Source organism: Ceratosolen solmsi, unplaced genomic scaffold (genome assembly GCF_000503995.2).
Source record: "Ceratosolen solmsi marchali unplaced genomic scaffold, CerSol_1.0 scaffold30, whole genome shotgun sequence".
NCBI classification, from domain to species: domain Eukaryota; kingdom Metazoa; phylum Arthropoda; class Insecta; order Hymenoptera; family Agaonidae; genus Ceratosolen; species Ceratosolen solmsi.
This window is the reverse complement of record NW_011948421.1, coordinates 9,134,591-9,188,711: the sequence shown is the minus strand read 5'-3', so window position 1 is coordinate 9,188,711 and position 54,121 is coordinate 9,134,591. Positions and strand designations below refer to the sequence as shown.

General features: G+C 22.5%; 1 protein-coding gene across 3 annotated transcripts; it reads left to right on the top strand.

Moving 5' to 3' along the window:
• The first annotated feature begins 7,212 nt into the window (after positions 1-7,212).
• LOC105361590 (GATA-binding factor A) lies at positions 7,213-42,942 on the top strand. Of its 3 annotated transcripts, none has more exons than XM_011498834.1 (6): positions 7,213-7,601; positions 33,542-33,754; positions 35,344-35,600; positions 39,837-40,009; positions 40,730-41,009; positions 42,446-42,942. In XM_011498834.1, the coding sequence occupies exons 1-6, from the start codon at positions 7,564-7,566 to the stop codon at positions 42,805-42,807; spliced, it is 1,323 nt and encodes a 440-aa protein (XP_011497136.1). In that variant the 5' UTR covers positions 7,213-7,563; the 3' UTR covers positions 42,808-42,942. The 3 variants fall into 3 exon arrangements, with proteins under 3 accessions (XP_011497136.1, XP_011497138.1, XP_011497139.1); XM_011498836.1 differs by having other exon boundaries at positions 40,745-41,009; positions 42,446-42,941; XM_011498837.1 differs by lacking the exon at positions 7,213-7,601 and adding an exon at positions 8,246-8,267 and having other exon boundaries at positions 42,446-42,941.
• The last annotated feature ends 11,179 nt before the right edge of the window (positions 42,943-54,121 follow it).

Below are 54,121 nucleotides of genomic sequence, written 5' to 3'. Positions count from 1 at the left end.
GGAAAGGTATAATTCTATTAATTTTTATTATGTAACGTAATATTTTAGTGTTATTATACTGTATCATGATATGTTTCATAAAATTTTTCATTGTTTTAATTTATAGAGATTTTATATTATATTTTTTTAGAGATAAATATAAATCCCGCATGCATAAATTTAAATTATACGCTTATTAGAATTAATATATTGGTATGTATGTAATAAATATGTAAACAGGACACAGTTTGCTCATCTAACAATAAACCTGAGAAATTATACATTTGTACAATAGATAATTTCATATATATGTTAATGGTAATTTCAAATTACCAATTTAAATAATATAATATAAGAAAATATTAAATGATAAATAAAATGAATTGTTTTGAATACAATAAATTATTCCTTTGTGCGTTAAAATGTTTTGCTTATAATTAGTTCTTTGATTTATAGGTCATGTTTTACCAAAATCATGTAAACATCGAGATCACTAAAAAATATTTGCGCAATATTTTTTATTTATTTTAATTAATGAAATTTATATTTTATAATAACTTCTTATAATTTATTTTTTGTCTATTACAAATATGTAATAAATATACATTAATATTTAATTACCTTCAAATAAATTGTTACATTATTTTTAAACAAAATATTAATTGAAATGCAAAAAGATGTTTGAAGTGAACTAAATTAGCACTGCATAAAAAAAAGTTTAAATATTTTTTTATAATTTAAATATATTCACTTGTTTATTTACAATATTTTTAACTTACATTCACACTTTTTTTTATGTGTAGAAATAGTAATCGATAAGGAAATAATTAAACGCTAAAAAGAATATAGGTGTTGTGGATTGGAGCAACCTCGAAGAATGACGTATTTGATAAGAATGACAAAAAAAATGGGAAAAGTACAATCTCTCGGATGCCTATGATTGTTAAAATTAAATTAGCGAATTCTTATCTAGTCTTCGCCTTAGCAACGACGATTGTCAATTCTCAAACGTTACAGGGCAGCTTCCTTCTAGACTTCTCGATTATTCTGTAGCTTTTGTTCTGATATTATAAGTTCTACTGCCTAGCAACAAGCTGAACACTGCTGCCAGCGTTGCAAACTGCCTCGCTATGTATATAAGAACAGCTCGCCACGGAATTCGCTCACTGTACTTTGACCACTTACTCAATCATCAGTGTAATTTAAACAATCGTTCGCATCTATTATTGCTCAATTAATAAAACTCAGTCAATCAGTTATTAGTTATTTACATACCAGATATCAATTATAATATACGCACATAACGTGCCTACTACAACATAATAATTTAATAAGCCAACAGTGACACCAGAAAAAATCATAATCCTTTAAGTATTATATTCAAAGAGCATGAGTATAAAGTGCAGTTCATGAATGAAATTAACTGAAGCACAACACCAACATTTTATTACCAAAAAATTAAGTATCTTACTAGCGACGGTTTAACATATCTTACTACTAACGACGGCTTAACGTATCTTACTACTAGCGACGGCTTAACGTATCTTACTACTAGCGACGACTTAACGTATCTTACTACTAGCGACGGCTTAACGTATCTTAAACAAAAAACATAAAACTGTTCGCAAGGGTTTACGATAGCCGCAGATGAAAATATTCATCTCAGCTTCAAGGAGCAATTGTTAAAACGTCACCTACATGTGGCACTGCTCAAGGAAATTGAGAGATTTACACCTCATGCTGCTGTGCGTAATAAATTCCATCACCACGTGAAAATGACTGAAGGAGCTTCACAGATTTTATAATTATTTTACAATCACCATCAATATAATTCTATAAACACCATTTATAATGATATCATTGTATTCAGAAAATAAATAGGAAACCAAGATACACTGTGTGTTGAATTGAATAATTGCGTCTGCCTCTACTTGCGAGCAATTCAGCCCACGTAACATCATCGGGAGGTTTATAGTCTGATCCCAGACAGTAGGAAAATATATTTTAGAAAAAACTACATTACAATATTTATTAAAATAAATTCTTTAATTTTTTTATTCAATTTAATTTGGTATAAATAGTGTACGTGCATAGTGCGTAAATCTGAAGATAGCGCGATTTTCTTCAATACTAGTTAGTTAATTATTTTATAATATAGTAGAATCATAATTTAATTTATAAAAATTTAATATTAGTATTTTTCGATTAATTAACAAGATAATTTTATTAATAATTAAATTAACTTTTAAAAAGGAATTAAAAATTCATTAAAAATTTATCATATACAAATAGTTACAGATAAAGTTTAAATAATAATATACATTTGATAATATAAGTGGATTTGATATGATAATCTATGAAAAAATTTCAAAGTAGAATATTCAAATTTTTTCAAAATAGAATAAAATACACCATCTAAAATATCTTCAATGCAGAATTTTTAGTAGTAACGACAAAAATCTACTCAAATAATACATCAAGTCATTTTGAAAAAACCATAGGCATTTCCTGATATAGTAAACAATTAATATATCCTATCCTGAGATAGGCCTTTTCTATTGTTCCTTTTTTACGTTAGTCAGGTGAGTGAAAACCGGTAAGAAAAAAGAATTCAATCGAGAAATAGTAGAGAAAAGGTACGACGCAAACTGATATCATAACTCACCAAATTTTTCTCTGTTCGGCCTGAGTGGTTATCCGTTTAAGCTTTAATGGACTCAACGCTCTGAATCTACTCTTCTGAAGTCCTTTCTTAATGGAACTATAATCGTGGACTGCAAGAGTGCGTCACCTGCGAAAAACATTCAATTATGGTGGGGCGACAATGACTGATTTTTCAGCTGATTCATATTTTCTGTAAGCTATTTTATATTGACCCTACTCACTTAGAATATTATTTTTGTAAAATTGTGTTGTATAATGTTTGCCAGACATAAAATATGTTTTATAATTACAAAATTAAATTTATATATTACTATTAATTTGTGCATACTATTTTTGTGCATAATTTTAAGGTAAAATGATATTGTTTATGTACATACAATAGAAATGCATTTTCATAATAATATGTATATATTTTTTAAATTTATTATATGAGATTTTTATTTACATTTATAAAAGTTAAAATATTATATTATAAAATTATGCTTTACTTTGTAATTGTAATTTTTATATACCTTTACTTTAAAACTATTATTTGTATTTGATAATAAAAAAATGAGACAAGAAATATTAAAAAATTATTATGATATTGAATTATAGGTTATTTAAATATATCTATACACTTTCAGATAACTAGCCAAAAAATTCTATCAAGATCAAGTATATTTCAAATAGATAATTAATATATATATGAATGGAAGATTTTACAAAAATGATAAAAATCATAAATTATAGGGTTTTCTAAGAGGTAATTTAAATATAAACATTTCAGTAATTAAATAATCTCTTAAAATATTTAAAATGACTTATTTATTTGCAGTATATAGAAATAAATAAAATTATAACAATACTAGGTATATTTTATTATGATTTTATAAAATGTACAATGTTACTTAAAATAGATTTTAGCTAAATGAGATTCAGTCAAGTGTATCTATTTTTATAAATTTTTTTATAATTTCATATGGATGAAAACAATAATACTATAATGAAATTACATTTTGTATCTGTCATAGTTACATCAAATTTTTTATTATGCTTATATTAAATTATACGAATTATTTTTTATGTTAGTTATTGTTTAAATGTAGTTAAAATTATTATTTGTATAATTAAATTAAAAAATATTTTATTATTAGAATTTTAATATATTTTATTTTAATATAATTGTTATCTATGAATACATAAAAACATAATATTCTTTACAAATATAAAAAAAAAATTGTATTACTATATATTTCTTAAAATAAATATATATATTAAAAAATTTTTGTTTTTAATTAATTATTTAATTTTCCCTAATGCAATTTATCTAAAAACGTATATTTATGAGTTTTATATTTATCAATATTCTTAATATATATAGAATTAAATTTATAGTGTCCTTAAATATATCATATATTGATACTAACTAATTGGATTCTGTTATATATTATAAAACGCAATTTAATCTGTTAGAAAACAAATTTTTGTTTATCTTATTAACAAATATTCATAATATATAATTTTATATTACTGATTATAAAAGTTATTGTTTAAAAAATATGAAGTAACAATTTATTATTTATAAATATATTCAATATTTATTTCGTTACTTATTAACTTCTTAACTTATTCATTTCTTAAATTAGTTAAAAATATTTATCTAATGAAAATATTCTAATGAAATAAGAAATAGTTTTTTAATTCTTAAATGAAATTGCAAAATTAAATTCCTTTCGCTAATATATTAGTTATCGTATTATAAGCTGTATATTAAAACCAAATATAGTATTTGTAGCATAGTCATTTAAAAAATGTGAAAATTAGAATATTTTTTAAGGTTTTGTTCCTTATTTGACTTTATAAATTTATAATAAAATTAAAAAATTATCTTGGTATTTTTTTTATACATATAATTTTGATATGAATTTTTTCTATATATATTTAATTATTAACAATTCCAATATCATTCGATAAATATAATAAACTATTATTGTAAATATAATTTAAATATATAAAATATAATTATAGTGTAGATGTTACAGTTTATTATTAAATTATACAAATAAAGTGATAAGCTTTTTCATTGAAATCTATACATTGAAAGTAATTTTTATTTATAAATATTATTTCTTATAGAATTTTATTTTTTCATTAAACTAAAATTTAACAAAATTGAAGCCTATAGATCCATTCTACAATTTTTTAATTGATAATTAATTACTAGTAATTAATTTTTATTGATGATCCTTATTTTTCTATTAAAAATTCTTCATTCACTATTTTTTCAATTAATTAATTAATTAATTTTTAAATTAATTCAATTTTAAATTTCTTGTTGATATTTTGTATACACTCTTGAGATCAAATAAATTAAAAACAAGGAATCTAACGAATCATATTTATATATAAATTGCAAGGAGATTGTTATTATTAATAAAATATTAATTTAATTATGGATTCTTTTTTAATGATCAGGAGTTACATAAGTCTAAAGATACAGGAAATTAGAAAAAATATCTGTTATTTATGTAAACTTATAAATATGATAATACAAAATATGGCATTAATAAATATTTCATTCAAAATGAGCTGTGTTAAAATAATTATCTTATTTAAATTAATTATCTTTTATTTTTAAACAAAAAGCAGTCTTTTTAAAACTGAAACATTGCATCAAAAACAAATCCAAAACGTAAAAAATTATTCCATCACTTATTAGTTCGTATAATATCTTATTAATACTATTTTCTTTATAAACTTATTGTCGATCAATTGAATCGATCAATTAATTGTACGAATAATTTAATGAATAAATGATTCGATAGGATCACAATTTTAATTAAACTATTATTGCGATTTGATAGAATTAACGTACTAATATAGTAGAATTTCGGATTAATTAATGTGTAAAAAATGATGTTGAATTTAACAAAAAAATACATTATAAAATGGAACGCTTATAAAATTATGAATAATCTTTGTAAACTGGAGATTTAGTGTTCTTTTTTTGAAATGATATTATTTGTTTTAATAATAAGCTTTTACTGAGTATAAAAATATTTTACTTAATTTTTACTTCATGATATGCAGGTTATTTTAGAATATTTTACATTAAATGTTTTCGAAAATAATATATTTTTAATAATTATACAATGTTAAAATATATTGTACTAATATATAGTGTGAAAATAAAAATAATTATAATAAAGATTATATTATAATTTTTTCTATATTTTGTAAATTTATTGTCAAAATTGGCAATTCATGTAATTAATATTTTTCTTAAATTTGTATTATTATTTAAAATTAATATTTGTATACATCTAAAATGGAATTTTTAAAGATACTATATATAATATGTCAAGGCTATTAATTAGACAATTATGTTAGAAATAATTTATTTTAATAATATTTATTTTAAAAACGATTCTTCACAAATTGTGAAAATTGATAAATATAGTTAAATTAATTATTAAGGTATCTTATTATTAATTATTAAAATCAAATGAAAAATTCATTTCATTAGTGAAGTATCTGATTATTAAACTATTACGACTTAATTGGAAATGAACATAAAAGATAAATTAAGTGTAGTTTGTATGAATACATGAAATAAATCTAATAATTTTAGATGCGTTTAATAGGAATACTTAAAGATTTAAAATTACTAGTTATTATTTCTTGTTTAAAATTTCTGTTCATACTTAACAATTTTGTTGCAGTCATATATATTCTTATGTTTAGCATTAGTATTCGTTAGCGTTATATAACTTAATTATATTATTTAAAATTTTAAACAATTATTGCTAAAAATTATGAGTTTTAAAATTAAATTATGTAAACCAAAGTTTTTAATATTATCAATATATTAAAAAATCACATTTTTGTTAATATTATTCAGAATGTATTTAATATCATTAAATAATATTAAATACGTATATTTAAAATAATATAATAATATTAATATGTATAGTTAGTGAAATATATAAATGTTTTAAAATGAAATATTAATTTTAATTTTACTATGAAGAGGTTTTAATTAATTTAAAATAGAATTAAATAAGGAATTAGATTTTTATTTCTAAAAATTTTTAATCATAGAATAATACATAAAAGTGAAATAAAAATATAATAAAAAAATGTCAGAAATGTTTCATAAACATAACATGTTTACAGAAATAATTATTTTTTCAATTTCATATATCATAAGTTTGTACAATAAAAAATAATCCCAATATTTACACGATAATTTATACATTCATACGTATATATACACGTACATGAGCATAATAATGAATTAAAATTTTGAGAACCTTGAATTAATAGTCAGCATTTACACTCCTACCCATAGAATTTTTTGCAATTCTTTGTAACCTTATATGTAACCAACGGATTTGTTTATATATATATATATATATAACGTATGTATAAGATATATATAAGAATACAAATATTAATTTAAATTATTAAAAATATTAATAAATACTTCATATATTATTGTTTTTAAATTAAAAATCACGTTTTTAAAAATTATCGAAAAAATAGGGAGGTATAGTTGTTAAATCAATATTCCCTTTTTACAGTTGGAGGTGGAGTCAACACCTTTGGGCGGAGTTTCAAGAGTTTGACTCCAACCATTTAAGAATATTACTGTTGTATCTTGTCAACGCCTTCAAAAGATATTCTACGAATCCATGGGCACTAACATGAAAATAAGGAAATACTTAAAGAAAAAATTTTTTCTCTCCGCCTCACGTGTTTAGGGACTCCTACTTTTACGATCTACTCCCTCTTTTTGTTCTCCTCGGCCTCTATAGTTAGTAGCAAAAGTGATTATCCAAGACAGTTCTCGAGTCGCAGTCGTACCTGCAGCAAGATATTTGAAGATCTTGAAGATGTTGCCTACGCAGTAACAAGTATTTGCTAACATTTTAGATCATGTTGATTTGGGGATTAATTTTGTTTACCGAAAAAAGGTCTTGTTTAATATAAGTGTATATTTCTATTTCTTTATAATCCCCGCCCCCCACCAAAAAAAAAATATATTCTTGTGCGATTTTGTTTATGTATTCTTTTACATTTTTATTTGTTGATCCGAATTGATCGTGAATAATGGATTAATCAATCTACTGAGTAGTGAACTGTGATAAGAAATTATTTAACATAAATTATTATTAAAATATTGATGCACCTATTATGTAATAAAATCTAAAATGTATGTGCAACATGTGTAATTATGGTGTCAATGTGTGCAAGTGTTCAATATATGTTTTATATTGTTATTTCATGTTTAAAATTTCAAAGTATACTTTTAATAGTGAAAAATTTTTATAAAATTTCTTTTTTTCTATGAAATAGAAGTCGATAAATAGGAAAAACTGTATTATTCAAAAAATAGACAAACTTAAAATAAGCTGATTAATGATTAAAAGATTCATAATTTTTATGAAGTGAAAAAATATATTATTAAAACTATAATAATTTAGTTGGACCATTTGGATTACAAATGTAGTCCTGAAAATTGAGAAAATGTATTAAATGTTTTTAGTTGAATACCTATAAAATATGTCATAATAAGTGTTCGAGTTAGTATAGAAATCAATTAGAAGTTTTTAATATTCTCGAAACAGTAATGATTTTGAGTAAGTATTTTCGTTTATATATATTGTTTTATTATGGGGATGATAAAACTATTATAAAGTGATTAAAATTTCTTCATTATGTTAATATACCAGTAGGCGAATTATTAATCTTTTGAATACAAAATAATATTTTACTTTTTGTTTTATTAAAAAAGTAATTTAAGAATATTCATATAAACAAAAAATTTTAATTATATATTTTAATATATTTATGTGTGATAATAGTTTATGAGGTTTATGCTATTTTGAATATTATTAAAACCAATGAATCATTTTTAATATAATTTGGTTATAAAATTATTAGTGATACTATTTAATAAAATATCGTTATTTTTTAATATGTTTTAATTTCGACTAATTTTATTTTTCAGTGATAAGTATAATAATATTTCAGGTTATTTAATTTAAAGTCGTAATTATTTATCAACAGTTATTAATATTACATTAAATTTGTAAATTATATATATTCTTTAATATTTTTCATTTCGAATGATATGTTTATTGTTAATAATTTATACAACTTTAAATTTATATTTTTGAAAAGCTATCTGAGTTCAAATTCCTTTTTATTAATCATAAAAAGTTTGCAGTGTATATGCTTTATTTTGAAGTGCATAAAAAATAAAAGGGTACATAAATTACTATATAATAAATTCTATGTAAATTGTAATAAAACAATAGTTTAATCAAATGTGAAATTGATTTAAATATACAATGTTTTGAAAAAGATATAAAAATCTAAGAATAATTTTCAATTTGTCTAAGGAACCATATTGTTATTTTATTTTAAATAATAGGAACACTACTACTGTTAGATTTTTAAATAAATTTTAACAAATAAAAAATATTTCATAAAATATTAAGTTTAAAAAACTACAAGTACAATATTATATAGTAGCACTGGAATATATTAGAAAATAGAAAATATATTAAATATTTAATATAAGTTTATTTATTATTTTATTACATTATAAATATTTATTAAAATTATTAGATTTACAATGTAATAACGTGCTAAATATTTGATGTTAACATACAAAAATTATTAAAACAAATTTTTTTTTATAACAAATAGCTTAAAATTAATATATATATATATATATATATATATATATTACATAAATATATATTACATTTCTTTTTATTCGAAAAATCACTATATTAAAATTATGTTTCACTTAGCAAATATGCAAAAGCTGTCCTGATTAAAGAAAATACTTTATAATATAAAATGTAAATGATGTAAACATATTTTTTTCTAAATTTAGTGGAAAAATATTTTAAACAAATAATTTATTCCTAATTCATTAAATTTCCCGACTAGAAAGAATGTAAATGTACCATGTACTGAATTAAAATTTATTTTATTGACTAATTTGATTTAATAACTCATTATTATTATATATTTAAAATAAACATTAAATATATTTTAAATACTAACATAGATTTATTATAAAAATGGCCTGACTTGATCATAAATTTACAGATAGAGAGCATAAAATATTCTGTTTATATAATATTAACATTATACTTACTAAATGATGGTAAAAATGGACTATAAACAATACTGTAGTTTTTACTAAAGTGTACAGGAATTGAAAAATAATTTTTTTCAAAGATTCAAATATTTATGTAGAGCTATAATGCACATCTAAGACTACACAATCAATACTCTTTGAAAAATCACTGTTGTCTACATAGACATTATATTTTTCATTTTCAAATTAAATGTTGCTATCCAACTTTAATAATAAATATACTAATTATTAAGACAACATTATAGTTAAAGTCATATTAGTTGCAGACTCAAGTGCAAGATTAAAATAAAATGATGTATAGGAAACGATATGATGAGGGAAAAATTATACATTCTTTAACTATGTTTTTAATATATTTGTATATAAATATTAAAGAGATTAATGTAGGTAATGAGGGCGTTTTTTATATTATAATAGTACTTTTATTTTTATTTTATGTAAAATAATGTTTATGTAGCATTATCACTTTCTATATAAAAAGTGAAATAAAAAATTCATCATAAATATCTATTTAAATATAAGTACTTATGGTAATATTCAAATAAATGGTTTACTTTAATACATCTGAAAATATTAGGAATTTTTCAAGTTTTCTAATTCTAATAGAATTAATATCTCATCACAATATTTAAAAATTTTAAACTTAAACAAACTTGTTCTTAAATATGCCAATATTCATATAAAAATAAAAATTTATAACGAAATACAAAATAAAATACAAAAAAGATGTTATTTTCTAATATTTAATAATAAATTATTTTATCAATCTATAATATTTATTAATTATTACTTGATAATGATTGAAACAAACCAAATAACAGCACATTTTTACATTTTCTATATATAATAATAAGAAATACATATATAAAAAAAAATAAATAACTAGCTTTATAACAACTTTATTCTTTTATTTTAATACGTACTTTGATTAGATTTATATATTATTTGGACTGATTTATTATTTATTATATCTTGATAAATCTACAAATGATTCTAAACTATTTAAAACTTTGTCAATACCTTCAAAACTATTTGTTTAAGATTTTGATAAAAATAAGTATATTAACTATTTATACAAGCCAATTATTAATGCATAACTGATGGTTTAAATAAAAGAATATTATTTAACTACTTTTTAGAATGCATTCATTTTCAAACGTAACACTACTTATGAAAAGGAATGAAATATTATAAATTCTTATAATAATAATAATTTTATATTTTCCATATATATTATTTAACTATATATATTTCATAAATATTCTAGTGATGCGTTATGATTAAATTTATATCTTTTATATTAATTTTCTCAATGAGACCAATTACATCAGGAATATTAGTTATTGAACTAATTAGAAATATATTATTTAAAGAAACATAGAAATTGAAAATGTATTTAAAAAAATATTTTTTAGTTATATTAAAGCGATCATGGTACTAACTAAAGCAAAATGTTGTTATAGTAGAATTGTCCATTTTCTTGTAAATGTATTGCAATTAATATATATTAAAACAATGTAATATAATATAATTTTACATATAAATTTTTTTAATTTTTATTAATTTGTAAAAAACCTAAACACATTAATTAATCCTCGTTACATAATTGTAGACATGGTTGATCAATATTATTGATATAATCAAATATTATTATACAAAATAAATATTGATTATTATGAAAGAATAATTGAACTTTTAGTTAATTCTTAAATCCGTAAATTATTTAATAAAAAAGTTTTCTGTGAATAGATTTTTTAATTTATAGTAATTTATAGTGTAGTTTGATATTTCGATATAAAAAATAAAAATAATATATAAATATAAATTGAGATAGTTACAAAGCAATGGTTTTATCTACTATCGATTCTAATATTATATACTCATAAGATAATTCTCATAAACTCCTTTAGAGTGAAATAATAATTTTAAGCTTATGCATATATGTGAATTGTGAATTAATATCATAATTATAAGGCTTCTGAATTTTTCGATATCATGTACATAATGTATGGCTGTATTAAAATCGCGTATTTTGAGTATATCTATCGAACAAGAATTTTATATTAATTTAGGTTAAATTTCTTAAGGAATCATGTAGCTTTTTTTGTTTGTATTTTTGTTGTACTGTATTTGATCTATAATAGATTCTGATCTAAGTCGAAAGCATAAACAAAAACAGTCTATGTATTAAAATTGATCAAGCTATGTTTATTATAACATTTGATGTAAGTTGTAATTTAATTAATAAATTGTAGTTACTTACAAATTAAAGTGAAAAAGATAAATGTTAATTTGAGATTTAATATTATAATTTTATTGCAACTTTATACATGAAAATTGTAAAAATAATAAAACTTATAATATATACTAGTCTTTTTATGTAAGACAATAATGATCAATTTATACTAAATGTATTTACATTTAGTATAAGTTATAATTAATAAATTAGTACATATAAAGATACATTTATAAAATAAATTATTAATTGAATTAAATTTTCCATTTTTATTATTCCTGTTATTTTAACTGGTTATTGATCATTTGCGTTATAATTACAATACTTATTTAAACAATAGAAAATATTACGTTACTATAAGCGAGTAATATTTTCTATTATTTAAAGGAAGGTACTGAATACTGCCTTCAACCGACTATTTAGTACTAACTGCGAAATTTTTTTCCTACATAATGTGAAAAAAGAGGCATATTAATGTTGTAAAATCAGTGTTTAAGAGTACCTGGACGGCATATGAATGGGTTTGATACATTATAAAACAAACTGAAGTAACTACTATACTCCGGAAAATAGAGTTAACAAGAAAAGACAGTAGTAATATTGTCAGATTTTTTGTCTTTCTGGAAATAAAACTGGATTATTCTAACGTTTCTGAGAACAAACGTTCTGTAATTAATACTTATAAAGAGTATTGAACTTATATATGCTCAAGAAAATGGTATAAAAAATTGATATTTTTTATTCGAAAGCTTCCACATACTTCATAAGTTTTTAATATTATATTAATGTAATATTTTATTTTTTCATATTAATTATGTATATAATCTACATAAATTATTGCAAATCCACATACAATTTCATTTGCATATTATACGTGATTTAAATATATTGATAACATTTTGATTGTTTAAGATTAAGTTAATTTTGCTTTAAATAAAGTTTATTTTTTACTGAATTTAGTTGCTTCTGTGAATACTATATATTATAGTTTAGCACTTAATGTTTTGAAACCTTAAGCCGACGGAGGGGATATGAGTGCAACTTCTGTGTTCCGATTTTTTTACTTAGAGAAAAGTAAAAAGTTATTAAAAAATGTGCAATTTTCCAATTATTGTACAATATAAAGAAAAAAGTGTTATTTTATGTATATTAACAGAGTCACAATTCGTATTTATTGAATATCAACATAACATGCAATTTCAATTAAATTAAAAAAAAATATTCCATTTAAATTCTTTAAATATAAATTTGTTTAATAAAAAATATATTTATTCTTTCTTTAAATAAATATATTATCTGCTAATAAAATACAATTACATATCTTATTTCATTGAACATATTGTTATATTAAATTTTAATTTTAATTTCAGATTAAAACAATAGTAAATATAATAATAGCTATTATAGTAATTAATATAATGGAAATGATAGAATAATATTTTAAATATATTATTCGAATATATCATATGAAGTCATTTATTTATTACATATAAAAATAAGTTCAAAATGTATAGAAATTAAACTTAATTAAAAATATTATAACTAATGGGTAATGCATAAAAATAGAGATTACTTCATTTTTTTCAATTGTTACTTAATAACTACATGTTATTAACAAAATTATTTTAAATATTACACATATATGTTGAAAATATTACTATTAAATTATTAAGAATCTAATTTTGATTAAATTATAAAGTTCTAAATTTTTATGTAAAACAAAAATTTTATAGCATAATTAAAATGTTTATTTAAATATATATTATTTATAAAAAATAAATTATAGGAAACTGTAATAAAGTTTTTGAAAACTTCTAAGTAATCTTAACAGACGTATAATGAAAATATAATGAACTAGAAAATATTAGTATAAAAAATTAAATCGCTACGCACAAATTTTTTAGTAATTTACAATAAATTCAGAAAAATATGTTTATAATTTTTATATTTAAAAATATTTTTATAATTAAATTTAAGATGGTATGTATCTGTATATAGCAAAATTTTAAAACCTTTCATATATATAAAGCACTCCTTGAGTTAAAACAAGTACAGAAAGAAAACAATATTTATGATTATGTTTTTATTTAATTAAAGATAAATATTAATTAAAAAGTAAATAAGTATAACTTAAATCAGAAAACTAACTGAAAATTTCTGTTCCATCTCTACGAAAAAACAACATATCTAAAAAAAGATAAGGGTAATGAAAAAAGCCGTATCGAAACTGAAGGATAGATGATAGATAATGTGTTCTGGAGCAAAGATTTTTATAACTAATTAGTTGTTTCAGAATATTTTGCTTTTCAGTCTTAAAAACTTATTCGATGCCACAGACTCACTTATAAATAACTTGTATTCCTATTATGTTTTGACCATTTTCATTTTTAAACACCAATAGTATTTTAGGTATTTTCGATTATTTTTACGATACATATTCCTTTATTCTTTTGGGTGTATATTTATTTATGAATGCAATTTATATTTTTCAATGTTTCTTGTACGACTGTAATATGCCTTAGTAGGAATATTTGATTACATATTATAAATCTAATATTTTAATTATCCAAATATTAAAGTACCAGTTTAATATCTACTTAGATATTATGTGAAACGATATAATTAATTACGATAAATTATTAAAATGAAATAGTTAAAGATTAAATTCAATATTATTCTAAAATCATAACAAAAAGCATACTTAGTTATGCATACACTTACGTATATATGCACAGGCATTCACTTATATGTATATATTTGTATGCGTGACTGCATGTGCATTCACATTATATATATATATATATATATATATATATATATATGCATTTGTTCCTATACACAAAGTAATGTATATAGTAATATATGATTATTTAATTTAAACAATATAAATAAAAAAGTAAAAGTAAGAAATGTTATTCTAAACTAAATACAAATTTCTCTTTTTAATAATTATAACTTTAGAAAACTCATAACTTTTTTTTATAAATTTGCTTTAAATATCAAAAAATATATTTAAAAAATGTGTAGTTTTAATACAGATTTATTTAATTTATTTCCATGCTTCTATCTAGAACCATATCTTATCTGTATTAAATTATTACAAAAACAAGTATTAATAATAAAATTAAGATTTTCTATAAAATTTGTGAATAATTTATTGGAATTGATATATATATATATACGATTTCACATATGTAAGCTGTTGGAATAAATATGTTACACGTTTCAAATCAATTAAGAAAATATATTTTTTTTGTTAATCTTCTGATTACATTCTTTTTTTACTTTTAGGAAATGTCAAAAGAAAAATTTATGGACAGTTTAAATACAATGATTTATCACACAAGTTAATTTTGAGTACAGATTTTCATTTAATTTATGTATTTAATTATAGATTATTTATTTCTTAATTTATGTAAATCCACTAGTGTAAAGGACAAAATGTATACGTAAGATGTATTCGTTATACAAAAACATTATACATAACATATTTGCTAATATATTTATAATTTTTCAAAAAATGATTAAATATTATAAGTTTTTATTTCTTTGAAAGATTTTTTAACATTAGTTTTTAACAAATTCTTTGTTATTCAAAATATTTGTTATTGTTTGTTTATCGTTAGAAGTTGAAATGATTTTAATTAACAATTCCAAAAGTATTAAATAATTGAAGTAAAAGAAAAGCAAACATTATTTTTATTCTTGTAAAATAAATTTTGTAGTTATTGCAGTAAAATTATTAAAGATTTATGTAATTTTAGACATTTATAAATTAATTTTAGATTTACGATTTAATGTTAATTTTAGAGTAATTTTATTTATGTTCTTTAGAATTATTAATTGTATAAACAATCGACGATTATATACAGAATTATTTAAAGTAAGATTAGTAAATTGAATTAATTATTTCTTTCTCACCAATATATCAAACGAATGGAAATGTTAAATTAAAATGCAGACGAATAAGCAAAAATTATACTTTTAAGTTAAATCTGAAGCATTTATATTAGTAATATATACAATAGTATATAAATAAATGAATTATATAAGATAGTAAGAACTGATGAAATTCATTGAATTATATAAATTATATAAAAACGAATCATATAAAAAGCAATATACAATTTATAAAGATTATTTTCATGATTCATCTAAATATTTTAATAAAACAGTAGATTATTTAAAAAAAAGTTGATTACTGTAAATTAAAAGTTTACATTTTTTCTGATTATGTTTATATATGTTTTATATATATGTTTATATATATGAAAATAAAATATGAATAATATGAAAAGATTTCCGATAATGAAAAATCAATTTTTTTTCTTTAATTTAGATAAAATAGATGAAATTATTAAATCTATATTAAGAATGCCCATATAACAGTAACTTATCTAATAATGAATGAGTGAATCCGTACCATCTTTTTATGATTACATTAAAGACAATCAATAAATCGGCAAAAAAACATCTACAAAATTAAATTAATTTAAATTTATTTGAAAAATACATTTTCTGTTTTTTTTTAGTAACAATGCTAGGTATATAATAAAGCATTAGTGAGTTATGACTAGGTAATGAAAATAAAAACGAATAACGATAATGAAAACAATAAGAAATTTTTTATTTTTAATAATTTAGATTTATTAAAAATACCTTCTCTTAAATAATAATTTTTATACATTTATTTACTTTATTAAGTGTTTATTTTATTTTACTTTTATGTTAAATTCTTTAATTTTAAAAGTTAAAGTTATTTTATTAAAATAATTAATTACAAAATATATTTTAAAGATTCTAAAATTACAAATAAAGCAAACCCCACATATTTTTCCCTTGCGGATTTTTCATTTTAAATATTACTTACGCATAATACAGTGCTTCATCTTTTCTGTTGAAACACTGTTTTTTCAGATTGTGTTGGGATACTTTATGTTTTCAAAACATTTTGAATAAATTAAATATCTCTAAATTTTTCACTAAAAAACTATCAAACTAATTCGTCTTACGATATATCTTTATTTATATTTTTTTTATCGAACTATATTAATAATTTAGGTATCACAAAATTATTTGTGTATAATCTATCAATTTTTTATATTTTTACTAAAGATATTAGATGAGATAATAAATAAAAAATACTTATTAATGTTTAATATTCTCTTAATTATTTTAATAATGTATGTATACGGAATATTATATATATATATATATATATATATATATATATATATACGCACGCAAGTGTGTTTGTATGCGAGCATATGCGTAGCTATGGTAACCAAGAGTAGTAATTTTTGAAAACTTGAAAATAAATATATAATTTATGATTTATAATTTTCTTTCTTCCCGATTTTCTTTTTTACAATTGTCGCAAATTTGAGAACTTCATTTATAATCCAAAATAGAAACTAAATAAAGAAAATCCAGTGTTACATGTAATTATCTACCGCTGTTCATTCATTCGATTCGAAAATTTATCATAAAATCTGTACCTTATATTTGTAGATTGTATTAAATTTATTAGCTTTTCCATGAATTAACTCGATAATATGCATGTATTAAGTATCTTTCCAATATTAAAATCTAGGTAGTTCCATTTAGATTTCTTATTAATTACAGTCTAAAATAATAATTATTTTGTTTTATATTTTGAGGCATAATACATTACCGTATGTTAATGAAACCGCGAATTACGTAATTGTAAACTTAAAGAATATTATCCATGTAATAAATAGTTAAAAATAAAAATTATTTTTAGAATATTAAAACTAATGATAGATAGATAGATAGAAACAATACGGTATATTTTTATAATTAAAATATTTTTATATTAATGAACTATATTTAATATTAAAAAATATTAGTAAACTATAATCATGATTTCTATTATTGAATATGAAATTAGAAATTACTTTATAAACTTATAAATTAAATTTTTCTCCTTTATTAATAGGTAATACAATAATGTTAGAATTTGTAATAAATATAAAAAATAAATAAATATAAGTTATTTTAATTGAAATTTTTTTTATCTTAAATGTTATTAACAAATAAATATGGATTTTATAAATATCATATTATTTAGATAATTCATTTTGATGATCTAAATTTCTTGATTATTACTTTCAATCAAAGTTTAGTTTATAAAATAATTGTTGTAATTTAAGCTACTCAAGAATTAAAAAATTGACGATATAGATTATACATAAAATAGGTTACAATGTATTCTATTATTAATTTAATTCATTTTTTATTTCCAAATAATTTGTATTAATAAAAAAAAATTATAAAAATATTGCATATTAAAGCAGTATTTTAAATAAAATTTATTATACTGGAAAATTTATATACAAAATAAAAAGAAATTTCCTGTCTTTCCGAAATGAAAACTAAAATCGGAAAATTAATGTTATTTATAATTTTATATTAAATATTAAGAAATTATTATAATAAAATTCATATATTCTGGTGAAATATAATAAAACTATTAATATAATTTATATATATATATATATATATATATATATATATATTGTATTAAATACAAAATTTCATACTCATTTATTTCTTCTTTAGAAAAATTTATGGATTATCATCTGAATCTGTTTCCGGAAAATTATTTGGAGAATTGGAGAATTTTTACATTTCCATGTTTATAAGAAATAGAGGTAATATATTGTTACATTTAAAATATATGAATATGTACATATTTTTGTTCGCTATAAAGTAGTCTTAAAAGTATTTATTAGTTTATTCAATATTAATTTTATCCCAATTATTTAATAGTAATCAATATATTCAATAACATTTTATCAATGTTGTAAGCGCATGTAATCAAATAAGTTTATATTTAAAAATATTATTTGTTTTTAAAGATTGTAAATGTCTAAATATTTTTATAAAATGAAATAATGATTTTTTTGTTATGTAAGATACATTCGCTTATTTTGTCTCGTGCATGAAAGTTAAATATCGTGAGTAATTAGTAATATTACTAATACTATATTTTGGATAATATAATATAAAAAATTATATTTATTGGATATAAATCATCTTTTCTATTATGTTGTCGGTAATTTGAAAATCATTATATTCAAAATTATAATAATTACAAATAAAATCTCGATTATATACCATAAAATGTTATACCACGAGAAACATCAACAGAAAATTAAAAAAATATTTATAGAAACCAACAATATAATTTGAAAAAGTTTATTTCTGAATTTTGAAAATTTTGGCAAATATTTAAAATCTGTTTACATTTGAATTGATTGAAATATGTTATACTTTATTGCATGTAATAATAAGCTCCAACTTATAATAATAAGATAAACATTTCAATTTCACATCTTTTGACATACGAAGGTTTTGAGTTTTTTAAACGTTTACCTCACTTTCGAATGAGCGAGAATTCTTACAGTTTGTTGGGACTAAACTAGAAATCTTAAAATTTTAATCTGATATCTGATCATTTTAAGCTTTACATAGATTTTTCTACATTTATTACACTTTTTAATCTTTTTTGTCTATAACATGTAGAAGTCATATACATTTCTTCTAACAGTGCCTACATTTTTTAGAATTATATATTAAATTTCTTTTTACAATTTTTATGGTTATATAAAAACAAATAGTAGTCTGAAAAATTGTTTCAAAAATTAATTTCGGCTTCAAAGTCTAAGTGATGTCGAGGATGCATTTTTTTTATTAAAATTTAAACTCGTTCTGCTAAGAATAATTAAGCTTGATAAGTTGTAAATTATTTATAAATTATTCAATTGATTTGATGTTTAATGTAAAAACATATGTCGAAGTAGGAAAAAGTAGAAAGTACTTATTCAACATGTACATACGAAAGTTTATAGTGATAAGTGAATTTGCGAATAAGTCTTAAAGACTGTACTACATATAAAATTAGATTAGATCTAGAATTAGATGTTTTGTTTAGATTGTTTAGATTGTATAGAACAAAAAATAAAATATTTTTGGGATTAAGTAAAGTTTTAAAATTATTTACATTTCTAAATACAATTTAAAACATTACTAAAATAGAAACATAATACAAAGATAATAGCTTATTAAAACAATTTATTAACATTGTTGTGTATATTAATACGTGCAAATCAGTTTTCTCTTTTGATTGTAATATTAATATATAAGTTCCTCATATAGAAATATATTTATCAAAATTTATAGCGATAATAAAAATTTAATATAATGTCAAAATTAATTTGTTTAAATTTACTGGTATCAAAAACATATCATATATATAAAGTAAATCGTTTAGTAAAATCTGCTATATAAATATTGAAGTTGTTAATTAAATTTTATATAATATATTATTAAACATTGTTATGTTTTCAGTTAGTAATTTATATATTATAAAGCATGTGGTCTCTATATTCACGTAAGTAGTACAAAGACTATAGATTGAAGGTAAACTAGATTGATTATATATAAAATATGGGATGAAACTAATAAATTTTAGTAGTTTTGAAAATTTAACTAGTTTAAGAAAGAGACCGATTTATTACTTAATAATAATCGAGGACAATATATAATATGTATTGTTTATGATTGAGAAAAATTCATGGAATATAGTGGAAGTCTCAATAGAGTAAGTTTTTTAAATATAAGGAATTAGTTAGAAATTAATGGTAATAATGAAGAATTTTCAAAATGTTGGAAAACAGTGTTGAAATTAACATACCTGGCCATATTATTTGAGGTCACTACGCATGAGTGTCAATGGTTTTAAAAGTCAGTCTAGTATATTAATTTTTAAAAGATGTAATTCAAAATTACTTTATCATTGAAACTACTAAAAACGGGAAAAATTTACTAAATGGGAACACTTAAAAATAGTTAATTTCTATTAATTCATAGTTATAATATTATCCATAAATATAATATTTTATAGCTTTAGTACCATATCACATAAAGAGCTAACTGCAACTACAAACATTTATTTCGGATATATAAACAAGCCTTCTTAAATAATTTGAATAAGTCCCATTAAGTAAATTTAAATAAATTTGTTAAAGAAAATAGTCAATAATATTGTAAATATATATTGTTTACACCATAATATTTATCGAATGCTTATGTGTATTATCATAAATAAAATATTAAAAACATGAAGGTAAGAATTGTACGAAATACCCGCTTCTATATCATTGAAAGGAAAGGATGAATACTACTATTATTCATTTACGGGATGGGAGCAAGTTCATAAAGACTATATATGAGGAACAGCTCCTTTTTATGAAATGATTTAGCATGAAAAATACCCGAAAAAATTATATGTATATGGTTTTTAAATAAATTAATAAATAATAATATACATGTTGTCGTTATTGAAGCTATAAGAGCGAGGAAAAATTTTGGTCTAAAAGGAAAGTATTTATAATATTTTATACATTAAAAATTTGTAGGAAATAGACAATTTTTAATTAAATATATATCATTATTAGACTAACAATAATTTTAATACAAATATATTGAAAACAATTATTGTGTCTGTTCTCTTACACTCATAAAAAGTAAGTGATAACTTTTTATATGCAACTTTTATTTGTAATATATACCACTGTAACAGTAATACATCCGTTCATTAAAAAGTTACGTCCTCTAATATTCCTATATGTATTTATAAATATATGTAATACATATATACATTTATGAATTATTAAATTAATAAAGACTTTTTTATATAATTCACTACACAGTCATTTATTTAAAAAAATATTCTTATATAAATTTGAATAAAATAAAGTAAGAGAATGTATAAATCAAAGGAGAAAATGTAGTTGTTTTTTAAGGTCTAGAATAATATATATGTTTTTCTATGCATGATTCGCAGTAAAATATGAAGAAAAAAGAAATATCTTTATCCTGGGATGTCCTGTTGAGGAAATAGGGTATCCATATTCAAATATTTAGTAACAATACAGAGGGTCCAGTTGTTCAGGATCTTTCAATCAATGCATTTTTTGCTGTTGCACTTGACATTTTTCACTTTTATTTTAACTCCTAGATACATATGCTAATCTTATTTAGTTATTTCAAGTTTTCATGAATAATAACATTATGAAATTAAAATATAAAAATGTAAATTTTAAACATTGTATAAGGGCAAAATTATATTATATATAGCATACACATACAATATATATATATATATATATATATATATATATATATATATATAGAAGAAGACGACTTCTCATCTAATATTATAAATGTGTTATATATTTATCTACTTTATTATATATCTATTGTAACTTATCGATCTTCATATTCTAATAATTATTCACGTCAAGTTTTATTTAAAATTACACAAAGATTATCAGTGTGAGAAATTTTTTAATACAAAAATCAATTTACAACACTATATGTACATGAATGATATTTCAAACATAATTTATTTAGTGCCGATTAAAAATTATATCAAATATATATATATATATATATATATATATATATACATGTATCTCATGTATGTATATTGTTCATAATCTTCAAATTATCAAAGAATTCATTTATGGTTAATTAATTTAACATTACGATTACTAAATATTTCTAACATTATATAAACATCGTTGCCTAACGATTATTCGGTGTTATTTGATACTTAGATAATTGATATGTTCCAATTTTATATTTGAATATTGTAGGCTGCCTTTTTCTAAACTATTATATGTACATTGTTTTAGAGCCCGATTTAAAAGTTCTTTATATTTAATTCCAGTATGATGTTCTTGCTGTACTCATTAAATTAAGATACTTTGCTTTTATTCATATTGTAATTTACATTGATATTCTAGAACTGTCTTTTTTTTCTCAAAATCGAAAAACTTTTCCGATAATCTTCAAACTTGTACAATTAGTACATACAGGCGTAAAAGTATGTTTTATTATTCTGAATTAAAATGTTGACTAGTTGTTGAAAAAGTTCTATCTCTAGGCTTATTCCGTTAGATCATTTTTTATGGTTAACTTTCCTAAACAGTGAACTATACTTACACAAATTAATCCTATTTATCGAAATCTATCCGCAAATTCTTTAACTAATCCGAGTATATTTTACAAATATTTTTGGAATTTCTCATTTACAAAGATTTTAATTATATCCATATTCTGTTCTATTGAGAATTCAATAATTGAAAATTTTCTTATTTGATTATTTTCAAACTTTCAAACATTTATAGATATCTAAAAGGTGGTTTTGATTATAAATTTTTTTGTTTTGCTAACTTAGTCCATTAGAATATTGAACTATATAAATTATGATAAATTTTAGATAATAATATGATTAAAAAAAATCTATTAAAGATAGATCGAAATAAATTAAAAATTTTGAAATCAAATATTAATTAAAATTATAATATAATTCTAAACAAGAAAGCTTTCTTTACAAAAAGAAACAGAAAATATTATTATAAAATTTATCAATAAATTATACTAACAATAAATTTTTAATATTTCTATAATTATACTAAATTTTACTACCCTGTCCATATTATATTAAATAATTGCACCCAATTAATATTCTAATTTAGCTACTACAATGCAAGAAGTTTGAAATTATATAGTACAAACGAATTTTGAAAATTGCTTTATAATTAATTGAAATATATTATATTATCATATGGATTTATTGATGTACTTAAACTCGATAGATAAGCACCGATACATAATAAAATAGTTCTGATATGATATTCAATAATTCGTGACCAGAAAATTTCTGAATATATTTAATTCAAAATAAATAATAACCTATATTTCTAATTCAGTCAATAAACATTAAGTAGTAATTTTAAGACAACTGTTCTTATAAAAAAATTAACCATGCATGAGCTTTTTTATTTTCGTAATAATGTGTATCATAATTTATATCTCACTTTGATTGATTTCTGTAGTAAAAGTCGATCATTTCTCGTTCTATTAATCATTGTTTAGATTTATGAAAATGTGATACATGTTGATATGATAAAGTATTCTCGCGACCTGTAATACTATATTAAAACTTGTATTCATTTATAAATATTATTATGAGGCTAATAAAATATTGCGATGGAATATGTATGATACGATGTATAAATTAGACGAATAAGCTTGGAAGAATGTACAGAGAATGATTTAAATATATAAGAATCTTCAGAAATATTATTTTTTCATTTTTTTAATTTTTTCATAATTTTCAATTGTGTAACATATCATTTATAATATATAGATGGTTGTATATAAATTGAATTTATATATAGTATATATATATATGTAAATTGTAAATATAGTATTTTCTATTTCGATATATGTTTGTGCCATACCCTGTATTATTTTCTCAATACATTGAATTTTTCTTAAATTAATCGATTACTTATAATATATAATCTATTGTTTATTATTATTATCTTTTAATTAAATAATGAGTGAATCAAGGTCATACTTGTCGAAAATTTCATATTAAATATTTGAATGTTTTTAGTAAAAAATAAAAATAATATTTTTTGTTTTATAATTCTGTTTTACACATATAGTTAAAATATAGCATTAAATATATAAAAAGATCCTATTAAAGTTTTCAATTCAATAAAATTCATTATATATTTCAATATTAGTACTAATGCAGCGTATATTTAAATATCTTAAGTTAAAGAAAAATACCGAATAGTAGTTAGTGGAGATCAAAGAGTATACTAAAAAAACAAAGATCCGTTTATTCAAATTCAGGTTCTCAATCAGCTATATTCACAAGCTGGTTTTTATTATTACTAAACAATATTTATGTATATACAGTTACATAAACAATTAATCGTTTCGATCTGCCTATATATTTTATTATTTTTATATTATGCTTATTTAGTAAATATTTTAGTCATTTTGTATGAAAATTTTAGATTTCTACTTAAAATAATCTTTTCATTATTTATTTTTAATATATTTATCTAGTCCCATATAAAATACATTTTTATTTAATATATTTCCTATACTTTTGAAATTTAATTATTAATGTATTTCAACAAATATATAAAATTAATTTTTACAAAAATGGAAAAGTGACTATTTCGTTTTGTACATAATTTGTCTTCATTGAAATGTATTATATAATTAAAAGATCATTATTGTATCAAAATTTTGTTTAAATTATACATTATTTCACTATATTTATGTAAATGTACAGATTCTGCAAAGTTATATTTTCACTTTAATCGAATAAAATGATTTTTTATCATTTTCAATATATTTTCCAGATTTCGTTACTTAAATAATATATTCAAAATCAACATATATTAAGAAATTAAACATCGATTTGAATAATGTATTAAAGTAAATTAAAAATCGACGTTGAGAACCATTAACATGCGTATGTCGTGTAGTCAAGTTATTTCTCACAGGAAGATTTAATTTTGATGAAACAGAGAAGGCAGCGTAGAAAACAGCAAGTTTTATATTATAATTACATCTATCACCTATTCACTCAAGTAGTATCTTCTTCTCTAATTTCCTTCCTTTTCTGTGAATGCATTTACGTTATCATTTATTTTTTCACTTTAAAACATCAGACAAAATTGCATCTTGTACTTATTATAAATTGAAAAATATCTTTAAAGTAAATAAATAAAACTTTATTGTCTAATAGTCTTCATTATGTTCTGTTTGTAAACAATATTTATTATACTACAACGAATGAAGTGCTCTATTTCATCTCAATATAGCAGTATATAGAAAGTCTTGTAAAGTTTAAATATTGTACTAAAAATTGATGATACATCAAACTTCCAACTACTGTTTCAATTGAGCTAATTCCACTAATTTTGTATCTACAAAAAACTTGATTGACATATTCATTTAAGTAATAATTTTTACTTAACTTTATACGAAATTTGATGTAAATATAAATTTAAATTGGTTTATTATCTTACCTACTAATATGTATATTCTTAACATTATATAAATTAAATCCGTATTTATGCATATATTAACATTGGTTTTAATGAAAAAACGTAAAATAGAATTTAAGTGTTACGAAATAATCAGTATTGAATTTTATTATTCACAAGTTTACTGTAAGGCGTTTGTAAAATTAGTATCCTATTTTAAATGGTATGGAAAAAATACATGTCCATAGTACACAATAATTATATATGTATACAATAATGTAATATAATATAAAGTTATTTTATTTGAAAATAAGTAAATTAATTATACATTGTATTATTCATATATATTCGAGAATCATCGTTATATTTTCGGAAAATATTGCGACGACAGTGGTAACAGTGACAATCTTAGTAAAAGTAACATATTGTTTTCTTATGAGAATTTAATAGATTTGACACCTTTGACTTTTGATATATCTCTTTGGAATGCTATATTTCTTCAAAAAGATTATTTTATTATATTTCAATTATAAATTTATATGAGTGACATATTCGCAACAGTGTAAAGATTATAAAGATATGTTATTACTGAGCAGCTCCGTTTGTACATCGGGTTTAATAGCCATCTATTAATTTATATTTATGGTTTTTTAATTATTAAGGAAGTTTATTCATAAGTCCTTTTATTATTTATAGAAACATATTACAAACGAACATTTACTTCAAATTGTAATTATGACATAACTGTAATAAAAACAAGACAAAGCACGAATAAAATAGTGATATGTAAATATAAGTTTTATGATTTCCTGACGTGAGCATTCTAATAAGATATAAATTAATAAATCTATCGATGAATTTTGTAACTGCAAATGCCGATGACATTCTGTATACTAAATGCATTTGCTCACTATATGACTATCATATCACCGAAATATCTTTTAATTAATTAAAAATGGATTGGAAGTCTTAAAAATATTTACGAAAAAATAATCCTTTGATTGATAATTATTCAATATATTTATCAATAGAAATCGATCGTATTAATTTTATTGTTTGATAAAGTTGAATAAGCTTTGTGTATTCGATTGTTTCTGGAATATTGATCAAATTTAAATCTTTAAAAATCGTTCAATCCAAAACAGAATAAAATTAGTATAGAATATTATCTTTATTAGTTAAAAATCTATATAGAATCAATGCAATACTATTTTAAATAGAGTATAAAATTACTTATGCTGCATATACTTACATGTGTACAACTGAAATTCATACAAAGCAATACAATTTATTCATTAAATATCTTATAATTTATATATTAAATATTTATATCATTAATTTATAATTAAAATTATATAATATATTTAAGATATATATTGGTATATTAGATAATATAATAAGAATTAATTAATAATTATGTGAAATATTATAATATTTGAATTCACAAAATCTCTGTTTAAGGGAAGAGACGGATTCAATAAATAATTTTCTATTTTTTATTTTTTATTTTTATTTTTATTTTTTGTATTTCTTATAATGTATATATATTATTAAATATACCATTTAATGAGTAAAAATTAAATTATGAAATTATTACCTACTTAAATATTTTATTAATATTAATATTTTATACTCTAATTTTGTACAGTTCAAAAACATAAATTTGTTTAAATACATTTTTTAATTAAATAGTGAAGAAATTTAATACATAATGATTAATAAATACACTTTAAAAAGTCTTTAAAAATCTTGTAATTACTTTTAACATTGTATATAGTTATAATATATATCCATTGTCAATATTTTAATATTACAATTAACTATAAAAATTATTTATAAATAAAAAATTCAATAATAATGTTTAATAATTATATTATTTAAATAATTATTTAAATAAATATGATATACTTAACATTTGTTATATTACAAGACATTTATATAGGAATTTGTTTAAATCATTTGTAACGAGAAAAATTTCATTTACCTCTAATAATAAATAACATGGGTTACAATACATTATGCATTAACAACTAATTCGATTTGTCATAGTTTGTGATATTGCAAATATGCAAAAAACTATTGATTAGTTTATAAAATTTTAATAATAAATAATAATAAAGAAAATGAAAGTTTACAAGAATTAATATCTTTAATGAATTGGTTAGTTAATAAATTTTTCTTGGTATAAATTATTAGTTTTCGATTTAGGTTAATTTAAGTAAAATCCATTTAATTTATGTTAAACATTAGTTGTTTATATAAGACAAAAATTTGCTTTGAAAACATATATAACAGGAAAAAGTGTATATAACTTTATAGAAATAGTCCTACAATGAACAATCTATATATTTAAATTAAAATTATGAAGCAAACGGAAAATATAAGAGAGAACAAAATATTTGTATTATGATTAAAAAATTAATATAGAAAATTGAAGAAATGTTTCTTTATAATGCATTATTCAGATATATAATATATCAATAAATATTACTATTCTATTGGGATACGAATTATAGTGAAATTGATAAAAAATATAAATTTGAATAAGGAAAAAAGTTATATAGAGAAGATTAGAGAACATTGTGATATTTTTCATTATATAATTAATTTTTTAAATCTTTTAAATAATTATATTATCTATTCTATAATATAATCTTAATATTATATTATATAAATTTCGGAAGATATAAACATGTAACTGACATATAATGTTTCACGCTCTCAATGCATTTATCAAAATAATAATTGTTTACAATAAAATATTTGAGTAAGAAAACTCATGAATAAAACTCATAATAAAACAATTAAAATTAATTATTATTAGATATAATCATTTGTTTAGTTGTCAATTGTCATTAGTGTTCATGTAGTGTGCACATTGTCAATTAAATTATGCCATACGGATACTATAATAATTGTAGTTATAAATTTTTTTACTGTTTTCGGAACACATTTTAATAGTTTCCATTAGGTTTTTTTTATTATTCTACATGATATTTAACAATGTATCTACGTTAAATTAAAAATCATATTATTATAAAAAATCTACATTATATTGATATATATCTTAATACTCCTTGATAGTAGCCTTAGTAATAACTGTGTCATAATTAAACTGGAATTGTATATTAAAAAAAATAAATTTGTATGGATAAAATATTATACAAGGTAAGTAAAGTATACCTTTTGTATATAACAATAACTATCATTTATCAAAAAATCGAAATTTAATAAACAATGTTTTCAGTTTCCTTTGTTTAAAAAAAAATGAAAAATTCATATATTATGTTTCCGAATAATTATTAGAATAAAATTTTGAACATTGAGGATTTATGAAATTATTTATTCTAAGCATTAGGAGATACAAACAAATATAAAAAATTAAAAATAGATAGAAATTAAATATTATATACGACAGTTAAAATAAAAATATATATATACATATATACGCTGAGTTGCGTAAAATAATAAATAATATAATTATCTGGTTAAAAAAACTTATCGTTTATATAGCTATAAAATACATATAAAATTATATTTTATAAATATGCTTATATTTTCTAATCCAATTAATTTTGTTATACAATAAAGCTTGACGATTTAGTACTCTGTTTAATATTTAAATTTAGATAAAATCAGTGTATCTACAATAATGATGTAACTATGAAATATTTATCAGTATTTTTTACTTCGATAAATAAATTTATATTTGTAATCTGTATAAACACATTTACATAGAAAATGCCGCTAAAAATTTTTTTTCAAGTATGGAGAATTAGTTGAAAATCGTAAAACTTGATTGAAAGAGAGAATTATTTCAAAGCAGAAAATTGTATTTTATAATCCGATTAAATCTTATCTGCAAAAATATATATAAACTTAGAAAGGGCTACCTTTAGTTTTGCCGACCAATAAAATAAAGACAAGGAGGCCTCGTTTCCGTTGTTAAAGGAAGCGTATTAAAGATACGTCTATACTTTGAGTCAAGATTTAGAAAATTTTTCACACACATGGATCTGACTACCATCGTTTACATTAGTGTATGCGTGACTGCATACCTGCGTGCCATCGACAAGAAAACCCTTCTACGATCTCGGCGCCATGGCGCCTTACCGCGTCGCTGGGACATCGCCGCAGGCGACTTACGTTCCTTCTTTCCATATCTCGTTTGGCCTGTCTTGTTTACGTTTGTGTTGTGTGTACGTATGTATGTGTATGCAAAAATACATATTTACATGTTTATTTTACGACCTAACGACTAGAAAGTATCAATGAATTTACTAAGATTGCCGCAATGAAACATACGTAATAATAAGAATTTGTGATACGATTATTTATACATATACATAATTGTTATTATTTAATTTTAATTTTAGAAAACTAAATAAAAAGTGATTTCATTCTCTTTCTCTTTCTCACTCTCACCCTCTCCACCCTCTTTCTCAATCTCTCTCTTTATTTGTAAATATAGAAAAGCATTATATTCTATAATAAAAAAAAGTTTTTTCTTTAATTATTCTTTTGAATAGATTCAGATAATTGTATACATTAAATATAAATTTGTGCCTATAATGATGATGATGATGATGATGATGATCATGTTGATAAAATTTATACAGTTAAGTTGCGTATTGTACTAACAACTTTAATTTTTTTTTTTTACAATTTGCAATATAATAATATAATATAAATATTGCATATAGTAATGCGATTGAAAAATTCTTTTAATATAACTATTTTTATAGGTAAAGTTTTTCTACATTGAAGAATAATAATTGACTTTGTTATACTGTATCTCCTTATTTTTTATAATTGTTAGTTTGTAATTTCTTTTTTTTTTCATAAAACAGTATTTCAACAGTATTACAGCAGTATTTCATAGTGGTAATTTAACTTCGCGAATGAACTAACATTCTTTAAATTATTAAAAAAAAATTTTTTTTTCATTTTTGTTGAAGAAATTTATTGTTTAGAAGAAATTGTATCATCTTCTGAAATCATTTATCGTAATGATCGCACGATGAAAAAATGAATTATTGATTAATTATTGAAATATTAAATTAAATATTAGAAATTTTTTAAATTATATAAGTTATTCTTTACGGCTATTATACTACTATTATGTTTTGTTAAAATGTTTTTTAAAATTTATAATTCTTCTATTAAATTCGTTCATCAGCAATATCTTAAAATTATAATTAAAAAGAGATTTAAATAAAAATAATCAATATTTGAAAAAAATAAATAAGGCTTTGTGTTTGTGAAAATATTTTTCATCTTAGAAATCAATTTTATTAATTTCATACAGCACGAATAAATTAAACACGTATTTCTTTACTTTTGGGAGTAAATTTTATAAAATATATATATTTTGAACAAAAAATTAAACTAAAAATGTTGTTTACTATAGTAAAAGTGCTTTTAACAAAAAATTGAAAATTTAATTATATGTGTATATGTGCATGTGACTTAACTTCCTTTTTCTAAAGAAAAACACTGTGAAAAATAAAAACCTTCAACTCTTTTTTTGTTTTTATGCAGCTTTAAACTGGTTTTACGGAATTCATATACAGAGATATCTTCTGTTAAGGTTTTTTCCTAAAGAAGTATTTGTTTGTAAGTATGCATGTTCCGAGAATGTAGAGAGTAAGAAAAAAATTGAAAGAGTAGATTATACGACGAGGAGTTTCAATGGTCCCGCCTACGCGAACTGGTATTCGTGGCTCCAGCGATGGCCGCGTTTATATGTATCGCGGGGAAGTGGTAATGCATCTACGGCCTCTCTCTTTTCATTGTTTCTTTTATTTTCTTTATTTCTCCTGTTTCATTATCGACTTTATCTTGCTCGTTCCTTTCTTTCCTTTGAACCTTCTTCCTTCCATCTCATCGGTTCCCTTTTTAATGCAATTTTAAACTAAGCCTTTTCCATTCCCCTTCTCTCATCTGTCATTAAATATGTACATTAAAGAGGTGGAAAAAATGAAGTCGAATGGAAAGGTTTCAACGTTTGCCAAAATATGGCGGATCTTTATTTTCGATACAGTGTCATCTCTTGAATAAGATTAACCGTTTCTTTCCTTTTCCTTCTTTCTAAAACTATATTTTAAATACAATTTTATTTTTCACTTTTTACTTCGTTTGCTTCTATTTTCTATGTTTATTTAAGAATAATAAAAATTTTTATATTCTTTTAACTTTGTTTTATATTTATACATTGATATTTATCATAATATGTTTTTAAATTTCCAGAGTATGACTGTATAAAGAAAAAAAATTGATATTAATAAAAAAAACAAAATATTTTTTGAAGTAATAAAAGTGTATGACAGCTACTAATAAACATAGAGTAATGTCGTACATTTTTTCAATTAATATCTCATATTAATATATTAATATATTTTCATCAGTGAATCTACTATGAATCAAAAAGATACTTGTAGCAAACGGTATAACTCTAGTAATCTAGTAATTACTAGAAAATTTTCTGAAATATAAAATTATTAAAATTTCATTATTTTAATAAGGAAAGGAATAATGAAATAAATAAATGGAACAAAAAATTTATAATTACATAAAGATTAGTCAATTCACTGTGTTCAATGATCTTATATCATATTTAAGTTCATATTTAATTAAATTTATAAAAATAAGGATAACTTATTCCTAATAAATGAACAGTGTAATAAACAGTAAGATTTTATATAGTTCACTATAAATAATTTGCCATCAATTCATAATTACAGTGTTCCTGTTATACCATGATGATATTGTATAATAAAACACGAAGTAAAATTGAATAGCCCATGAACATTGGATCTAAAAAACAACATCAGCTTTAAAAGTAATAAAATTTAAACTGAAAATTATTAGCTAAAGTTATACTAAATATATAAAACAAATAAAATATATAAAATGTATAAAAGCTAAAATTTACATTTCAGTTACGATTATTGATATAGATTATTTTATCAAATTTACATTTAAAATACGATATATTATACTATATTAATATTTTTAATTCATTAGAAATTTCCAAATTCATAATTGATAAAACCATTATTAATTTTTTTTATTGTGTTTGAATCTTATCTTAATTTATTTAATTAAGGTAAGTAAAAATAATTCTTAAGAAACTTTGGTTTGTATTTGTAATTTTTATTTCTATATAATGACTTATTAATTTGTATTATATCTTCATATCTTCATTTCTCATATTAGTTGTTAGCTATAATGTATTGATAACTGATGAAACATTTATTTAAATTTTGTTTCTACTTTAATTTTAATTAATTATTATGGGATTGTTTTTGATATTTTTTATATTCTAATAAGACATATGTAAACATTTTAATTTCAATTTTTTTATCATTAAGATTCCAAATAATCATATTTTTATATTTTAATCAATTTATTCAATATTACTGTTCAACACAATTCACTAATGAAAACAATCAATTCGTTTGTTACGTTGATATAATGTTTTTTATATCAAATTTATGAACGAACGTTAATACTACTAATTAACTAAAAAAAATTTTCATTACTTTTTACAAATAATTTATTTTTATATGGGTAATTATATTTATTTAGTGAATTTTGTGTCGATAGTCTTTGGAAAAGGATAATGTTCCACGGGACTGGGAGCAGTAGCTATGGTGGGAGTTCTGAGTACCAGCAGCAAATACAGCAAGTTCAGCAACATCAGCAGCATGTTCAGCAACTTCAATCTCCTGTTTATGTGCCTTCATCCCGACCTACGATATCCTCGACAACTTCTGCAACTCAGTATCATTCATTTCCTAGTTCAGCTTCGCCTGGGTGGTCAGTATTCGATTATTTTAATATTGTATTATACTATTATTATTTATATTAAAGTAGCAGAAAACAGTTCATCGATGTTTTAATATATAATAATATTATTTAGTACATTACATAACTAGTGATACATGCAAATAAGTTTTAACGTATAAGTATACGGTTTCACATGATGCAAGGATTATATTTTTGTTATATAATTTATGACATAGTTTAGAAGTAAAATTTTTAATTTTATTAGGAACTAAGATTTAAAAAATATATAAATATTCTTTCTGACAAAGTTATTTAATTTAAAATATTTTATTCGTATATTTTTAAGACCAATAGACTTAAAATTATGAAAACAAATAAAATTGTTTGAAGGACAAAAAATATATAATTAAAATTGTTCAGTTTCATACAAATTTTTAATTACAGTTAATACACGAATAACAAATTTTCTTTAAAATTATATTTCTTTAATTTATAGTTTGTTTATTATATGTAACTTCTTCGAAATTTACAAAAAAAGTTTACTTTAAAATACAAATGTTTATTAAAGGACAATAACAAATATATTGTTATTAATACAATTGTTCGTTATTTCATTAGTATGTAAACTCTGTTTAAAAATAATAGGGAATTTAGCGTAGGCCTGTTTATATCCCAATTGCACAAAAAAGAAAAAAAATACAATCTCAAGATACTTCTATACTTTTAATACATTTATTGTGATATTATCATTTATTATATTATATTTTATTTTTAATTGTAAAATTTTTAATATATTTGTATGACAAAATGTTTGAATCTGATTTTATTTTTTATTTCATTTTAAAAAAGAATAATATTTTATTACAACTAATATTAGTTATTTATTTTTTATATTTAGATAAAGTTAAATCATAATCCTTTATTTTATTTGATTTTAACTTTTAAATATTTTACAATGCTGTATATATTTTAGAAAGTATTTTATTAAGTATTAAGTAATATAGTATATAATATAGATAGTAATGCACCACACACAGTAATAAACATAGATATAGATTTATTTAATTTAAGTATATTTATTTTAAAAGTGAATTTTCTTTGGTCTAAATAATAACCGTTCACATGAAGGAATAATTTCAAAATATATTATCGTTTATTTGAAATCAATTTTAAAAGATATTTTCTTTTATATTAAAATTAATTTCATTCTTAAAATTTTTGGAATATCTAAAAATGTCTAATATTAAGAAAACAAGTTTTCAAATTTTATAAATTAAAAAATTCTTTTCCTAACAGCATAATTTACGGATTTAAGAATGCTTTAATATATAGATATTTTATAGATGTATATATATATATATATATATTTTATATATATATATTTTTATAGATGTCTTAAACGCTTAGTGTGTCCGGAGTCATTATGATTATATATATACAATTAACTCATGTAACTTGTGTACATATATGATTAACTTATGCGTATCCATTATTTTATTCTAGAATTCAATCATTTATTTTTTTGGATATAGCAAGCTTTGCTATGATAAATCCATAAAAAAGAATCTGTTTCTTGTTCAGTACATGAAAATTTATAATCGTTGATGATATTTCTTCAGGGAAAAAACAGCATCTTGGCAGCACGGCGTAGATACTTACACTCACCATACTTTAGTCGGGCACACGGGAAACACTACTGGTAGTATCGGAACGCACACTGGTCATACGCATATACACTCAGGACATTCTCATTCAGCACATCCTCATACGACTCTTGCAGCAGCAGCAGCCTCACCATTTTATGCACAAAATGTTGCGATGATGTCATCATGGAGAGCTTACGATAGTGCGGCATTCCAACGAGCTTCTCCTTATGGTAAGCTTAACTGTTAAAAAAGTCATTGAACTAGTGATGAGTATTTTCAAAAATTAGATTTCATTATCAGAGAGAAATTTTCATGTTACGTAAAGTATAAAATTTTATTAAATAAATGAACATTTATATTCTTAAAAGATAACTTAATTTGAACAAATTCATATTAAAAAAAATCTTTTAAATATATATTTCAAAAATCGATATGAAATTTTTGATATTATTATTTTCAAATATTTAAGTTTGCAAATAGTTATCTAAATTTAAAATTCGAATTATTTTTATTATTTCAACTACTATTGATATAGCTTTAAAATTTAAATAATTATATTACTTCAAACAGTTGTGATTAACTAATTATTTTTGTTTATTATTCAATTATTAATTAATAGAGTCATTTTTTAAATTTATGTACTAATTTTTGCAATACTCTTGGTACAAATTTTGAAATTAATATTTTAACGAATAATGCCTGTTTACTTTATTTCTTAAAAAGTCAACAAAAATTTTAATGAAAAAACATTTATATCGTTAAATCCGATATTAGTAATTAAATATTGATATTATAATAAATAAATGACAATAATTATTTTAAAAAGAGTGAATGTGGAATTTAAAAATAATTAAAAATACATATTGTAAATATTTTAAAAATAATAATAAATAAATATGAAGTATTTATATTACTAAATGAAGACGTACTTTTCAATGTTATTTAGTTTTTATATTAATAATAAATTAGTGATTATTTTTACAATTTGTAAATGTTTTCAAACATCTACAACAATAAAAATCTTAATAGACATGGATAAATTAAACAGAAAAGTATTCTATTTAAACACGACTGACTTACTTTAGTTATATAAAATCTGTTGCTAAAAATTATAAATATATTTTAGTATAAGATAGCAGAAAAATAAATAAGTAGAACAAAGTAATATAAATCTATGAATGTAAAAAAAGAGAATTAGTAAAGTTAAAATTTTTCTTATGCCAACGAGTAGGATAACGAATCGCAGCTGTTATGAACAGGCTTGTACAAGCCATGTGCATGGGATAAATGATAGCGGTTTGGCTTTGAAGAGAAATCTCATCGAAGTTCAGATCAAGTGTTTTCGTCTTCTGGCGTCAATATAATCCATTACACATCTTTCTTTGGTTATATATTTTATGCTTTTCTATTTTTGTATAACTTAATTATACTTATATTTGGTTTAATTTTTTCATGTTTATATATAAATTTTGTTTTATATTTCAGTAAACAGACTTTATTTCTTCAACAGCCGTTATTTATCATTTTGGGCTGTACGCTTTAAATTACTATCTCCTGTTTTAGAATATTATAGTTACAATAATAAATTCACTATTTGTTCCATTTTTTTAATAACTCTTTTATATTATATTGCAAATTCTTGAAGACAGTTTATTAAATTATCCTCATTATATACTGTTTGTAATATTATTATTAAAAATAATAAATTTGAAACTTTAAAAATTATTCTTAATGTTTAACATTAGAAACTAAAATCATGTTGCTTACAAAATTTTTAATAATGTTGTATTGATTTTATTTAGCATACTTCGATATTAATTTTTATATTTAATATATTTTTCAGTTTAAGAACAAATATTTAATAATAAATTAAAATAAATATTGAATTATATATTAATTTAAGGGTTTAATTACAATAATATCGTAACGTTAAAGGAAAAGAAAAAAAGTTTTTGTTTGAAAAAATGTTTTAGTAATTAAATATTACATTAAATATGCAGATAATTTGGTTCAAATATTGATATATTTCAAGAATCAGTATATTCTTACATTTTATTATAAATGACGTAATTATTTTTATTATTCTTATAAATTTTGTAGTTGAACTTTAAATATAGTAGTTCAATACATAATAATTGGTTAAATTTATTCTTGATTACAATAATTAGATAATGATGTTTTTAAGAATGAAAGACATTTTTATTTGTCTCTTATATATAAATTATTTTTACAAGCACAGCATCTATGTAAATCAGATAAATTACTATTACATCTAGAAGAAAGAGTAAAAAAGGACAGAAATATTGACATAAACTCTATAAAAAAAAGAATACAGGAAAGATAAAGTACAGACACGATACAGTAATTGGACTGTATAGATGCTTTAATCTTGAAAGCACTTGACTAAACATCATAATACATCATCGTCTAAGTTACTTTATACAGAAATTCTTTATATATGAACTTTGAAATTTCTTTCTATTTTTGTTATTGTATATTATATATAAAATACACTTTGATTTATTAAAATATTCTAAGTTTTATAAAGTAAGAAACATCATTAAACTTGATTTATATAGAAAATGGAAAAACTATATAAACGTAAACATAAATTATTTGAAACATAAATATATAAAAACTATCAGGTTCTTATTCATACAGTTTGTAAATCATATGGAACGTAAATTACATAAAAAATAATTGTAATTTAAGTTTAATAAATTTGGTTTATTATATTTATATAAATAATATAATTTATATTTAAATAACATTTATACTAAACGTATTTAAGTAACTGCACATTTAGGAAACATAATAATCAAATATATGCAAAATATTAGTTAACTAAAAATTACTGATATAATTTATAATTATTTAATGTGTCTTTTTATAAGTATTAAAAAGTTACTACTACTATATGTTGCGATTCGTTATTTACATAAATAATAATAAAATTTACATATCAATGCTTTGATTATCAAAAGAAATCAAATGAAAAATCAATTTTTATTTGAGATTTTTATTTAACGTAATTTATTAAGTAATTTAAGATTATTATTCTATTGCATTTAAATCAATAAATAAAATTATGTTGAGCTATAAGTTATATAGGTATATGCATAAAATTTTTAATTTTGTATGAAATGGATATAACTGTAAGAATAATGATTGTGCACTATGATGAATATAAATCACTATCAAAAGTTTTAGAAAACATTCTATTGTATGATAATTGCACAGCTTTTCGTCAATTAATTCAAGAATCCACATTATAGGTTTTATTTAGTATGTGTACGTAGACTTTTTTTTCAAGTCATACATAAGTTATATATTATTTCCACATTTATAGAAAATGATGTGCAAGGTTAATAAATAAGTTATACAATGACATTAAGTTTTATTTATCTTATTTGTATGTAGCCTGTTATTTAAAATGCTTCCTAGGATTTATGAACATCCTGCAAGTGTGCACATGCGCGCATACCATTCCATGCATGCCCACCCTCACACATGTCTTTATACATGTATATTAAAATAAATATATACATAACTTAAATATACTTATTTATACTGACATTATACGAATTTATCGCATTAATATAAATATAAGTAAAAATAATCTGTCAATATATGTCTGTTGGTTTTTATAACTATATTTACCGAAATACAAAATGTGTTTTAAAAATCAATCCTCTAATAAATATTATGTTTTGATAAATATTACAGTTAAATAGAATCTTACAGTTATTAAGTTAATGAAATTATTATAGTAAAACTACCTAATTTATTATTTTTGAAAATAATTATACGAGTATAACTTATTGAAATTACAATTTAAAAAATCATTAAAAAACATTTATAATATTAATGAAAAATGTAGAATAGTGTAAAAGATATCAGTAATATACTATTTCAAAAATATTTAAAAGTATGATTATTTTATGAGATAGATTTGTTTTTTTTTTAAATTTATTTCTGAATGTATAGATTGAGTCTATATTTAATATAATTAAACAAATTTTTATATGAAACTTAATTAATATTCAAAATAATAATAAAAATATCTAAAATTATAGATTTTATTTTAGAGAATTTTATTCAATAAGTTTAAATGAAGTAATGTAATTATGTACACTGAAATTAAACAATATTTTTGAATTTATTATTATGATATTTAAAATACTTAGGATTAAAATAAAAAACTATTTCATGAAAATTCTTTGTATTGTAACCGAAATTATTTAAGGAAAAAATGATTTCATTTTATAGCAATGTTTTACTTTCCAATATATGTATGTTTCTTTTTTGTTTAAAGGGTATTATAGGCGATTCATAAAAAAATTGATTGAATAAGATGAAAACATTATTAATTTTATTATATAGTGTTATATTGCAATTGCATATCATTGAAGTTTAGCAATTAAAATATAGTTTTGGCACATAACAATCCAGTACTAATGTTTCAGATACGGCTATGGATTTTCAATTTAGCGAGGGGCGGGAATGTGTAAATTGTGGAGCCATTTCAACTCCGCTTTGGCGGCGTGATGGCACTGGTCATTATCTTTGTAATGCCTGCGGTCTTTATCATAAAATAAATGGTATGAATCGTCCTCTTATCAAGCCCACCAAACGACTGGTAAGTTATTTTCAATAAAATTTTTATTTATTAATCAACATTAATTTATTACAACAAATACACTTTTTCTTATTATCAATTTTAAATTGTTTGAATTTTTTATTTTTACCGAAAACTACTAATTAAAACTAATATCGAAATATTTTTTTGTTTTTCTAAATATTATTTATTATTTATGTTTCTGCAAACCAGATCAATTTTTTAAATGTATAATACTGCAAAGTCATTTTATAGAATATGAATTTATAACCATTATTTTCAATAAGCATCTTATATAAAAATCTAAATAAAATTAGAATGATATTTAGTACTTATAATTAAGTATTTAAGAATTATTTTTAATTTTTTTTGTTACATATGTATAATTACAAAAACAATTAAAAATAAAATAAACTTTATATTTAAATTTTTATTAAAAAAAAATATATTCTATTATATATTTTTATATAGAATTTATAAAATTTTATATAAATATATAAAATTATATAAAAAAACATAAAAAAAATAGAAAATATAAAAAATTTATAAAAAAATCTATATAAAAATATATATATTCATATAATTACTATATAAAAAATTATATAATTCATATCCACATTAATACATAATATTTATTATTATGATTGTTACTATTTGAATAAATATACAATAAAATTGACTTTACTCATACTATAAATGTGAATATTGGTTATTATCGATATACGTAAGCAAATGGAATAGATTTCCGAATTTCAGACGGCGACAAGGCGATTAGGATTGTGCTGCACAAACTGTGGCACACGTACTACAACCCTTTGGAGGCGCAACAATGAAGGTGAGCCCGTATGCAATGCATGTGGCCTTTACTTTAAACTTCATGGAGTTAACCGGCCATTAGCAATGAGAAAAGACGGTATACAGACGCGCAAGCGTAAACCCAAGAAAACACCAGAGTCAAATGTACGCCAGCCTTCCACCGAACATGACAATAATATTTCCAATGCTTCGTCACCATCCAATGGTATCAATTTCTCTATTGCTTATATACTACATTATTTTTTGAGATTTTTATGATATTAAAAAACAAACATCGATGATAGCATACCATAGCATTACTTTTATTATATATGCATGTATTATGATGTATATTAAAAACAATTATTTACAGTATTATAACTATACGTATACATAGAGCTGAGACTGAATACAATATACGTATATCAATAATAATTTGCATTTTTGCTGAACAAAAAGTTTTCCGCGATTGCATCATTCTTACTTTGAGCATATTGAGTATATTTAAAGCGACATGCTTTAGAGTTGCAAACATTATAAAACTATATAAATTTGAAATTTTAACGAATGGTACAAATTTATGTTTGATTCATAATTGTTAACACTTTTGTAATAATTCATTCATTCTCATATATTTATTTATGATTGATGATATTATCGTAACTATATATCCTGAATTTTATATACTATGACAGTCCAATGTTAATTTGTGATAAAATTTTTAAAATACTTTAAATAATATCCAACTTGTATTAACTTGATATTATCAAAGAAAGTTTTCATTTCTATTATTGTTTACAATAAAGGTTAGACAATAAAAGCTGACAATTATCATCTATAAATTGAATCCAAAGTTGTGAAAATAAATCATATCTAATAGTTTTAATGATTCAATTTATTTGTTAATTTCATAGTTATGATTATTATTCAGTAAAATATACATGTTTCTAATTTTAATATGTAGTTGCATAATTTGAACTGATTTCTTATTAAAAGAATATAAGATGATATTACTACTACTACTACTATAATAATATGAATTTCTTATTTATAATTTATTCAAATTAAATGTGAGTGTCTTTATGATTCAAAATTAGAATAACAATGCTGCTATCATTTAAATATTTGTGAAAATACGCCAAATATTTTTTTTATAAAAAAAAATTAAATATTGTTAATATTACAGAAATTTAATTTTTCTTATCACATTAAATATAATATACTTTCATTCATGCTTTAGTCTTTAATCATTTTATTGTGTTCATATTTATAAATAAATACGTCAAAATATAAGTAAATATTAATACTACATTGCATTTATTAAATTTATTATGTGATTTATCACGGATGAGTAAATAAAGGATCAAAATGTAAGATAAAAATAAGTTACCGTTATCATTAAATTATCATAATTATAAAATCATAATTCTTAAAATGTTAATTACAGTTATTTATATATATATTTTTTTAAACAATATTTGAATGATTTTATATTTTTAATTGCTGTTTCTATTAAATATATTTGGTTTATTAGAAAACTGTAATTTAATATTTTTATACTAACATATACCGTATTATTAAATAAAAATCATTTTCAAACGTAATTTTAAGTTTGAAAATATTAAGATAAAATACGTTTGTATACAATTTTATAAATTTCAGAACCTAAAAGCATTCATAATCAGACTCAAAATCAACAACAGCATAATCATCATCTTGATAGCAAAGTATTATCGACGAATTTAACATCCGTGTCATCAGAGCGTTCGGTCTATCTGGGACATACATCACTTCTGCCATCTAGTGGAGATAGTGCAGAAAATACAATCTCAACTGTGAAAACGGAACCACGCAGTTGCGACGGTAGAGTTATCGGGCAATCCTATTCAGCATATTACCAACATACGCATCATCTTAGTGTCCCAACGAGTGAACACCAACAGGTTAATTATTATACTGCTCAGGAAATACCATACCATCAAAATCATGTTACTGCAAATGCTAAATTGCTTGCTTCATCTTAATTAAAAATTTTAATTTTTAATCTCTCTTTTGCTTCCCCGCACCTCTCGCGCTGTTTTTCTTATATACTTATATATTATTATTTTATTCACATTGTATTGTGTACATCCTCAGTGAAATAAATTTTTTTTAATGATTCAATTAGAGAGAATTCAAGGGCATATTTCGATATTTAGAAACACTTTGTATTTTTAATATAAGTATATTATAGATCTCTGAAATAATTAAATAAAAAAAAATTAAATGAAATTTTTAAATGTCTATTTTATATTCGTATATCATTTAAAAGTACAATCCTTTAAATGTATATATTTCAATTTTGGTTGGTTGATTCTAATTTTATTTACTTATTATTATTTTACAATATATTATTCAAAATGTTACAAAATGTTTATAACTGCATAATTTAAATTATATATTGAATAAAAATGTTATTATTTAAAAACATTCATTATTTTGAAGTTATAAATGTAAATACCTCGTAATCTATTAAAGTGTACTTAATTTTTTTCCAAATCTAATTATATAATTTATGTAAAGATATTATTTTTTTGAATAATATATTTTACTAATTATTAAAATAATAAATATTAAATTAATATTAATTCGTCACAATTATAATGTTTAGAAGAATTACTTATATTTATATGATTTTATAGATAAGTAAACATTGTATAAATTTCTTTTTGTTTTATATATAACATTTTTAATTTATATGTCATTAAAAAAATTAGTAATACAAATTTTGAGTGAAGATACTTTTAATAAAAGATAATTAAAAAACTTATGTAAAACAATGGCCTGTTCGTTGAATATTGCATTAAATGGAAATTGTTTAATTCTAATATTCCGACTTTTAATTATATTTTGTATTACCTTTAATTTTATTATTATTGTTTTATCATGCGTTTTATTATTACTATATATAAATGTAGTATTATTTATTGATTATTAATCTCATTTAAATTTTTTAAACCATTTATGAAAGTTCAGTGTTTTATAGTTCATGAAATATCTGAATAAAATAAATCAATTTAATTCAATTTCATAATTCATATTCTTATAACAAATGCAGTAGATATATTAGGTATTATATATCTAATATATTTAGTGAAAAGTATGTAATAAATGTTTTTATATATTAAGAAATTCAATTGTAATTTAAAAAATATATATTTCTTCATAAATTAGATAAAATTCAAATAAATTATAATTTAAAAAATTAAAACGTATATTTTATATAATACAAAATTACTGTTGAGTGATAGTCCACATTTAATAGATTAAAAAGTATTAATTTCAGTGAAATCAGAAAAAGAATGATAAATCCCTTTAATAACATAAAAAATATATTTTAATTTAAAATATGTATGCTTATATAAATAAAAGAAATATCATGTAAAAATCTACAGATCATATTAGATGAATGTACATATAACACTAATTAATTTTCGAGTATGGTCATATTCGTTATATGAATCTTATATTGGTATACCATGCTGATAATATTTAGAATTGAGCCTAAAGAACATGAATTCAATTTTTATAAAAATAATATTTATCTATATTGCATTTAAAATAATTCTAAATAAAATCATTTTAATTAATATAAATTGTTCTATATATACTTATTAAATATTGAAATATTGACTATGAATTAAGTATCTGATAAAAAGAAATATTTCATAGTATTATAGAAGAATTCTAATTTATCGACAGTAGTTTTAGTTATTTACGTACAATCGATAAAATAAAGTTCTATTGAAGAATTCAAGAATAATGAATAGTTCATGAAAACATTTATAATGCATGCGCGCAAAAATGAACGTAGAACATACGCATATTTGCAAGTTATATTTCTCAATAATTATTTTAATTTTTATATAATAATATAATATTATCATTACTTGTATTGTAATGTATATTATAAATATCAATTTATAAGTCTGTATTGGGTAAGATGTTCTGAAATTAAAATAATAAAAAATATTATGTAAGTATCAAATTATGTTTACTTACAGTTACATTTTATGCGAATTCTTTTTACAATAATACATTTAAAAAAAAACACCCTATATAAAAATTAATAACAACATTAATAACAATGTATCATTAATGAATATAACGTAATGGATTATTTACTTTTTTTATATTTCATAATAATCATTATATAAATTTTTTAGATGTGAATATTATTATCATATTTATACTTTTATGAAAAATAATATCGTATTAGTATATCCATTTGTAATAAAAATATTACAATTGTTCTAATTACAATATTAGAATATTTATTAAAATGATATTTTAGTAATATGAAATTTTTATTCACAATTTTCTAAATAAAATAAATGCCAAAATATTATTATAATTATTCCTGAAGTATATGTATTAATGTAATCAATAAGCATATTAACAAAATTAAATTTAATATAGTTTATTAAAGTTGAAAATATGTATCAATTTATTATAAACTTATTATTAATTTAATTAAAAATTGTATGACGAGTATATGATATACCTTAATACTATAATAAAAGTCAGAATGTTCAGTAAATCAATAAAGTAACCTTAATAAAAATTCATATATAATACAATCTTTTTTTATTTAATAAATAATATTAATTTTCATTAAAAAATCGTATAAATCATAAATTTTACAATATTGTACAATGTTCAATTTATTATTATATAAATATTATCATTAGTTTTAGACTGTCATTTATGATCCTTGTGAGTCATTCTAATTTTATATATTTAATATTTAGTTAAATTAATATGAGATTATATTAAAAGTTATATACATGTAGAAATTAAAAAAAATAGTTTAATGTACAATATTTTTACAAAAAATATTCTTGGAAACTGTAGTTTATGAAATATGAGTACACATAAATATTTTATTTCTGGGAATATTATTAAGATTAATAAGCTTTTTTAAACGTATAAATTAAAATTTAATGTTAGTGTTTAAATGAAAATTCATATATATTCGAAAGAATTTTCATGCAGAAATTGAAACATTTCATATATTGTATTATAAGCTATTATAATATTCTTTAATATTTGATTAGTTTTTCTAAAAGCTTTTTATTTAAAATTATAATAAGAATTTAACATTAATGGTTTAATGTTGTATAAACAATGCTTTTATAAATATATTTTTTTTAATATAAAAAGTTTTAATATATGTAATAAACGAATGCATGAATTGTCAACAAAACTATTTATAAGTATTAAAATATATTATATTAAATATAATATTTAAATAACTATATATAAGTTTACGAGAATGTATAATATATTTAAGTCATATATTTTTGAAATAAGAAAAATAATTTGTAAATTTGTGAATATTTCTCAAAAGAATATTTGTAAGTATGAATTTAAAATGCATAATTTTTTTGTTAAATTCATAAAATAAATGAATAATGAATGTATAATGAATATTGTAAATATAAAAATAATATCAGATATATTTAAATGAAATAAATCTGTATTAAAAAAAAATTAATTTAGTGTTATTCATTACATTTATTATTATAAGATAATAAATTATATTCTTTTATAATTTTTTATAGTCGAATACAAATATAAATAATTTATCAATAAATATTTAAGGATTATAATTTTCATGTTTTATAATTTATCATTAATATTAAAATTTATTATTAGTATTAAAATTTATTATTGGTATTAAAATTAAACAAATTATTGAGATTCTATAGATATTGTTACTATAATCAGTTCAGTTTTTGAAACTGTCATTATTACATCAACATTTATCTAAATGTATTTTTCAAAATAAGGTAGAAAGAAAATTACAAATGCTACAATTCGACCAAAAGACATTATTCATTTTCTTTACAACGTAAATTATATGTAAAGAAGAAGTTCTCATTTAATTTTGATTTAATAAAAGTGTATAACTATTCAAAATTGGTATTTGTCTTATCATACTGTTTAGAATTTCAGTCATTCAGTAGTCGACCAGGTGGGTTGTGTTAGACTATGATCACCACTTGCCTGGTGGGGGAAAGAAGTGCGGGCTGGTGGAAGGGATAGCGCATTTATTAAATATTTAACGCATTTGTATATCGTGTTGTTTATTGCCTTTTATTTTACAATAATAACTACACAATAATAATGATTCTAAGACGACGTTGAGAAACGATGAGATCTTGCAGTTCTGTGGTGGTTTGCCACGTGGCCTTAGCATACACTACATACAGAGGTAGGAGGTTGTAAGGCTCCGGATACTCTTGACGTAATGTGCTTGGTGGTAAATTATTACACTGAGAAGTAAGAGGTCGTAAATCTCTGGTACTTCCTCGTTCTGATAACATGTTGAGGTCTCCTCACTAGAGAGGCTTTGTTGGCTCCACGTGGTGTCTTATTTCCTCTTTAGAAGGGCCTTGTAGGCCTTTCTTGGTTGCGCGTTGTGTCTTATTTCCTGTATGTATGCTAGTTGCATATTGGTAGGAGGGCTTTGTTGGCCTTTTTGTTGGTACTCACAGAGATGCAGTTGACTTGCCAGATCTTGTGATGAGTGCCAAGCACTTGAAAATAGAAAGTGTATTGAGTATAATGGCTTCACTGTATTAACGTAACTACCTTATAGCTGTAAAGTCAGGCTGAATGATGTAATTATAATGAGCACCTACAAACCTGGTGAATACGCACACGAAATTGACGGCTTATTCGGTCCGTGGCGGCTCTGCTGAGAGATATCGACTGTTCATGGCGGTCCTGCTAAGGCAGACCGTGATCCGTGCCACGTTATCTTCACTGAGAGAGGTTCACTGAGAGAGCGAGGCTCGCATCGCGCTTCCTTTAAATATTCGCATGGCAGCTTAATTAACTGGAAACATTACATAGGTGTTGCTATGCCGAAAGTCTTACATGACATCAGGACTAAAGCTCTAGAACTTTCGAGAACACCAAGAAAGCAAAGCTTTAGAAGGTTGTAGAATTCCAACCTACGTTACTATGCGGAAAATATTATAGGACAGGTTACAAGGCTTATACTTCTCCGATTTTCAAAGTCTTGGAAAATTCTCCAATTCCGAACATTCCCCTGCAATCATCAATTTGTTGATGATTATTTCTCTTCGTCAGGGATTCGTAGCACTGTCAGGTTTAGGCATTGGGAACGTAATTCCAGTAAGTGTTTTTAATTAACTTAACTTTAATTAATTTAACTTTTCGGCGGCATGATGAATGTGCACGTCCTTTTTCCACTTCAGAAGAAATTAGGCTTAGACAATGAGGATATCGAAGGAGTATCTCTGACGGCAATGCGTGAAGTGGAAGATTTACCCCTCTCCGGGACTCATTGTGGTGGGGGTGATTTTTGGTCAAGCGTCTTCGCTTGGCCTATGCAAGCAACAACATTTTTCGTACTTGACAACAATGCATGCTTGCTGGTGGAATTGAAGGCACACGTGCGGCGCAGATTGCCGAAGGTCGCACGTGCCGAATTTCGGGTTGTAACAGATTCTAAGAAATATTTTTCACTCAATTGTTTTCAAATAATTTAAGCCTCAAAATATACTCTAGTAAACAAGCTAGCCGAGTTTGATGGTAAGTCGCAAGGATCGTTCATTGCATTCAAAACAATTACTACGTCTGTAGTACGAAAGGCAATAAAGTGGCTGTTTACGAGTATGTTCCAGATGTACTACCTTTTCGAGTCTTCAGCAACCTTGGCGAGACTTTCTTAGATTTTTATGTCCGTTCGATAATTCCTTTTTATAATAGCTGTTGAAAGTTTTCTAATGAATACAATTCGAGAGATTTTCCTTTAACTCTCGAACTCCTTTACTCTTATGTTCAGAATAGTTTGGTCGTACTGCATGAGTTTATGGGATGGTGAGCTGGTTGAGGAGTGGCTTGAACTCATAGTCTTGAAGCACTGTATCAGCCCGATGATGGTCATACTACAATCTGAATACAATGTATGCGGAATACTTCTGCGAGCCGAGAATGTTCGATATGCCGCGATGAGTCCTTCTGTTGTATGCGGATATGAACCATTGGTTGTATAGTCACTGACTACTTTAATATGTACCGCAGGTGAAGTGGAACACACAAAACCCAAATCCATGCCTTATGGGCATGAAATGCTAATATCTCCTTACTACCACTCATGTTCGAGCAATATACGTGGGGCTCAGAGTCAATCCTATACTGATCTCCCCTGCTACCACTTATGCCCGTACCATTATATCTTGTGGTCGTGAAATGCTGCTGCCATCTCACTTGAATATTTCTCGAACTGAATTATACGTTATCATTACGCCGTTGATTTCTTCTTCCAATGGGAACCGCCCGCCATGTTTCGGTTAGCTGTTGAAGCGTGTCCGCACCTCCAAGTTATTATTGACATATCTGCCTTGAGTAATGGATGGCAGTGTCAAGGGGCACTTTTGTCCCTCGTCTTCCATCAGTTGCAGCAATGTTCTGACTGCTAATAATAGAGCAGCTCTTGTACCATAGGTAAGTGTTGTTAGCTGATATATCACTTCCTTGTGCTGTTCGTCAATCCAAAAGATTTTCTGCAGGTCCCAATTGTTCTTATGAACTTATATCTGCAAAAAGATGTCGATATCGGCGGATCCAGATTAACATGTCTGAAATTTATGGGTTCAAATTGGTACCAGTGTGCATAATGTCATTAATAGAGTGTCCAGAAGCAGATGCACTGGAGCCGTTGACCACCACTTTTAACCTTATGGTCGTGGGTACTGGTGAAGCTCTCTTTATATGGCTCCTCATATTTCGTCATGAATTGTTGTTAGTGTTGATAATAAATTTCGTCTCTTGAGAATCGTCGTATTAACCTTGCAGGCATCGATGGGCAGTGTTATGAAAATCGCCGAGAACTTCAACAGACTATCTGAGTGAGATCTGGACTATGTATCTCCCTGTTGAGTAATGCAAATGAGTCCCTTTGAAATGCTCTTCGCGCCATTGTTCATCAGGCGTGCACCGATGATCGTTGCCCTTTGGCGTTTCTTCTTGCACCTAGAATTGATTGAAGAACCAGTAATACAGTATCTTGAGTTTGAGTTGATAGATCCTCCTTTTCCATGGATGAGGTTGATGGAACGTTGACGAGGTATATTAAGCCGTTTAACTAAATCCTTAGTTACTAGCGCCATTTTGGAGCCTGTGTCGATTAGATGACGAGTTTGTAACGTTGGCGACGGTGAACTTCTTTTTTCCAATGCAGTGGCCAACAGGGTTGTTAAAGATAATATCGTTATCTTAAAGTGATCGTTCCCACTGTGCTCTTGTTTGGTGATCGATTTGCCTCGTGATTTGGTGGACTGTCATGCAGTGCCATGCATCTGTGATGTCTGATAAGTGCAACCCCTATAATAAATCATTTGCATCACTGACTAGTTCTTCAACTTCATGCGCTGTCCTTTTTACTATTGGTGAAGTGACGAGGAGTTTTTGAAGATTAGGCTTTACAGCCAGTCGAGAGTTCTCATATCTCTCTGTTAATTTTTTCCAGGCGATTTTAAGGGAGGTATTCTGTAGTGATAAGCCCGATATGATTCTTGCTGCTGAGCCTTCTAGTGATGTTCTGAGGTAATGTAGTTTTTCTACATCACTGAGCTTACTGCTTTATAGGATTATTGATTGCAATAGATATCGAAACATTGGCCATGTTAAATGGTCGCCTAAGAACTTTGGAATTATAAAGTCAGGAAGACAGGCCACCTCCCTCGATTGTCCTATCATGGGCGACACTTCTTCGGACTTTGTGACTGTCCTTGTTGGTTCATTCAATTCATAACAGAATATAATGATCGCTATTTGCACTAAGGAGTAACGTTTGAGTTCTCCTCCTTGAATGTTCTTCGTAAATTAGTCATGATTTCTTAATTCTGTCGGCCAAGTTAGCTCAAGATAGTTATAGTCTTATACTTCTCTGATTTTGAAAGTCTTGGAAAATGTTCCAATTCCGAACACATACAGTCACCATATTTATTTATGTATATATATATTTTTTTTTTGTAAGCATGATAATATTAACATATTTGATTGTATAAACTATTATTTCATATATATATGTTCGAGATTGGAGCAATTTCCAAGAATTTCAAAATAGAAAAAGTACAAGCTCTCTGACGCTTATGTTTGTAAATATTGATTCTGCAAATTCTTGAATAGTCTACGCCTTATTTTCTAGTGTCCTACAATATTTCCGCATAGCAACGTCGATTGAAAATTCTCGAACCTTCCAAGGCAACGTCCATTTGAACTTCTCGAATATTCTAGAGCTTAGTTTCTGACGTCATCAAAACTTTCGGCCTAGCAACAAGTCCAGTTTGTTGCCAGTGTTGTAATCTGCCATGCAAATATTTAAGAGCAGTATTTTTCTGCACTGTATTTTTTTGAACCAATCAATTATCAGTTATTACTCACACAGCCACTAAACTCCGCCTTATACCAGTCAATCAGTTTTACTAATATATAAACACACTTCAGCGAGATTCAGCAATAATAAGATCGTAAGCCAACAGCGACACCAAATAATTTATAAATAATTTAAGTGCGCCACAGTTAATCAGTCAAGAGTGCTGATTGCATTTCAAGAGTAATTATTAAATACGAAGCGCATCATCTACGCATTCGTTACACACATGGGCAAAACAAAAAATTGTGTATTAACGTCACTGTGATAGGAACTGTACTTTGAATTGAAACATAAAAATTGAAACTTGAAGCTTGTGCATTGGCACTCGAAAATTGAAACTAAAAAATTGATCCTTGAAACGTGTGCATTGGTACACGAAAATTGAAACCTAATACTTGTGCATTAGCACTCGAACTTGAAACATGAAAATTGAAATTTGAAGCATGACACTTGAAACTTCTGTATTAAACGTCGGTGTATTCGGGTCTGTTCCATGGATTCAAGTACTAAGACGTTACTGATCGGAGCTGTACTCCGGATTATAGGTCATACGTGGCATTATACAACGAGTGTCAAGAATTGACGCCCTTGCATTTCTCAGTGTAGTAATTTCCACCAAGCGCACTTTACCAAGAGGACCCGGAGCTTTACAACCTTCAACCTCGATTTGCAGTGTACGCTATGTTCACATGAACGACTAAGGAACGGAAATCTCACAGATTCTCAATACCATCTTAGAATCATATTTATTGTGTAGTTTATAAATAAATAAAGAGAAAAAATACAAGATATGCTGTGTTAAATATTGAATAAATACGCCATCCCCTTCCACTTGCCAGAAATCCTCCCACCGAACATCACTGGGAGTTTTTTAGTCTAATCCTAGACAATATATATATATATATATATATATATATATATATCTTTTATATATATTTTATAAGTATATATCTTTTTATGAGCCTTAGAAAACTCTATAATAACCATAATTTCAGCCATTGAAATTTAGTTCCTTGTAATCTTATAGTATTTTTCAGTTAGATCATTCAGTCAGAAAGATAATAAATTTGCGGTATAACTAATTTTATATTATATAGTATTATATACTAACACAATAGTATAGATTCGCGTAATATTTACCTATTCAAAATATCTTAGAACGGCGTACAATACCGAATTCTATATATTTTTTCTTTATTGTAAGTAATTTATTGAAAAATATAAAATTTTCATCTGGATTTTGGTTTTTCAAATCATTATATAAATTAGTCAATTTTACAGAAACCAATAAATCAGCATTCTATTAATGTCGATAATCTTAGAAGACATTATTATTTCTCAATGAAAAGTTTTCTCTCCAATAGATAAATGAACTCGGATTCTGCCAATTTAGTAACTATATCTTTTTCCGTTAGATAATTGTATGTCTTAGAATTACTTGCTATATAAATTTTCATTTTAGTGAACTATAAAATTATATATAATTTTCTAATAATATTACCGAGAAAATAAGATTGCTACTCAGATATTTTGAATCCATTATATTCCATTTGTATTTATTTATTATACTGATGTATAAAGTCAAATATCTCCTATTCATATAGTTAATCAATATAAGATCATTGTATTGATGCTTCTTTTAAAAACAAAAATGTTATCTGATTACTTTGTAAGCGACAGTGTACATATCCATAAATCTACAGGACTGATTGCTCAATATAAACATTGGTAATATTTTGGCTCTTATTATATTCAACGATGATTACAACTGTACTGAAAACATTTAGTCTCGACAAAAATATGAAAAGATGTTATATTTATAATTAACTTATAAATTGATATACAATCTTTAGGTTTCAAAAAAACAATTTGATTTGTAATTAACTTATAATTTACGAGTGGTTTATCTAATCGTATCAAATATATTAAATTTAGTCATTAATTATATGAAATTATTGGAAATAACAGTATTAAAACAATATCTACGACAAAAATAACTATCTTCATCCACAAATAGATTTTATATAATTATATCCAAAGAAATTCGTAAAAGTACTGAAAATAGGTTTGTAATTTCTTATTACATTCGATCAAAATAAATACAAATATTACAAATAGTTGTATCTGCAGTATTAAAAACGGAGGAAATTAAAACAAAATTATGGTAACTTTGATCAAATGAATTTTATATATCTTTTGAAGTAATAGAAATTTTAATTCTTACGAATATTTAGTTATAATAAATTTAGATAAAAGTTATAGATTATGTATGTTAAAATGAAACCCGATAGTTGCTATATTTGCTACATCAAAGGTATCTATTTCAGTGTACAATTCAATTCGATCTGCATATATAAATTATTAAATATATGTTTTAAAGATAAAAAAGTCTTTATTAAAAGAAAATAAAGTATACAATATATAATAAATAATACAATGGAGGGCTGTCATCTGAAGCGAAACAAAGCATGCGTGCTTTAACTATACGAATGTATGAAGCCAAGCTGCGTGTACTCATTTCAAGTCGAACTCCTCTGATCATTCAACCGATTGCAACATTAGCTAGCTTCTCTTTCCGCATTCCACAAAGATGGCGAGTTTTTCCAAGTGCTCGTTATTTTTTCTTTGGATTTTACTAAACGTAATTTAATATATTTTATTTCATCATTCAACATAGATAGTCGGGAATAACAATATTAAAAGTTAAAATGTGTAAAATGTTAAAATAATATTACTGAATATTTACCCTATTTACAGACTTATCTTGTTACTTTCCATTATAATTTATTTATTAGCTTATTTTCATATAAATATTCATAAAAATAATGATTTAATAATCATAAAAATAATTCTTAATAGTAAAAGACATTTATAATATAATAAAA

Excerpts from the sequence above, each read along its gene's own strand:
- LOC105361590 (XM_011498834.1), top strand. The coding sequence starts at position 7,564 with ATGTTGATTTGGGGATTAATTTTGTTTACCGAAAAAAG. Across the intron at positions 7,602-33,541 it reads ATTTTGTTTACCGAAAAAAG|TCTTTGGAAAAGGATAATGT; the intron begins GTCTTGTTTAAT and ends TTGTGTCGATAG. Across the intron at positions 40,010-40,729 it reads TCAAGCCCACCAAACGACTG|ATTTCCGAATTTCAGACGGC; the intron begins GTAAGTTATTTT and ends CAAATGGAATAG.